The sequence below is a fragment of the Lagopus leucura genome, unplaced genomic scaffold, assembly GCF_019238085.1.
Source record: "Lagopus leucura isolate 7727_CA_CO unplaced genomic scaffold, USGS_WTPT01 Super-Scaffold_100036, whole genome shotgun sequence".
Lineage (NCBI taxonomy): Eukaryota > Metazoa > Chordata > Aves > Galliformes > Phasianidae > Lagopus > Lagopus leucura.
Window position 1 is genome coordinate 555,012 of NW_024962285.1, and position 55,065 is coordinate 610,076.

Below are 55,065 nucleotides of genomic sequence, written 5' to 3' on the forward strand. Positions count from 1 at the left end.
CCCTACCCCTCCCCTTCCCCTTCCCTTTTTCTTTTTCTTTTCCTTTTTCTTTCTTTTTCTTTTCATTTTTCTTTTTTCTTTTTCTTTTTCTTCTGGTCTCAGCTATGTGGGATGAGTTCTTTCTTTCTTGATGGCATGGCAGATACAAGACTAAAGTGATTAAAAAAAAAAAAAGGGCCAAAGATCTCCTGTTTCTAGCCACAGAATCATAGAATCACAGAATAGTTGAGTTGGCAGGGACCTTAAAGATCATCCAGATCCAACCTCTTGTTTATGTGCTGGCTGCCACCCGGAAGATCAGATTAGAACAGGGCCCATCAACCTGGCCTGGAGCCTGGAGCTCCAAGGATGGACATCCACAGCTTCTGTGGGCAGCAGTGCCAGAATCTCACCTGTGTTTTCTTAATATTAAACCTAAATATCCCCTCTTTTAGTTTAAAGCTATTCCCCTTTGTCCTGTATCATGAAAAAAATTAGTCTCCCTCTTCTTTATAAGCTCCCTTCAAGTTCCGGAAGGCTGCAATGAGGTCTCCCCAGGGACTTCTCCTTTCCAAGCTGAGCAAGCCCAACTCCCTTAATTTTTCTTCACAGAAGCAGTGCTTCAGACCTTTGATAATCCTTGTGACCTTTCTCTGGACCTGCTCCAACAACTCCATGTCTTTCTTGTGCTGGAGACCCCACACAAGGACACAGCACTCCACATGTGGCTGCTGTCCAGGATACAATTGGTCTTCCAGGCTGCTAGTGTACACTGCTGGCTTACGTCCAGATTTCATCCACCAGGACTCCCAGATCCTTCTCAGCAGGGTTGCTCTCAATGATTTATTCTCCCAGCCTGTATATATATCTGGAATTGTCTTGACTTACATGCAGCATCTTGCACTTGATGTTGTTGAATCTCATCAGGTTCCTGGATTCTCTCTTTTTGAGCCTATCCAGGTCCCTATGGATAGTGTCCTTTCTTTCTGCTGTGTCAGCTGCATCACTCAGCTTGGTGTTATTAGCAAACTTGCAGGGGGTTCACTCAATTCCACCATCTATGTAATTGCTAATGGTGTTGAATAGCACCAGTATCAAAATGGACCTCTGGGGAACACTACTCATCACTGGCCTCCATCTGAAAGTAGAGTTGTTGCCTACAACCCTCTGGCTGTGATCATCCAACCAATTCTTTATCAACCAAATAGTTCAGCCCTCAAATCCATCTCTCTCTCAAACTAGAGAATAGGATGTGGTGTTGGACCATGTCGTAGGCCATGACACAGAGAACATGTGTTTCCATTCCTTTCTCCTCCAGTGCCATCTTTCCATAATAGAAGGTCATTGGTTTGGTCAGACATGATCTGTCCTTGGTGAAGCTATGTTGTCTGTCTTGGACTACTGCCTTACACTGCATGTGCCATAACATCTCTTCCAGGTACAGAGGTGAAACTCACTAGCCTGTAGTTTCCATATCTTCCTTGTTTTCTTTTATGAAAATGAGTTTGATATTTCCCTTTTTCCAGTCACAAAGGACTCCATCTGACAACCACCATTTTTGAAATGAGGCAGTCTCGGACTTGCTCTGCTCATAGAGTTAGAGGAATTTTGCTTCCCTGAATTCCATCTAGATGTTGAAGGATGAGAGGCATGGGAGGCTTGACTGCCAGTGAAGACCGAGGCAAAAATCTCAATGAATACCTCATCCTTCTCTGTGTCTGTTCAAGCCTGTTTCTCCTCTCTTGTTTATCAGCACTCTCCTTTGCCTATCTCTTCTGACCAATGTACCTATAGAATTCCTTCTTGCTTTTTTTTCCTTTTTTCCACATCCCTTGACATGTACAATTCCATCTGTGCCTTTGCTTTTCTGATCCCCTCTGCATACCTGGGTGTCATCCCTGTATTCTCCCTAGGCCACTCTGAAACATGAAGCTCTTCAGAAACTCTAGACAGTAGTACACCCAGGCTGAGGATAGTGAGGGAGTGCAGACAAGATATCTGTGCTATGATTGGTCTAAGCAGACCTGTAGCATGAGGGAACATACCAGCAGGCCTTTTGGACTTCAGTTACTCCTTCAGGCTTACAGCTGCGATGGTCTTATTGCCTGGCCCACACTATACACACTATAGCAGAAAATAAACACTGTACTGTCAGCACTTCATTTAATTGTAGTTTGTATTACTAAGGCTGGCTTTATATAAAAGAGAAGGGCCTACAGGTTGGACTGAAATGGAAAATGATTATGTCGTATAACAAAGTTAACTAGTGTATGCTCTTGAACAGAAGTGCAACACAAAGAAGTTGGTTTGCTGGAAATGTCTGAATCAAGCTGCAGTGAGTAGCGAGAGCACAAGATTTTGTCTGCTGTGTCAGTAGCTGAATGTGGGGGTCTCCATAATTGAGTACTGGCAATTAGACAGTGGTTACTAAGGAGAGACAGGTGTTGAGGCCCACTGAAGGTCATCTAACTCTTTAAACACTGCTCCTTCTTCTGTGCTTAAACATGTATTCTTAGGTGTAATCTTTGTACTGATAATTATTGTGCTGCAGAAAGATTATGAAATATATTTGCTTTAAAATTAACTGTATGTTGGTTGTAACTCTTATTTCATTTATCTCCCAGATTGTACAGAGTCTAGGCAGAAGTTCCTTGAGGAGCAGTCTCGTGTCTTTCTAGTATCACAGTGTGCAGTACACTTTGAGTAGAAGTGAAATGAAATTGTAATAAAGAACCTAAAAAGGTTTTGTATATAACATGACTAGACGATGTTATACATTTGTAAATTGTATTAATTGAAATGATAGCCAAGAAAATGATTTTTCTAGCCCTCGGAAACGTAGTTAAAATTGGGGAATAGTATGTATAAGGAAGGTCAGAGTGTTCTTTGTATTTAGAGAAGTAAATATCTGCTGAGCAAAGGTATTATAGATGTACAGGTAAAGTGGGAAAAGATTACAGACATAAATGAGTTCAGAATGATCAAGTGTGAAACATCGTGTTGTTCAGATGCTTTAGAGAGACTTGTGAGAGCAGAATATGGTTTTATTCTGGATTTTTTATTTATTTATTTATTTATTTTCCACAAGAAGCTATGAGAGTTTTCTAAAATTTCTGAAATTTCCAGGATAAATAATGAAAACCTCAGTGAAACATTGGGCATGCTGTAAGGACTTTCGTTTAATACCTGTTTTCTGACATATTTGGCCAGATTTAGTCTGGTGGGGCTGAATGTATTTCTACTACAGCCAGGGTTCCATTAGGTTTGTGGGTGTTTACTGCTGTGCCAGACCCTGCTCGGGGGACCCTGTGGCCCATGCTCTCACCTTTGCCCAGTAGGTTTCCCTGATGATGATCAGGGAATGCACTCAGATTGTTGTGTGGCATGCCATCTGTCTCCTGAAGAGTCTGTTGCCTATTCCCTGTTCCCTTGGATGGCCTCTCATCAAAGAGTAAGGTGCCATGTGAACATCCAAACCAGCCAGCAAAGTCTTTGTCCTTTTTGCTCTTTGTGAAAAGTAATTACTTCATACCACACATATCTTTATTGACCAGTGAGACTTTGTCTACCAGGTCTGCTCATACACGTAGATAACTGTGAAAATACTTCACTGGTGACTAAGTTCCTGCTGGAAATATCTGCAGTTTCTTCTGAGGCCACACCTGTTCATATCATATAAGCCTCCTAGGTGAGCCTCATGTCATTGGGAAATAGAATACGTCACACCCCATTGAAAAGCAAGGCAACGCTCTATTGAGTACGCAAACAAACACACGTGCAAGAGAGCCAGTGTCTTGAGGCTGCCAGGCAGCCTTGCCCACTTAGCTCTGTCTAATGCTTGCATGCTCTCTCACACACAGAAATGTTTATTGTCTGAGTAGTATCTCTTTTTGCTGGAGAAGGGAAGAAAAAACAAAGGGCAAGGGTGAGGTTTTGAATAGTAAGCATTTTTATTTTTATTTTTATTTTTATTTTTTATTCAACTGCAATGGAGCTAACTGAACACAAATTTTCTACCTGTTCCTACAGATCTCCAAGTCCCCACAGCAGCGATGCCTAGAAACAGAACTCAGCACTTTGTACCCATTCTTACTGCAACTATGGGCATGAAAAGAATCTTTAACTGTAACAAACACCAGGGCAAGTCACTGTGAAATCGATAAGAAGATACGATCTTCTAATAGCTCTTTTGGAGGTAGCAGCGATTTGTAGACGCTTGCTTCCTGCTTATCAAAATTAGCTGTCACACCTTAACCCGATACCACAGGGCTGGAATACATGAAACAATGCAACAGTGACTCATGACGATGAGTATGTGGAACAAGCCTGTCCTCTGTACTTCAAGTAATCAGTCCTGCTATAATTTACTGCTGAAGGACTCAACTTCTTGTCCTTAGGCAAGGGGCACGGCAGTAATGACTTGCAGACACCATGCAACACTTCCGTGACGTCTCCAGGTTCACTCAAGGGAAGACCTGCTCAGGAGCACAGTTCTGTCTGCCACTGGGCTTTTTGGCACAGGCAGACTAGCAGAAGGACAAAATCATGCACTAACCTCCCATCTCCTATTTTCACACTGTGAGCTGAAGCCTCAAAGTTAAAAGAAAGTGAGAGAAATTACACAGCCATCTGTTTTTTTCACATCTTTCAGTATGTGAAACAGATTAAGCTCCTGAAAAAAATGCCCAATTTTGATGGAGACTGCAGCAGTTCGCATTGTTTCTTCCTGGATGTCTATATTGGTATCACCAAAGCTGACACAACAGCAAAGAGCTGCTTCCGCTCTGTTCCTGACTGGGAAATGAAAGCATACTTGATAAAAGACATTGTTGTTATAGGCAGTTGGCTTCAAAAGCATGTGAGTCTATTCTGTTTAATGGACACAACTTCACACATCATTCTGCCATTCCTTCATAACAAATCAAATTAATTCCTGCATGCACATAAACAAAACCTTCATAGATTGTCACATTCTGGGTTACCATCAAGAAGTGAAATGTGTGATAGCTCCTGAGTCAAGGCACAGTTCACTGCAGGAAAAGACACTGATGCTAAGAGCTCTGGTAACCCCACAGCTCTTCTACCAGTCCCAAATACACACGTGGTTCACATACCTTAGAACTTAGTATTTACAATAAAAGTGAAAAGCTTAGAGAAAGGAAACTCTAGTTAGAATTTTATAACATCCCTATTTTGAGAAAAAAACAGCGATTCTCAGATTTTTCTCAGAGCTGCCTCCTTTGTAACACACAAAAGCTCGGCCTTCTCAGTCACCTGCTGTGTGCTCGATTATAAGAATATTCCCTTGCTAAGAAATTTAAAAGAGCATTAAACTGTGGGGGGTTTGTAATGAGCTTTAATAGTAACTGAAACTTTATATATATATATATAAATACTTGTACAGATAGATAGTGCATGTACATATACTGTACGTAAATACACAATTTCCCATCAACTTTCCCTACTGTTTTTAAAGAGTAATTCACATTTTGCAAGATTTCACAAAACTGTGAAGGAAGACCAAATCTTTTGTTCACAGACAACCTAAAAGTGTAATGGAACTACTAAATATTTTTAGAAACAGAAACTCCGATATCGTTGGTTATCTGCAGTGAGAAACTGAAACCTCTGGTTTCAGCCAGCACGGGTCTAGACTCCATGTATATTAGTCTTCTGAGACACTTAGCTGCCTCTTCACAGTGAGAGTGGTAATTAAATAAGCACACCAGAAATACAAAGGAGCACAAACACATCCCTGGGTGCTTGGCAACTCAGGCACACCAAGTCAGCACATGAGTTGTTGTCTTTATTTCTAACTGGGTGATCTCCTCTATGCAAAATCAGAGCCTATAAATAGTGTGAAGCCTTGAACATGTTTGTAACAGGTGATCTCTGTGATCTGGGTGAGCACGGTGAAGGTGCCAGAGGCTCAGGTCTGAAGCCCACTGTGAGGAGGACTCCCATTTATTCCAGCCAACGGTTGCTGACAGCCACTCGGGAGTGTGTTCATGTCCTTTGGGAAAAAAATATACAGCATTACTTTAAAAAAGCAGTTAGAAAAAGTCACTTGAAGAATTATCCTCTTAGAGCTTTAGCAATGACTAAAAAAATAACTTTCTCTCCAGGCTACTCTGTCCATTCTCTTCATAAATAATAATAATAATAAAAATGCAATGACTTTAGACATTTGGCATTACTAGAAAAAACAAATAAATAAGGTCTTTGAGATGTGCATCTGCACGTACAAAACCTAAATGAGCAATTAGAGAAAGTAAAAACAAAAAGCAATTTTTTTTTTTTTGCTTCTATTTGTCAAGTAGTCTGTCTCAGCCATTCTCATCCTTGCTTTTTTGACCATGCCTTCACACATGAGAATGAATTTAAATCCACTTTTATGTCCTCAATTGCTTTCAACAGCACTCTGAGTAGAGGCTGGACAATTCAAGCTGTCTCCTGTTGCTGGTGTGATTCCTTGTCACTGTGTGCTGCAGAAGGGCAATGGACAGATGTCTTGAGAAGTTCTGGTTACCTGTAGGTCACCTTTCCTTCTACCTTCAGTCTGTACCTCTGCTCAGATGTTGAGAGATTGCATGGAAACACTCATGGTTGTAAGGAAATAGACCTCAGCACTCTGTGGAAAGAAACATTTCTTGGGGAGCCCTCTGACAGAGCTGGTAGAGTATGCTGTAATTGCAGCCCTTGAGACATGGAGTAGGAAACACCACTCCATGTCATGATGTCATGATGACTTTGCTCAATTGCAAGAGATTCCTTGTAATCAACGTGTTAATTGTGTACTTGAGAAGGTGCCAGGCACCTTGTTTCAAGACAAAACTGAATCTGATTTCCAAGCCAGATATCTTTGTAAGCCCCATACTCCCTCCACTCCTCTAATGCTAGGGTGCTGGACATCAGAACAAATTGTCTTCTGTGAAACCACAGCCATGAAATTCTGCTCGACTGTTCCTGCCTGGGTTAGTAAGTTAGTAAGAATGGAACTGTTTCACAGCAAGAAGTATTGCTAGATGCTAAGCAGTAGTTTGGGTCCAATGTTTGAAATGTTCTGTTCCTGGTGTGCTTTTTGACTTGCACTCAGCAAACTTGGTTTATAGGCGACTTTTTTATTTGCAAGACTGTTTGTTTTAGTGGAAACTCCCAGAAACTCTTTCATTGGAAGGATGTTTGCAGTTCTACAAGTTCCTCTTCTTTCCTTTATAAAACTGAATTGTCTGTACACAATATGAGATCATCGTGAGGTCATCTCAATGATCAAATTAGCACCATGAATAAAAAAAATTCTAATTAGAGTGGAGTGTCAAAGAGAAAGAATTTCTGTGTCTGACTGGACAATTGACAATAAATAAGTACATAACAAAAAAAAACAAAAAAAAACACAAAAAACCAACATATTCTTGGAGATATTCATGCAGAAAGACAAATTTTAAAATGTCTAGATCTAAACAGAGCAACACGTTGTAAAAACTTACAACCTTCTCATTCAGCTTAGATATACTGACATATGATACTTTTTCCTTTTATAGCACAGATATAATTTTTTTCTTGGAGAATTTACATGAATTTACTGAGAAAAATTTTAGATGTGAAAAACACCACAGATAGAGAGCTCTTGCCATCAAACACTTTCACCCCTCATCATCATCAATTTTTTTCCCTTTTGATCACTGCATGAGGATTGTCTTGGCCATCCTCCTTAGCCTGAAGCTGAGAAATAATTGAAATACTGTGGCCAGATGGTTCTGTTTTCCAGGAGGCAAGGATAGTGTGATATTTCTCGGAAGGAGGAATTTGTTTACAGGGACAATACATTTTTTTAAACAGAAGTATATGCTGCTTTGTAGATGTGACAATTTTGTGTCAGTTTGTATATTGGAAAATACTTTTTACCTCAGAGACATTATCCTTCTCCTGAATATGTCAGAGTAAAAAAAATGGAGACAAGAGAAGGGAAAGGGAAAATAGCAGATGGAAACAGAAGAAAGAAAAAAAAAAAAAGAACTGCTATGACTTACATCAATTCCTACACGTTGTACTTGCTCACAGATAACTGGAAATTAAAAGGAGAAATTCTGGAATACCTAACAGAGAACACGATGAAGCAAATGTGGTAGGGGCAGGCCTGGAGAACGAACAGAAGTGAAATGTGACAGAACGTAGTAAAGGGAGAAAACAGAGATGAAGTACACTGGAATACAGAGATTCAGGCAAAATAGAAGATGAGAACACTTGTCAGGGCAGAAGAAAAAGCCCTTACAAGGCAAGGAACTTAGAGCAGTACTGAACCTCCACAGCGACAAATAAGAACTTCAAAGGAGAGCCTGGGAAAGGCAGTGAAAAAGGATACATATCCAGCATGGATTTATGCAGGGGGAACCCTGCTTAGCCAGTTCCATGGCCTTCTATAGCATAATGACCGGGGAACTAAGGGTGAGATCTGGTTAGTGGGAATCCAAGCTTGAGCATGCGTTTCTACACTGTCTCCCATAATATCTTCAAAAATTAAACTGGCAAATAATGAATTAGATAAGGGTGTGGTGAGAAAGAAATTTGGCTGAATGGCCTGGCTCTAAACCTTGTGATCAGTGCAAGGAGTCCAGCTGGAGATCAGTCACTAGTGGAATGCATCAGGGGCCATTGCTGGAGCCAACAGTGTTTGACATCCTCATTAATGAGAGGGTGTTCCCTCTGCAGATTTCCAGATGACACAAAGTACATGATTGGCTGGCACGCATTATGGGAGTAAAACAATCTTAAAACAAGCTGGAGAAATGGTCCAGCAGGAGCCACGTGAAGTTCAGTAAGGGACTATGCAAAGTTCTGCACCTAGGCAGGAAGATTAGTAAGTCCTGCACTGGGTCTACATTAGTAAGTCCATCACTGTTCAGGGAGAGACAGGGGAGTAGTGGAGGGAGTCTATCTTATGGCCACAAATATGACAGACAGACTGCATCCTCTGGCATACAAGATGAGGCTGAAGAGCTGGGATTGTTCTACCTAGAGAAGAGAAGGCCCAGGGTAAGCTTGCCATTGTGTACATTTATCTGGTCACGGGGAGTAAAGGAGATGGAAATAGATTCTTTTCAATGGTGCCCTGAGACAGCATGAGATAGTGAACACAAAAAAACTCCAAACCTCCTAGAGTTATCTAACTGTATGCAAAGCACTGTTAATAGTGAAGGTGGTCAAATCACAGCAGGTTTCCCAGAAAGGTTGTGGTGTCTCCACTTCTGAAAGTACTCGAACCCAGCAAAAGAGGGTCCTGGGCAAGCTGCTCTAGTTGACCCTGCTTGAGGAGACTGGTCCCTCCCAAACTGAACTATAGCATGATTTTCTGAATTATCGACTCATGTTTCCTCAATTGAAAGGTACACTATGAACACCCTTTCTTCAAGTCTTCCATGACTTAATGCTGACTGCATAAACATAACTCTTTTCAACAGCAGCACCAGCAAGAATGCTTGTAGGTCAGCACAGACAAGGATCAATTTCAAAGAAAAGTACTATGTAACTAAAATATTTGCATACACCTTGCAATACTTCTATTACTTCTGTATACTTCAATGTTTTTAAGTTCTTTCATATTCTCTTAGAAAAAGATTTCTGAAAGTCAAAGTAGCAAAGCCTAATTCGCAACAGATTTGTACCATAAGGGCTGGCTGCAAGCTCTAGGTTGAACTTTTTCCATTATTGGACAATTTTAAGAGCTCCAGTGTCTAATTGTTCTGGAGTTTAAATTGCTGAGACAGCCTACAAGACAGGAGGCAGCCTGTGCAACAGCCTAAAACTACATTTGTTACACCTCAGTGGCCACTTCGTATATGCTAATTAGGTAGCTTGTTACTGACGAATAAGAGGGCGCTGGCAAACTGCCAGTAAGTGAGGCCCCCTCAGATTTATCCTCAAATTTTACAAGAGCTGTAAGAATAAAATTCCTAACTCATTTAGACAGAGAGCAACTGAGGAAATTCCTTTACTGAAGTCAGCTAAAGACTACATGCTTCTTTTTCCTCAATATGAATGAAGGAGATTTAAATAAGAGAAAGCCACAAGACAGAACATCTTTTTGTAACAGCAAACATGCTTAGCAGTAATATGCTTATTTATTTGATTTTACTGAAAGGAAAGGGAGAGAGAAGTTATTTTAATGACGTATCCAAGATTCTTCTTGGCTTTGGAGGTGGACTTTTCAGCATTAATGTTATTGAAAATTAGAACTTTAAAGACGAAGGATTCCTACCAGAGTATGTTACCTATATAATAAGGTATTTTATAGAGCAGTTTAGGAGTGCAGATGCGTGAGTGGAACAAGTTGGTACGCACAGGGCAGACTTCCAACCTTGCCTTACATCTATATGTTCACCAATAACTTGTTCTTGCCTTTTATTTGCCCAGGATCGCAGTGATATCATTGTTAACAGAAACACAGTACACTGAGTTGGAAAGTGTACACCTGGAAATACTAACAAAGGCACACTACAAGGTGTGAAATAACATTTCAGCAGATTTCATATACTGTATTAACTAGATTTGAGATGAAAAACCTGTTACACCATCTGAAGATGGGCAAGTTATTTTATTTTATTTTATTTTATTTTATTTTATTTTATTTTATTTTATTTTATTTTATTTTATTTTATTTTCGGTTTCCAAAGCTAATAGAAATGATGTTTTTCAACAGCAATTCTGGTGGTTTATGAGGAATCTAAAATACATGGATGGGTAAAAGCTTACAGAGGCACAACAAGAAGAGAATGTTTTGCGGGTTTTATTTTATTCTGCAGTCTTAGACCACAGCTTCACATACCACAGTTGTTCTGAAAGTGACCTACACACTTATCTTCTTTGTTATCAGTACAAAATTACATATGAGCGCTTATATTTAACCATTTGCATTTGGAGCAACAGGTCTCATATCTACATATTGCACAGCCATTCAGAGGGTCCTTAGGAAGGAGATTTCTGTTGAATTAATCTTTTTCAGTCTGAAATAAAGTTACACTCAAACACTGTTCAGTAAATTCATGAACACTTGACAAATTGATGAAAGAATGAACCAGGAGCAGTAGCTCTGTAACACATGGGATGCTTTTTCTTTTTTCTTTTTTCTTTTTTTCTTTAATTAGAACAGAGTGCATATTAGCATAAGCCAAGGCATTTGATTAGAACTGGAGGGTACAGCATGCCTCCGAGGCATGATGAGCCACTGCTGAGGAGGAGGCAGATCAGCACTAGCTGAAGAATGCTGCTCTTTGCAAATTGTCACAGTTTGTGCTAACAGAGGGCAGAGCAGGAGCTGGTATATTGCCACAGCTCCAGACAACCCCACGTTCCGGGAAACCATAACCTTAATGTCCTGCTCAACAGATCTGTGTTGTAGCTCTGGATAGAGCAGTTTTTCAGACCAAAGCCTTTACCCTACCTCACTTTCCTCTACCATACTCCCAAAGAACCACATGAAAGACTTCTGGAGATTCATATACTAAACCAGACATTGATTTCAGTGTCAAATACCTCAGCCTTCTTGAGGATTGTTGTACTTTTCACCATAAGCTTCTCCCTATACAAGAAAGTGAGTGGGACATAACTGTCATTGGGGATGGCAGAAAGTCAATCTGCTAACCCGAAATTACTTCTGCCAGCTCTGCATTTTCCTGCAGAACACTGTGTGAGGCCAGCTCATTCACCAATATGCTTTGCTGGAGCACAGGTGTTGGTAGGAGGGCAAACAACTTTTATTCATTTTATTTATACTCAGGCAATTCCTAAACACATGCTACTGTTTACAGAATAAGCTGCAGCTTGTTTGCATGGAGGCGCTGACCCTAACAGCTATTGCAAAATAAGCAGATAGTCAACAGTCTCACAGGCAAAAAGCCTTACGCATAGCAAGCTTTAGTGCTTCAGCTATGTGGTCCAAAGCCAGAAAAAGGTTAATAAACTGTGATTATTTGCACAAGTGTTGAAGACTGGCCCTCAGCGTTCCCAATTCACCGTATTGTTGTATGTTAATGCAAGATGCTGCTTTGCATAGGTCATTTCTGGCTTGGAAGGCAAATGCGATAAATCAGATGAGGTTTTATTACATGTCGGCTCATAATTCTCACAATTTGTCCACACCGGCCCATCATTCTGTAGCGACAGCGTCAAAATTTGGTGCTAAGAGTCAATTCACAGCTTACAAACATACCTACAGGTGGCCTTAAATCAATATAAACGTGATGCTCAGGAACGAAGAGCAAAATGAAAAACTGATAACCACCTTCAGTTACACGCGAAGTTAGGACGCAGCCCGCGGTAAGCGAATCTGAGAACTGAGGCACCGGCACTTCGTGCGAACACCCTCGGCCGGCGGTACCCCTTCAGAGGGCGAACCGGGCATAGCTCACTGCCAGCCGGGCGCAGCACCTCACGCGGGCGCAGCACCCCGACCCGCACCCCGATCCGCCCGCCACAGCGCAGCCGAGCGCGCTGCAGCCCGCAAATCACGGCCGGGGACGCCCCCAAGGTCGCGCAGGCGCGGGGCGGTGCCGTAACGGTCACAACCGCCCTCCGCCCCGCGGCAGGCGGGGCCTGCGCCTGGCAGAAAGGCGGGGGCAGGCCGGACCGCGCCGCGCTCCGTAGTGCGGCAGGCACGGTCGCTGCCGGGCCGGGGTGACGCGTCCCTCCGTTCCTCGTCCCTCCTCTCCCTTCGAGGCTCCGCAGCTGCCGCGCCTCGAGGATGGCGGTGCTGGCGCTGGCCCTGGAGGGACTCGCCATCTTCGGTCTGATCCTCTTTGTCGTGCTCTGGCTCATGCACTTCATGTCCATCATCTACACGTAAGCGCGCGGTTACAGGGCTCGGGGCTCCGCCGTGCACCTGCGGGATGCGGCTGTGCGGGGAGGGCCGGGGCGCGCTGCGCTGCGGGAGGCGGCGTTCCGCCGTGCGTTGCCGCGGTGCTGCCGGCGCGGCGCGAAGCAGCCCGGTTAACAGCGCTGTGCGGGTTGCTTTTCTTTTCGGTGCACAACTCTGTGAAGGGATGACTTAATGCGTGGTGACGATACTAGTAAGAAAACAGCGTGCGCGCGTGTGTGTGCGTGTGTCAGGGGCTGCCTGAGGCACCGGCTGGTGGGGCGCTTTACCTTGCGCTGAGGGGTGTTCGCTCCAATGGCGGACACACAAAGCGGGTTTCTGTGTGCGCCCGCGGAGGGGCTGTCCGGGCTCTGTGGGAAGGGACTGGAACGTGCTCCTTTCTCTGGTAGGCCTTGGCTTTACTCTGTCGTCAATAGGAGGCCACTGTTGCACCACCATAGGTGTCAGAGAATACCCGGCTTTCTGTTTGCCTTCCTTTCTTGCTGTTGCATGCAGCGATAGGTACCTGTGATAAGTGCTTGCCCTTGTTGAAGACAGAGCTCCTCTTGCCTTCACACATGCTAGGCGTACCTGTGCTGTCCTTGGGTATGATTGTTCTGCTCTTCTTTTTCTCACGAAGAATCCCGTGAAAGGTCTGATCATTTTTTCACACTGCGGTTGGGTTGCATCTGGGTCTTATATTTACTCAGGTGCCTAAATTTTTTTTCTTGAAAACGAGCATACAGGTTGTGCTGGGCATGAATAGCGGTGTTTCGGTACCATGTGTTGTAGGGCTGCCCTGGGAAGAGGCTGTGGGATACCAAAGGCACAGCTGGCTCTGGGCAGCTCTCAGGCAAACAGCCCTTTGTGTGCCAGCACTTCAGCTTCCCTGGTAAGTGCACGTGCTGCTGCTGCTGATAAATATTTAAGAAAGAGTGGTGGCAGCTGTGAGGGACAGGAGGCCCAAATGGTGACATGGGAGAAGGCACGTGAGAGGATAAACAAGAGAGAACAAACAGAGGGCCATAGGGAAGGAGGTGTTTTTGGCAGCTTGTGCTGTACACCCTAAGTACAGAGAGAGGGTGTGGAGCAGAGCAGGGACACCTCTAGATGGACTGAGGGTGTGCTGTGGGGAGCTGTGGCCAGCCCTGGTTGGGTGTGGACACCCTGAGCCTCTGCAATTCAGAGGGTTTGCAGCCTGTAGGTGAGTCACACCAGAGCAGGTGCACCTGCCAGAGGAATAGTTAAAGAGCTCCAAATATAAGTAAGGTGCGGCGGAAAATAATTATGCACTGATGTCCTACGTCATCTGAGTGTAAGATGCAGGGATACGAGGAGATTGGGGATGATCTTTATCTGTCTGAAGTTGAGTGTGGGGAAGGGGGAAAAAAAAACTACCCTGGAAGTTTGGTTGCGTTCTGCCTTACCTCAGTATCCAAATCAGCAACTTCCTGTTAACTGACAATAACTTCAAGTAGAATTGCTGAAATTGGGACTGTTGTCTCTTCCAGTAGCTGCTGGACAAGGCAGGCAGCAGGCAGGCCTGGTGTAGCTTAAAACTTCTGTAAATGAAGTGGCAATGACATGTGAACAGAGCCATAGGTTTTTGTTACTGAGAGTTTGTGGTGTGCCTGCGGTTTGCTTATAGGACGGCAGCGTGATAACAAGCTGGAAACTTGCCAGCGGGACAGATGATCAGTAAGAATGGAGGCAGACTCACTCCAGTTTGTGCTACCCCTAGAGGAGAATGTGCCTGCAGCAGGGTTCCTGAGACCAGCTCAGAAGATACAGAGATAGGAGCTGACCATCTCTGCCCATGAGGTGGGTCAGTAACATGGCTTTTTAGTGTTCGGTGCAGAAGGGTGGCCCTTGGTCAAGGCTGAACAGCTAGTAACACTGAAGTAGCCAAGCTACAAGCTGTGCCATGTTGCTGAGGCTGGGTGGAGGAGCTGCAGCAGTTATTGGATAGGTATATAGGAACAGGAGTGCTGCTCCCCAAAGGGTGGCCACTCAGCTGTCCTTTACTTGTGCTGAAATTGGAGAAGTTCTGGGCACTTACAGCAGACATCCCAGGGAGGTATACTTGCAGTGCCTGTGGTGATGCTGGAGCTGCTAGGATGGATACAGCTGCTGGTGCATGTTTACAAGGGAAGGACCCCAAAAAACAATCATGAGTAGTGCTGTGGCCTGGAAGTGCTGGTGGTTAAGCATAGTTACTCATGCCCCTCTGTTGTGTGTTGGATGTTTGTTACAGCATGCTGCACCCTTCCCAAGGTCACTGAGGTGTCAGGGGGTCTTCTCTGACACATGGAAACTCCTTTTGATCACAGTGAAAGGATGTAACATGGCAGTAGAATTCTGTCATGTTTACCGCATACTGAAAGCTACTTAAACTACGCCAACTACAGACAGCAAAGAAGAAAGATGAAACTAATTAGTCCTCCCATTTCTCATGTTGTGTGATAATGTTGGTTCAATGTTTGGTAAGTGATTGGACTAAGGACTGTTCTCAGCCCACTGCGTCTAGCAGCATTTAACTGGTGGGTTGCAGGGACTGAACTGTGCTGTTGGAATAAAACAATGTTAAAATTTTTCCACAAAGCTTGCACCTTGTAATCCTCATCCTGTGGTTCTCTTTTGAAATTTTGGGTGTTTGATTTTAAAGTAATAATAGTGAGAACATGTGAATTAAGTAGATAGATGGGATTATACATGTTCGAGAAAGTAAACTTTTCTTGTTTTGAAACGCTGTCAGCAATTGCAAGGTTAAAGAGCATTTCAGTCGTGTTGGTTTGCATTATAATTGCTTTAAAAAGATGTAGGTTTTGGATATCTAAGGTTGAGAAATGCCAGTTGAGAAACTGTCTGCTGTGCATTCTCCTGTGTCGCATTTGCTGAAGCTTAATCTGCTTCTTTACACTTTTCTCCCCTACCACATTTTCCCACTGTGAATGTTTTTGATTTATGAAAAATACAGTGGGTTTGGTAAATTTCACTTTCCTTCAAAATGAGCAGGTGGGTTAAACAAGGATATTCAGATAATCATACTGCTAAGTCAAAGGGCATTCTACAAATTGTCTGAAGTGCCTGATTTGAAACCAGTCTAAGTTTGTTGCTCTCTGTGTAATACCGAGTCAGTGAAGTAAAAGAAATTAACATAGGCCTAATGCATCTTTTTATTGCTAGTAATTAGGTAAAGGGCAGTTTGCATACATTTACTCTGTGTAATAAGGCAATGGTTTCTGACCTGTTTGTGTTGCTTTCCTTTATACCCTACACAAGTCTGTGAGCAAGGACCCTTGTGTGCATATAGCTGCTTGAATTGAATTTGAACATTGACTGATTCTGCAGGAGTTTAGTGTTGGATGTTGCTGGGTATACTAATTCTCAAACCATCTGAAGCTGTGTGATTGCATGGACAGCTAAAATGGACTTTCAGAACGAAAATAAAAGGGAAGGCAGTGTAAATGATGTGCAAATAAGGAAAGGATTTACAGCATTAGTCAGGAGACTAAGGAGTAAGTTTTGATATTTTAGCATTCTGTTAATCTAAACTAATGTTAAACTAATGATTCCTAAATAAATTCTACTCTGAAGATATGCACAGAATGGAACAGATGCCTTCTTAAATCAGGGGGAAAAAGTAAACAACTAAAGCTGCTTTCTCAGGGCTAATGGCACTCTAACACATTGTGTTTCTGAACAACTGACTTTCAAATTCTATGGCAGTGGGTTTGCTGCTTTAACAGTATTTAAAAATAGATAGTTCTGGTTTAATAATGATAGGTGTTTTCTGAACATTCTATGTCCCTTCCTAAAATAAAGCTGGCTAACAAAGCCCACAGAAGCTAGAAAAAGCCTTACTTAAGTGTAATCTGATATGTTTACCTACTAAAGTCTTCTGACTTTAGTCTAAGAATGAAGGAAAGCCTGTGTTTTATACTTCTCTAGAAACTCAAATTGATTATTTCAGCTTGTATCCCACACAAGGGTGTACATAGCAAATACATTCTAGGTCTGAGGACAGAGGATAGGGTGTTGTAAGTTTGGGAAGTTGTGTTCTGCGTGGCATCTCTGAACTACATTGAACTTTGCCAGTGTCAGAGAGTTCCTAATAAATGCTTGGTGAGTTTCTTAACGTGCTTGCAACTTCCTGCTGTGTTTTCCTGGTCCACAAAATGAGACTCTTGGAGTCATGTTTCGGTTTTGAGTCTCCATTGTTCTTGTATCTGTTGCCAGTAACAATTGTAATTGCAGAGCTTTTTTTTCTTTTAAAGCGAGCCATAGCCAGCCAGTTGGTACTGATGTTGCTCATTGTCCTTGCTTGCTTCCCAGCTGTAAGTGGAAGGGTAGTGTCATACATGGAATTAATGACCATATCGCTGTTCCTAGTTTTTACAAATAATTTAAGTGTATGGACATTAAACAGTAGTCAATGAAAAATTAATTCTTTAATCGTTCTGCATCTAGATATAATTAGACACAAATTACTGGCGTAATCCAAGATTTCCAGAAACTTACCAAAGAAAGAAAGCTCCTACATACAAGTGAAAACATATATAATACCATTAGCATAATGCGTAAGCATGCAAGGATGAAATTCAGTTTGCAAAGATTCAGAAAACTCAAGTTTACTGAAGAACTTATGCAACTTTGAAAAGCTTTCTAAAACATGGGTTCTAAACAGACACCAGCAAAGCTCTGTTTGACACCTGCTTTTTGAGTTGTTTTGATCTTTGGGGTAATAATATATTACTGTATAGCAGTTGTCACCTTTCCTTCTGAAGAAAAGGGTTTTTTTTTTTTGTCTGTGTTCCACTGTCTCAGTGCCTTCAGTTAGTCTGTCCCTTGCTGCTTGGTCTATGACTTGTGTCCAGTCTTACTCTGCTCTTCTCTGATATCTCTGCTTGTCTTTGATCTTGTTCTTCTGTCTTTTTGCCTGTTGCTGTAGCTGTTTCTGTGTTTGGGCTGTCTTGTTTTTGCACTGCCGCTTTCTGGCAATAGACTGACCAAATTGTCTGTTAAGGGCTGTAGTTACTCACTTTGCCATCTCGGGTGTGTGATTGCTTTGGTTTGTGAAAGTGCTTCTGAGGCAGCTACCAAGGGAGGCAGTCTATGTGCTATCAAGTATTCTGGAGTATCAGTGAGCTAAGATGTAGATGAACTTCCACGGAGATGATGTCAATGCCTCTTTCTGAAGTTAGAGGTATCCTTCCCTCTTGATGACAATCAAAGCAGAGAACTGAGAAATGTGGTTGTACTGGAGCTTCTCCAGGAAATGACTGAAAGACTTCTAGCAGATGCAGAATGCTCTGTCTGTTCTTGTGTTTGTTTTTCTTCATTCCTTGGTCAAGTCTTTACTGAACTTTTACTATCTAAGCTGAAATTTTTCATGCAAGTGAACAGTTTTTCCTGTTGCATAGCTGATGACAAACTTGATGTAAAACACTGAATTTAACATTGGGTTGTTATCTGTGATTTTATCTGTGTGGAAAAGGGAATAGAGCAAGCTTGTGACCTCTGCTAGGAATGTTTCAGCAGAAACAAGCAAAAAAGGACTTGCATTTTTTGACTGCAAACTGGGATGCTAGAGGGGAATGAAAAGTTACCTGAGGCTTTTCTTTGATCTTGGTAACACTTCTGTCTTTCTGTTCTCTCAGCACCACCATCTCCTCTATCTCTGCATTGATGATGGACCCTACTTCATGCAGAATCCTACAGATATTGGCTGCAAGTACCACATCCTTATAAATTGTTGGATTGCTTTTTCTCAGTGAGTGACAGCATTGTGGCAGAGAGAAATTGAAGGGAGCAAAGCAAAGGTAGCAAGTCAAGTACAGTTACTAGGGAGGAGTGGGAGAATCAAAAAGTATGGGCAAGCACAAATGTGTTGGATGCCGAAAAGCAAGCAGAAAACTTGGATGCCGAGTTGAGGGTCAGTTTTCAGCACAGAGTAGGAAGGTAGTGTTTTAGGCTGGAAATACCATTTGAAGGCTCTGTTCCAACCCTCTGCTCTAAGCAGGGCTAACCTAATGCTGATGGCTCTATGCACAGTGCATGGTTAGAGAAAACAATAGCTTCTTGTTGTGATAAAGCATGGGAACCACCAGAAGTCTTCAGAACTGAGATGCAAAAAGTCAGTGGTTTTTGACATCTTTATTAATGATTTATTGATGATACAGAGCTGGGAGGCGTGGCTGCCATACAGAGGAACCTGGACAGGCTGGAGAAGTGGGCTGACAGGAACCTCGTGAAGTCCAGCCAAAGAAAATGGCAAGGGATAGCTGCATGCATCTGCTCTGGCTGGGGACTGACCATTGGGAAAGCAACTTTGCAGAAAAGGAGCTGGAGGTGCTGGAGGACAGCAGATTGACCCTGAGCAGTGATGCGCTTGTGGTAGCAAAGAAGGCTAACAGCATTCTGGGCTGCATTTCTGACCGGTTAAGAAACTTGATCCTTCCCCTCTACTCAATACCACTGAGTCTGTGTGTGGTGTGCAACGTACAGTTTTGGGCTGCTTTGATAGGAGACATGGTGGAGTAAGTCTGGCTGAGAGCCAGAAGGATGCTGTCAGGGCTGTGCAGAATCTGATGTGCAAGGAGAGGCTGAGAGAGCTGGGACTGTACAGCCTGGATTAATCTTAGGGGGAATCTTATTAGTACATGTAAGTACCTGACCTGGAGAAGTTAAGAGTTAATTTTTGAGTTGTATGTAGTAAGACTGTGTTTGAATAACTTTTTGTGTTAGAAGATTAGCACTGAGGGAAAGCAAAACAGCTCAAAACCAGAAATCTGAGCGGTAATAATGTGAGAACAAAACATTTGTGTCGGAGGCAATGAGAAGGCTGGTTTTTGTTTTGTGTTTTCTTCTTTTCTTTTGTTGTGAGCCAGGAGGATAAGATACAGATGGCAAACATTGAGGGAGAGTGTGATATTACAGGCTCTTAACATGAGTAATTTGGTAGAGGCCCAGATTAAAAATGAGCTAGGATAAATCTAAAGGTAAAGAATTGAGGATACCATTCTCAGATTGGACACGTTGTATTGAGAGAGAATGTGAGATGTGCAGTGAATGTGACAAGTAGGCTGTAAGAACAAACCATGTCTTCCTGATGAATAGCTTGTGCAGAAAGATGAAAGACTATAAGATTTGGAGCAGGTAAAGCAGAAGACTACATTGAAGGAAGCTCTTGAAGTGAAATAGATTGTGTTACTAGAAGTAGTGGAGGTTTTCAAGCAAAGAGGCATTTCAGCCTTAAATGCTAGCTGCAGAGGAGGAAGCTGAGAAGTGAGATGAGGAAGAATGTGCTTTGTTTGTCTGCTTGTGTAATGGTTGAAGACTTCAATGAAGTTAAGAAGCTGAGGCTTTATGTAAACTAAATACTCCTGTAAACGTCTGGTTACTCTAGATTAGTGGAGATGTTTAGGTAGAGGGTGGTAGACAATGCTACGTGACTTTAGGAATGAATTTGTGGACTTTGTCAGAACTCGTATGTGGCATGCTAAGTATGTGACTAGTTTTACTGGTTTACTAAAGCACTCTTTAGTCCTCATATCATCCTTCCCTGGGAACTGCTGAAGTGTGCAAGGTCATTGGGATTTTAATTTTTTTAATTGAAAGAAGTTTTTTTGTTTTAATGTACCTATCAATGTCTCGCATTCTACAAAGGGCTGTGGCTTAAAGGATTTTGTGTTTTAGAATAGGTAAAAACCTGTAATTCTTGCTAGGTGAATAGTTTGCATTTCTGAAGTATATTGCAGTAGTTGATAAATGTCTACACTAGTTTGTTCCTTCTCATATGTGGCCTTGGTTAATTCGTACCTTGGGTCACAGTGAGGTTGTAGCACACGTAAAATGAGTTTTACACTATCTTCTGATCAGGTAGGATAAAATACTTCTGCAATTGTAGACAAAGAAAACCAAAGTGGAGTATTGTACTACGTGGAAGGCTGAGACTGTCTTGGAAGTACTGCCTGTGACTTGTTGCTTTGAAACTGTGTTTCTCGAAGCAGTCTGACAACTTCACGTGTGATTCAAATGGACTGATGTTATTAAAACAGCCAGATAACTAACAGCTCATCTGTGTTGCCAGTTTATTTTGGTAGTTGCTTTAGCCTTTATTCTAGACCAATGATCATTCCCCTCTTCAGAAATGCCTCCTTGAAAACCAAAGTCTGTTTTGTTGGTTGTTTTTTTTCTGACCCCTTGATTAGGTTTGTCTCAGCATTATCAGCACTGTAATCCACAGAGAGGGCCCTGTTCAAGTGAATATAAACATTAATTCTTACGGTGGCTGTGAATACCCTTTAAGTGCTTGTTCTGAGATACTAGTTCAGTTTATCCGTTTAGTAATGAATTCTGAGGTGATTGTTGCTATGGTTTAATAATGATAGCATGCTACGCTTTATTTTAAAGCAGAAGAAATATTTCTCTGACTACACATACATCTTTCTCAATGTAAAGCATCCATGATACTGAGACAGTGTACAGAGCTGTTAGAGGAAAGCTTCCAAGCACTTTATTTTTTAGCCTAAAACAGCACATGTTTTTCTTGCATGGTTTGCTAGAATAAGGCTGTGGGTGAAGTGAAAAGCTTTCAGGCTATTCTTCACAGGGATATGCATTGTGAACTGTCAAATGTTAATAGCAGTGGCAGCATCTTGAAAGTGAGAAATCCTCCCTGTCTCCATCCTTACAGGCATGGGGAAACAGGCTGGATTTTCAGGCTGATGGAGTTTCTCAAAATTAAGATACTCATCCTTCCTTTTAAACAGTTTTAAAGGTGAGATGAAATGCGGATGTTCCATAAAACACTATGCCTGCAGTGCTCTTGTGTAGACTGTATAGTAGTGAAGGAAGATAAATGTTTCTATTGAGCATCTATGTCCCCAGTGTTGTCTGTACTTTGGCAGTTTTCAATTTATTATTTTTGAAGAGAGGAGATGAAATTTACCAAGGTGGATATTCTGGTTTGTATCTGCTGGAAAGAAAGAAAGAAAGCTTTTCTGAAACCTCTAATGTGTTGAGTACAGAAGTTACTCCAGTACTTTCTTTGGAAGGTTTATGTAGTTGCTTTCTTTTGCTTGTAATTGCTTCCTCGTGTTCTTTATTGGAAATTCTTCGAGGTCTCCTAAGAGACTTGCAGTGACGCTGCTCTTACTGCCTTGCTGATTATTTCTATGGTCCAGACAAGGCATGTAGCTTTTGCTGGACCTCATCTGTGAAAATGAAGGAAAAAGGATTGACATGATATTTTTGTATTTGTTCATGTAGGTATTGAGCCATCAGTTTTTTTTTTTTTTTCTTGCTGAAACTTTTAGGGAAAAGGGGCTGTGAAAGATTGTGCAACAGGGATCTATTCGTGCAGTGGGAGCAATAAGGAGCAGCTTGGGTCTGTAGGAAGCATGTGATCTAATATTTAGCAAATGAAGTTTTTGTTTAAACTTGTACCTTATGAAATGAGCAGTAAAGAGTTATGTTCTACCTGCAGAATGGCGAAGTCAGAAAAGCAAACTGAATAACCATACAGTACAGATCTTCTTTGTATTAGAAGATTTCATCCTTAGCTTTGTGGGTTTGATTCTGCTGTAGTAGCTGACTGCTTTGGTTGCTTTATCAGGCCTGGAGTTGTTGCCATCCACTGGAGATGCTCTCATAAATAAAACGCAAATTGCATTGCATGCAGCTCTGAAATTGCATAAGACTCGTTGCAAGCAGCCTGCATCAAAAAATGTTTCTATTTCTATGTTCCACTGGCTCTTAATTTGCTGCTCAAAGGGATAACCTAAATCCCCTTCTACTCCTACACCTTTCTAAACATTTCTGCTTTTCTAATCTGCCTTCAGTGAGCATGTGGCTACATGGTGACTCAGACTCAGATTTTTTGTGGGATAGTTCTGTTTGATCAGCAGGCTGATCCAATTTATCTTGTGGCCCTGACTGCTTTATTACCACCAGTAGGCTGAAGGGTGTGGGAGAGCAGAAACAGGGCAAGAATTGCTGTTTTGATGGCAGCCTGCAGACAGTCTATAAGAGAATGCTCTGTGTTCATTTCAGTACTTACTGTGTTCCAGAAACTGCTGTGATGAAGACACAGTGCTGTGTTTTTGTTAAGCACATGCCAGAGTACACTTCACATGCACTGTACACTGACTACCCAGGATTTGGGCTGTAAAAGGATTCCCATTACTTCAGGTTTAACTGCAGTCTATTGTATGGGAGTTGAGTCTGTTTGTTTCCTTTTTATCTTGTGGGCACGGGGATAAGAAGGGGAATGGGGGAAGAACTTCTAAATTTTGAGAAAGGGGCAGTTTGCTAGAGATTTGAGGTTGATATCTGAAGTTTTGCTCATTTCTTTCTAAAAGATATGGCATTCATCTTTTTTTTTTTTTTTTTTCTTTTCTGAACATGGAGTTTAAAATCAAAGCCAGTGACACAAAATCCACCTGTGAGAAAACGCATTACGGATTGCTTATGCTGAATGCGGTGTGACTTTTGCTATAACGTGTCCAGCTGTTCAAAAAATACTTCTTAAAGCGTTTCATTTGTGTTTGAAGGTTTAAAGTTAAACAAATTGCACTAAGTAAGATTTTTGTTCTGCCTTGTGTGGTTGTATTTGTCTCTACTAACTGAACTACTGCTTCCCATAATTGGAAATGCAGATTAATGTTTATTTTCTGAGAATATTTACCTTCTGGAAACCTAGAATTATCACAGTTCTACCTCAGTCCATTTTTTTTTCTTAAGTCCTTTACTTCTGCTTTGTGTGTGTGTGAATCATTTGACTCTAAGTATTCCATTTCATTCCCCTTTGGTGCACCTCTCCATCATGGTATCAGTGTGCTATATGCTAAGGACCTTTGCCCTTTCATCTGTGTGCTATGTGTAGTGCAGGAAGAAATTTGTATAGAATGTCAGCGGAATGCATTTGATTTGTCTTTTACCCACAGCTGCTATATGAGGGAGCTCTAACCGACTGCAGCATGACCTCATCCTTGTGCACATTTCCAGAGGAAGTGGCTGGGCTCCCTGCACTGCTTTGTGCTGGCATGGATCCTCCTCTGACCTGTGGTGAGCGTGCTCATACTGCTCTCCCATGGGCAGCTTGGCTCTCTGGAAGCCTGCTGAAGTCAAGGGAGGAAGGAGCATGAGCTCGTTTTTTTTGCTGATCTCAGCAGGCTCCTTTCTGAACATGCTTTGGAGCTTATTGCATCCTTCCTGAAGCAGCTCCAAAATTAATTTGGCAATCTAGCTTTTTTCCTTCCACTTCAGGATTAGTTTTCTGTTTAAGTGAGTCAAAATAGCTTACAGCAGGATTGTATGGGCATCCATACTGTCGCAGTGTCTTGTTTGGCTGGTGTTGACAGAAGCAAGGAGGTTAAGGAGTACCAAGGGATCTCTGCTGTTAATGATGCCACAGGATTGTCTGCTCATCCTTTCAGCAAGTATATTTGCTAAGTTAAATGGACAAAATGCTGATGCTACAACTGACATTACATTGTGGTGGTTTAAGTGTCTTGACTAGGTCATTGTGGGACCAGACAAATGGCAGCCCCACTGTAAGAAGAACAGCACATCCCAGAAGTGGAGAAAAAGATGAGTGCCTCCAAGTAGCAGCCTACGCTTGAAATGATTCAGCTGTATGATGAAACCATACTCTGGGCAGCAAAGGTTGAAAAAGGATCCAGGTGTTTAATTCTGCCTTAAAGAATAATTCTGGGCACTTGCTAGGAGACCTGTGCTGGTCTGTTTTGCAGTTTCCAAAGCCATCTGAAATTGAGGAGGTCCCTAAAAGGAGTAGTGTAGTAGGCCTCTAAGTATGCAGTAGAACGTTGTGTTCATGACTCTGTGTAAAGCAGTATAAAAAGTACTTGATCATGCATTATTCTAGTTTAGATATGTCACTGCAACATCTTTTCATCAGTCTGTGCTAGCACACCCAAAGATGCTTTTCCTCCTGCTGGTGTAGATGAGCGCTGTGTCAGAGCTGTTCAAGCAGACCCTTCCTACCCACCTTCGCTGGCATTCATTTTGAGCGTGTAGCTCCAAAGCCAACAGTTGTCTTGAATCAGTGACTAGGATAAGTAAAATTTGGCTTTTATTTGTAAATAAGATTACAATTCTGCATGCTCTGTATTTATAAAATACAATGTGTGTTTTTGGCTGCTGAACTGTAAAACTATAGTTGTACAGCCATTGCTGCTTCAAGGTGCTGGAACATGTTTGTTATTAGCATGGAAATGTCTATACACTAAGATTAAAATGGTTGGATTTTTATTTTGACCTTTCCTCGGCAGCTACTGTACTTAATTCTCCTTAATAGCTACAAGAACATTGTTCTTCACCACAAGCTTGCAACAGATACTTTGAAATTACAAAGCAGCACTAACAAGACTCTAAAAATTATTAGTCTTTGTAAAGCCAGGATAGCTGACCTTTCTGTGAATTTAAGAGTTACCTGCACTACTTTCTCTGGACTTCTCTAATCTTTCTTTCAGTGGTATTTATTGCACTAATTGGAATGTTGTAGATTTTAATCTGTCCATAAAGATACCTGCTTTTGGAGATGTTTTAGTGCAAGGCATTTATAGAAAGTAATGAAAATGTGGTGGTGATCTCACCTTCTTTCCCTTTCTGCTGCCAAAAGAAGCAGGACCATCTTCCTTCTCATTTCTCCTCTTTCAATCAGAGAGATGTTATTCTGTAGCAGATCCTGAACTCCACTAATCCCTGTGAAATTACTCAGTTGACCAAGAAAACTGACTGGAGGATGTGTGTAGGAATTCGAAATTACAGACAGAGAAAAGAGTCTCTTTCCAAAGTAATGAGCTGCTGGGGCATCTCAACTGCTTGTGCAACTACAGCCTCCAAGGGATGTCTTCAGTCCTTTCCGGGTCTTGTTAGTGCTGCTTTGTAATTTCAAAGTTTCTGTTGCAAACCTGTGGTGAAGAACAATGTTCTTGCAGCTATTAAGGAGAATTAAGTGTAGTAGCTGCCGAGGAAAGGTTAAAATGAGTGAATAAAATGTTTTGTTTTTCAACTACTTTTAATAACCATTGTGACCCAGCAGTCTACTCCAGCAAGCTTTCTTCTATTTGCTGGAATACTCAACTACCTGAATGGCAGGGGAGGCAAGGTTTAGTAGGCTAACTTGATACGGATTGCCAAAGATTTATCATGTAGTAACACTGGGCATCATAACTCATTGAACTGAATTTCTGCCTTTTCAAGTATTTATACTTCTGAGAGAAGACATCTAAATTGTAAATAAGTTTCTATAGGTTTTGCAGATGCTCCTTAGACAACATAGGAGAGTTGAATCGCAGCTCATGGCTCCATTACGTATCCTTCTGCTGCTCTTTCCCAACTAATTCCCAGCACCAGGCTGCTTAGATGGAATTTCAGTGCTTTGTCTCCTGATGATTGCAGGCTGATGTATTTAACACATGTCAGTGTGAAGTTGTTTGTAGATAACTTGGCTACTGTTCTTTCACACATGGGACCTGCAAGTGCCTTTAAATAGCACTTGAAATAGTTTTTATTGTTTCCTTGATGTAGTAGTGCTTTCTTGCAGCTTATTTCATTAGGCAGGGTTAGGGAAAAAACAATTGATTAAGCAAGAATGTCTGAATAGTCTGGGTTAAGTTCAGTGCAAAATAATGCATAATATGAACCTTGAAGGTTCCTATTCTTTCACTCCTAACTGCCTTGCTTGCTCAGTGCTGGTGAAAACCACTACGATCACAACTCTATCACAACCCATCTGAGAGAACTGAACCACAGAACTGACAAGTTCAGATCAAAAATATTGCTTCACTATCTGCTATTTCATCCTACATTTACAATGTAGACCCTGCATGTTCCATAGAGTGTGACTTCACTTAGAATATATATGTTAAAAATATTAATGTTAACTTAGCTTGATATTTTGACTTCCCTGTTAAATGTTAGCCCTGATGTTGCAACTTATTTCTCACAGTAGTTGCTGTTTCTCTGGTGAAGATAGATTTCCAGCTGTTACTCTTTTATTCTTGCTCAGGTTACACCAATCTGCAAGTAGCCTTTATCAGTGTAAAATGATGTGGGTTACTGTTTTCTCTTGCTCCGTGGGGTCTGACAGGGTGCTGTTTTACCTTAGTGTCATGATACATGTAGCTCCCAAGATGGCATTTTAAGGTACCACGCTAGAGTCAGTCTTACCATGCCGAGGCATACTCTTTCAGGATTCTTGGTCTGAGATGCATTATAGCTGATTAGATCCTGATAATGCTACGTGCCTCATTTGCAAATTTTTTGTTAGGCATCCCTCACACCATGTCTATGCTCTTTGTTGTGTAATTCGATCACCTGCCTAATCCTACATGTCAGCATGGTTTGTAACACAATACCTTGCGAGATTCTGCAGGTTTATCACTTGCTGCTTGTAATCTATCACAATCCTGCTGCACGTCTTCATCTGTGTTTCTTCATCTTCTCTTTCCATTCACTTTTTCCTTTTCTTCAAGGGTTTTCTCAATATACAAACCCTATTTGCGCTGCTACAGCCCATTTAAAAATGATTATTTATTTGCATTGTCTACTTATTTTTCTGCCCCTCCCCTCTCCCCCACATTGTTCAGAGTAGCATTATTCGTGCTTCCTTAACACCCTTGTTTCCTGCTGTGTTGATGTCCAAATTGGCAATGAGGTCTTTGTGATAGCTCTCAGAACTACTAAACAGTTTCTTCACTTTGGTCTGACTGCTCCTTGTCCATTAATTGTTTGTCAGGACTATTTTAGTTTACCTCTGCAGTGGCTTGGTTTTGATGGCAGTACGAGGACATCATCTTTGTGTCTTATGGTTATGCTGCTGCAAATAGTGCTGTGCTTCTGGTGTCCAGCTGCAAACCTCACTTGAAGAAGTGTGCTGGGGAGACAGATGAAATGGCACGTGTGAGAGTGTCATTGTCTTATTTCAGCATTCAACAGAATGCTGTAGAGAACTACTGGAATCTCCTCTGTTAGTAGAGTAACTAGATTAGTAACTTTACTTTCTAAGGCACATTCTCAGTTGATCTTCATCCCTTCCTCAAAGATGTTGAACTTTTTTTACTAATTTTACTAATTTTACTAATCCCTATTTTTCCCTTTGTGCTTTCAGCTTGCTTTAAGTTTTGCATACATCGATGTAGGAAAAATAACCTTACCTTTTTATTTACAGGAGGCTGTTTTCTGATTATCCTGTTACAATAATGATTTTAAACACTGTGTAAGAAGGCAGAAAAGTTTGCCTACATAGTCTGAGGAAAGTGATACTTCCATTGTTTAAAATTGATCATATTTGGAATTTTATCTGAAGTATTTAAGAAGTTGAATAAGATTGAATTGAATTTATCTTATCTACTGCTGTGCATTCTCTGACGTGCTGTCAACAGGTCTGAAAACAGCTGTTGATCCTACAACTGAAAGAAAATTTCTGATCACAATTTTAAATTTTGAATTTCTTATTTTTAACTGTATTTTAAATGGAGTTCTCTAGCATATTTTGTTTCATATACAGTCGTATGTTATGTCTTCTTGCAGGCGCCTCCACCTAAATAAGAAAGCCACAGATAAACAGCCGTATAGCAAGCTTCCTGGTGTTTCACTTTTAAAGCCGTTGAAAGGTGTGGATCCTAATCTGATCAACAACTTAGAAACCTTCTTTGAACTGGATTATCCCAAAGTATGTATACTATTTACAGTCTTTCCTTCTCTGCCTCTGAAAATCCAATCAGTGGTTTGTGCTAGAACTGCTCAACTTGATTGTATAGCGAATTGTTCTTCCTTCCACAGCAGATGCATGATTATGTGTTCTGTATGTTCCAGACAATATTTATTCCTCTTCAAAAAACTGCTTATAAAGAAACATGACCAAGACTTGAAGACAGTGTACTCTTGATTTTACTAAGATTGGTTTAATCATTGCTCCAGTACTTTCTTGTTTATAGGAGTACAATCTTTAAAAGACCGTTGCCTTTTAAGAGACCAACACCCTTCATAATTCCTGTAACAGATTTTGTGAAAATAGCCTGAAACTTACTGGTAGTTCTTACTGATGTGCTCTGTAGCAAAATGTGGCTCAGTGAAGTACTGCCTCCGAGCCACTTAATCATATTTGGAAAACAAATAGTTAAGAAAAGCTTATGTTTGCTCTTGAATGCTGTTTGACTTTGTAGTATGAGTGATAAGTAAGGTAAGTGATAAGTGTCAGATGCTGTCCTTGTGTTAAGGACCTTAAAGGGGAAAGACTTGTTGCGTCATTTACTTTGTGGTGTATGGTAGTGTGGAATGGTGGAATACAGTCTATTCCTAACACATGTAGTTTGGGTTCAAACTCTTGATATAAATACTTTTTGCTTCAGTTCTTCTCAGAATTGCTTTGGGCACTGCTGTTTCCTTTGTAAAAGGACAAAAAGGATGAAAAAGGACGAAAGCACATGTGAACTCTGTAGTGGATTTTCTTTGTGTATTCTATTTAGGAGTAACTTCAAAGCTCTGTCACATAGGGTTTAAAACAAAAAAAACAAAAAACAAAACAAAAAAAAAAAACAACCAAAACACTTGCAGTTGACTATGAATTGGATTGTTCCTCTCTAGTAGTGTTTGAGGCCTTTCAAAACTCGAGGCATGCAGATTTGAATCATTCTGACTCCACAGAAAGTACAATAAACATTAAGTATAAAAAAAAAAAAGTTCAGGGCAACAAGATCTCAAAATGTTTTTTAGCTGTAATGACCATCTCAATGATCATTATTTGACTACAAATACTATTGTTCTTACCTACTATTTTGAAATTTGTCAGAAACGTCCCCATTTGTGTTACATTTAAATTAAGCCAATTCTGGTCTTTGTACAGATAAATGTCTTTGTATTTCCTCTGCTCTATTAATGTATGTTGTTCTTTAGTTCATTATTGCATACAAAGGCTATTTAACATGAAATAAAGTTTTTCTGCTGAAATGTTGTCATGTCAGTTTTCTGTTACTCATTCAAAATTCAATTACTCATTGAAATTTTTCAGAATGGATATAGAGATGTTATTCCAACTGAGGATTGAAGATTTTTATGAATTACTAGCAAAAAATAATTGTTTCCCATAAGTGGATCAACAATAAAGCACTAATCTCTTCAGTAGTTAATTTCCATGACTCACAATGTAAGGGTCACTTCTGTAGTAGTTGGAAGATCTGAATACTTCTTTATTGGAGCTTATGGAATTTATATGAATTTACTTAAATTCCATTTTATTTATAAGAATGATTGGAATCAAACAATGCTCACTCTTTGGGCTAATTGGCTTTATGCTTGCACTTAGAGACGTAGCTGCTTTTGTCTGGTAGTCTGTAGTATTGGAGCAAGTCCTACAAGTACAATTAAGAAGTTATTAAGTTTCCACAATATTCTGAGTGAACTTGCTCTTGCTGGGTTTTTGTGTCACAGTGCCTTTTCTCCACTTGAAATGATGTATTTATTCAACTTATTTCATCCAGTACTGGATGACATTACTTGTTCTTCATAAACAACATGAGAACTATCATTGAGCTTATAGGCAGACAGCCTTTGATGTTGAGAATATTTTTTTCTTGTATAGTTCCTGGAAAATGAAGTTCTGTTTTGCTCACTAACTGCAGCTTTTTATTTATTATTCCTGTGTCAAATGGGATTAAATCATTCCTAATGAGGCTGCCTTGTTTCACTTTTTGCCTGTAAGGATGACTTTGAGGTATGTTGATCAGAAATTTACATTTTCTGAATTGTATTCTTAGAATTGGTGTGCTCTTGACTTGTAATGCTTCAAGATTTGATCAGGGAGATGGGAAGGCTATGCCAAGAAAGAAGTACTCAGGGAGTCCATTACTAATGAAGAAACAAATGCCTCTTTCAAAACTTGCAGTCTCGAGACATGTAGTTGTGTGTGATTCTTAAAACGCTGCTTTTTCACCCAGTGTCTGTAGCTCATTTAGTAGCTGTGTAGGTTGACTGCTGAAACAGGTACAGTTTCTTCTTGCTAGGTTTTCTAACCTTTGTTCTGTAGAGGGGAAAATGTACATTCTGTGTTCCTGCACTTAGCTTTGTTGTATGATGAAGTGTACCTTTATTGGTCTCAAAGGGCTGTCATCCTGCTGTGTTCTGCATTATGCATCTACAGAATGAAGAAATGGAAGCTGTAGTCAGGTGTACAGTAGTTTGTCTTAACATGATCTGGAGTTTTGTTAAAGAGATGAGAAGAATCTGGTTTGTGTCAGTTTCATTTTTAAGTCTCTTATTTGTTTTACTGTATTCAGAGTATTACAGACTGTTGGTAAAGATCAAATTCCAGCATAGTTCTGGCACACAGTGCTTTGGCTGAAAGGTGAGATCTATAATCCTAAAAGTACTTTGGGTTATATTCTGCCATGGAAGTGAACATTTTCACAGCTTGTAGCACCTTCCTTTAATATTTGATGTACTATAGTTTTATAGATTATAAACTTCAGATTCATATGTGAACAGAAATGGATGCAGGGTTAGGGTGGAATGGAAGCAGGAGCAGAAACTTCAGCTTCTTTGTGTAATGTTCTGTTTTGTGTTCTTCCCAATAACAGGAAAATGACCATTCCTTGCTGCAGTAGTTTACAGGGACATGGAATTGTTTTCTTTTTAGCAAGTCCTTGCTGTAGCATTAGGTGTTATTTAGCTGTAAAACAACCCCTTTTATTTTTAATGCTATAGCAGTGCTATTCATTTTTTCCAGTTTGCTATGCTGTGAAGCTATAATGATATTAAATATGTGCATCTTTTTTTTTTTTTTTCCCACTAGTATGAAGTACTACTCTGTGTACAAGATCATGATGATCCAGCTATTGATGTCTGCAAAAAGCTCCTTGGAAAATACCCAAATGTTGATGCTAGACTGTTTATAGGTAAGCAGTGCATCTCCAGCGTGGGACTTCAACTTATAAAAAGATTTTTAGGCTTTCAGCTCTTTAATAGTGTTCTGAAAGACATAGTTGTCTTGTTCTTCCAGTGTGCATTCTGTGACTTAATCCTGTATTTGAGCAGAGTATAGAACTAGATTTGTATTCGTAATTTGTGACCTCATTTTAAAAGCAAACAAAAACAACAAACTCTAGGAAAAATAATTATTCAACCTCTGCACCCTTTTTCTGCTAAGTCTGGAATTCAACAGTTTGAATCTTGTTTCTACACTAAATTAAATATGCAGGAAGTGACTTAAAGTTCTGGCTGTATTTGAGCTTGAGGTGTTAAAATAATCTGTTTTCATCAACTTAGAGACTGTAAGTCTGTTTCTTACTACTTGTTTGCACAGAAGGAGGAAGGGGATAGGAAAGGACAATTAGGACTAGATGACATATAATAAGCAGAATCATATCTGTTAGGAGCAAAAAGTTGTGCCACTGTATTCTGCTCCACTCCCCCTTTTGCTGAGGTTATCCTAAGGTGTAAAAATCAGAATCAGGACTCGAAAGAAAAAGCAGTAGGCAATATTTACTTCATAAAATATAGTAAAAAGCTTTGTAATTCTACTCTGTTATTAACCTACCATTTTGAGGAAGCATTTGAATAATTTTCCTTTTTAATTCCCTACTAAACTGTAGTAAAATAAAATAAAAAAAAAAAAGAAATAAAGGAATGTGTAAAATTCAAATCTCTTCATAAAGATGGACTTGTAGAATTGAAAGGTAAACATGTACTGATTTTTCCAGCTAGACTTTTCTTTTTGCGGATAGATTAAAAAAATCTTAAATAAAAAAAAAAAAGCCAACAAACAAATGAAGAAAAACCACACGCACAAAAAAAACCCATTTTGAATATGATGCTTGCCTTTTTTTTTTTTTTTTTAAGGTGGTAAGAAGGTTGGCATCAACCCCAAGATTAACAACTTAATGCCTGGCTATGAAGTTGCCAAATATGATCTAATATGGATTTGTGATAGTGGAATCAGAGGTAGGTGTGTATTGTAATGTGCTGATAGTTTTTTTGCCCTTACTCCATGTAGGTTAGCAGTTGTAAAAGATTATTTTAACTGAGAACAGAAACAGAAATGAAGTCTGGAGAATTCTTTTCACAGAATAAAAATTTTCAATCTTTAAGGACATTGGTCTTGTTTTTGAAAATACTGTTCTTATTTTATTTGCTGATCATAAAATAGTAATAATGATTAAAATCATTACTGACAGTTTATTTCCCCGAAGTTGCGTGCACCAAGCCATACCTGCTGTTGACAGTAACATGAAAATCACAGTACTGTTGTACAGTAGCCTTCTGCTAATGATGGAATTGCTCAATGAACTGTCATTTTCTTATTTCTTGCTTAGTTACACCGGACACTCTGACAGATATGGCCAACCAAATGACTGAGAAAGTAGGATTGGTCCATGGTCTTCCCTACGTTGCTGACAGACAAGGATTTGCTGCCACCCTGGAACAGGTCAGTGCAGTGTGTGTGTGTGTATGTATTTAATACATTGCTGACTAGAAGTTGTATAGTGCCTCTTGCATTTTCAAGTGAAAGGAGGTTTCTTTTATTTTTAGCAACAGTTACAATTTAGACTGTCTAGGATAGCTTGTAAATGTTTGGAAATTCTACTACATTGCTCTAGACATCAGTTCAAATCTTGTTTGCTATACAGAGTGCAGGATGAAAATACAGGATTTTATTTTAATAGTTACTGGCACCTTAGTAAGGAAAAGCTATGAACTCTGACTTGAACTAGGAAAACAAAAATGACTGTAAGTTAGAGAAAAGTCCTACTTTTTTTTTTTACAGTACTACTAATACTTTTACAGTATTATCTTATTTCCAGAGGTTATAAGCAGAACCTTTGGGAACAGGACCTAATCAAAGTGTATGTTCTATTTTCTCTTAATACTCTCTCAGCTTTCCATTTTCAGCTGAGATGCACCCTGTACAGGAAGTACTCTTTTCTTACACAAATTTTTTTACTTGAATCTATTTGAATCTCCTGTCTGTATCAGGAAGTTCTGTAGATCTATATTACAAGCACCATAGCCTTCTTAAGTCTGAACCTTGCTCTTCTGTAGGGCTATTTTATGTCTCCTAGTGCTTGTTTAGAAAGAGAAGGTGAAGAGTTGATTCCTGTACACCATCTTCACATCGCTTAATGTTATCTGTCGTGTTCTTCTCTTTCTCCATTCTCAGTAAGTTATTCTCAGTAGAATGAGGAGATTGGGTTTTGTCTGTTCCTCGTCTCTGAAGGCAAATATTTAATAATTTCTTTTTACTCTAAGCTGGCATAAATAAGGCATTTTGGTCCTATTCTAATAGTCAAAGACAAAACTGAGAGAAAACAGTGTGGAGAAATTCAGTAGAAAGAGTGTACCCTGAGTGAATTTTTTTTTGAAACAAAGTCAATTGATTTTCTTAAAAGAAGAGAGCAAGAAGCTATAACACAACTCTTATTGCTGCTTGCTAAATAGCATCTCAATTATTGCTTCTATGCTCCTGGAAGAACTTTTTGCTTCTAGTTCCAGTGTACCACAAGGTCACCGTGCCTTCTGTTGAATAAGCTGATGTATTAGTAAGACTGTCAACAGGATGAGTAGCACTAAGATGCTAATGTTCAGCCTTGGCAATCTTCTTCTAGGAAACTGCTGGCTTTGTTACTGCACCTTGTATTTTTAACACTTTTTCAGTCTGAAGTGTCTTGGCTATTTCATCCTGCTGGTACATTAAACAAAATTTCTTTGCTTCTTTACTACTGTGTAGTAAGCTTCTATAAAGTTGTATGCAGTGATCCAGTTAAGAGGAATGAGACAGTATGTCTGTTAGGTGTAAATAATATATTATTTGAGTGATTAGTAGTTTTAGTTTTACTATGTGTGTTACCTGAGAACAGCCTAAATTAGAAATTTAGTATTGAATAAAATGTGGCATTTCAATATAAAAATTCAAGCTGTGTATTGAATCCCTAGAAATAGAGTCCTTATCTATTAGATTTCTCAGATTTAGTGTTAAGTTAGACTTCTTACTTGGGTGGTAAAGAACTTCCCAAATATAGGATCATTATTGGCTACGTTTACCATTCTTTCTCCTTGAAATACATACAGAGGAGAGAGCTGTCAGTGGTAATGGCATAACTACATGTAGAGCTTAAATGCCTTATCTTGTTTTTTGCAGGTTTATTTTGGAACTTCACATCCAAGGTCATATATTTCAGCCAATTTAACTGGCTTTAAGTGTGTAACGGGAATGTCGTGCTTGATGAGGAAGGATGTCTTGGACCAAGCAGGGGGATTGATAGCTTTTGCACAATATATTGCTGAAGATTATTTTATGGCCAAAGCTATAGCTGACCGGTAAGACCACTGAAGCAAGCTTTTGTTTGAAATAAGGTTTGTAACTGTTTTCACGTGTTACGTGCTATATATGTAGGCAGTCAGGTCAATTTCACGTATGTGCACCAAGCGTGCTTATGACATGTGCTTTCTTCTGTCAATCCTTGGAGAGATATACTGAAGCCCACATCAGTTGTTTTTTGTTTCAGAGAATTTAGGTATGTTGTTCAGGAAATATTTACTATCTTCCAAGCAAGAGATTTGGTAAAAGCATTCTTAATTTTTTTGCTCTTATGCATTGTAATAATATAGCATATATACTAAAGAAAATATCAAAGCTTAATAAAATTCTTGAAATGTTTGTTCTGTAGCTCTTCTTTGCATTTCTTATTTGCATGCTATTAATAAAACACATTTATTTTTCAGAGGGTGGAAATTTGCAATGGCCACACAAGTTGCAATGCAAAACTCTGGTTCATATTCTATTTCTCAGTTTCAATCCAGAATGATCAGGTAAAATTTTAATTCTTACTTCCTCTCCCTTCCATTCCTGTCACCTGTTTCTGATGAGGTTAACCTGAAAATGGAATGAATACTTCTCTCAAATTAATTTGTTAATAATGTCGGGAATGCTATAGTTTCGGTACATGTCTAAAGGTGCTGACTTTGCAAGGAAGTGTGACTCATGCATGAGTAGATTTTTTATTTTTTTTTAAGACTAAAAACCTAAGAAGAAAAAATGCAACAAAAAAAACCTGGTTACCTTTTAAATGTTTTACATAGTGTTTTTGAAAGGGTGATTTTCTTTTTTGCCGTTAAATTTGGAAGTATAAGTTAAACAAGATTGATGGCTCATCACCTGGTGAGTTAGGGGAAGAAATCATAAGAAATTACATGTAGTCTGAATTGTTTTGTTTGTTTTTTCTAGATGGGCCAAACTGCGAATTAATATGTTACCTGCCACAATAATATGTGAGCCAATTTCAGAGTGCTTTGTTGCCAGTCTGGTTATTGGTTGGGCAGCTCATCATGTGTTCAGATGGGATATAATGGTGTTTTTTATGTGTCACTGCTTGGCGTGGTTTATATTTGACTACATTCAACTAAGAGGTGTTCAGGTATGTCACGTTTCTTCTCAGAGGTTATGAAAGCTGCAAATGCCAACTCCTTGAACAAACAGATAAATGTGATTACAGTGGCAAGATACTTGATATCATCGAGGAAGTGCTAGGTCAAATCCTTTTAACTCTGCCTACCTGCTAACTTCACTTAAAGTACCATGAAAGGTGTGCTTGGTTGTGATCTTATTTTCTTTGTGCACTTACTTCTAACTAGCCTCCTCAAGTTGACTTCTGTCTCCCTTTCACATTTTTGCATTTTTGTTTCCAGTCTGCTATATTTATGCATGTCCAGAACTCTAAGCTTTTTTTTTTTTTAAAAAAAAAAAAAAAGAACAAGAGTAGCAGCTCTGGGATTTTAGTTGTTTTTTTATCTTCAATTGTTCTTCTCTCTTTTGTATCTTGAAGCTTATGTGTACAGTTTATGTACACTTAAACATACTACTTCTGTATTTTAATACTGGATATAATCTAATTTCAAAAATAAAACCTCCTCGTCACTGGAAGAAGGGAGTCTTCATTTTTAAAACTTTCTATATTGAAAGATAGCACAAATCAGAAAAATACATGCTTTTCTGATGCTGTAGTTCTTCAGGCTAGTCTGTCTACTGTGACCACCCTATTCCATCTAAATCTGGTCCACAGTTACTTATGTGTACAAATTATGAACTAATTCTCATCATACTGAAAAACATTCTCTTTGTATTTTAAGAATTCCTAGAAGGAAAGGCTTGTTCTGCCTATCAGGTAGAGCACTGGTTTAAGTTGTTTCTCTGATTACTGTAGTTACTGCATGATATGTACATGGTGCAATAAAAACTTTGTACCTGTTCTTCTTCTAAAGCCTCTTCAGTTTGCAGCTCTGCATATAGCTAGTAACTCTCAAAGGAGCAGTAAATTCAGAAGGGCTGTCTGTAAATGTTTTTTAATCTCTTTTTCCTATGCAATTAGCCAAAAGCTTGGTTCTTCTAATTTCACTCCCTTGAGAATGTGTGGTAGCCTACTCTCCAGGTGCTGCTATTCTGGGATCTGTGGCATAAACCTTTTGCCTGCTTTCAGCACAATTTTACAAAGCTTCAAAAGAAAATAAATTGAAATTGTGACTCTTTGTCTTTTGCTTTGCATACAAGTAACTTCTTGAACCTTCTGGGTCATTCTACCAAGTATCTCATGTTTAATATGGGTAATCATATCTTCAACGAGAAAAACTACTTGGTTTCTAAATAATAGAATATGCTCTTGATAATATCAAACTGTTAGATAATATCTCACTAAGTGTTAGAATAGATTTGTCTGTAATACCAATCTTTCACATTACTTCAAAACTCCTTTGGAATGGTTAGTGTGCTTAAATATTTGTTTTTGTATTCCTAGGGTGGTGCTTTATGTTTTTCTAAACTTGATTATGCAGTCGCTTGGTTCATCAGAGAATCCATGACAATTTATATTTTCCTGTCTGCTTTGTGGGACCCTACTATTAGCTGGAGGACAGGACGCTACAGATTACGTTGCGGAGGCACTGCAGAAGAAATCCTTGATGTATAGCCACAGCTTTGCAACTGTGACTGTCAAAAAGAGAAAGGGGGATCGAAAGTATTATAAATTGTTTATAAAAAATACTTCTAAGAACATCTACCTTCAGTAGTTTTATTACTTGTATGTTTTGGTATCTGTTCTTTAATTTATTTTTTGCATGGCACTTGCATATCTGTGAAAATACATCTGTAGTCTTGGCCAAATGGTATTTTGCTCCTATGTACAAATAGAAATGGAAAGAATTGGTTCTGATACGTATCTGCTATATGAATATTCTGCAGTAAACTCTTCTTTTTTTTTTTTTTTTTTATAAGTATCCTTCTGGATATGAATGGCTTCTTACTCCATGGTATGCTGGCCTAGTAAAGCCAGTGGTCACATAGTTATTGTCCAGCTGGATTGCACAAGGCTATACCTAGTAATATCACAGAAAAAAGTACATTGATCTCTATCGTATCCCATTAAATTGAGCTAGTAACAGGACCTTGGGAAAGAAGCTCTTAAATGCTTTATGCCTACCTCTTGTAGTTGCTGCAGAACAGAATGAACGGAAAGTAAAAATGCTTAGCAAAAACAAATTAAAATAAAGCTGGAGTCCTGTGTTTATATGTATATATGAAATACTTTAGTTGTTGCAATGAACCAAAAGTGGACTGAGTTTGATAGGGTGAGGTGAAAGGCATTACTGGTCAGTCACATATTGTGAGCATCTTTTGGCCAACTCTAATCTGGTTCTGTCTTGAACCTTGTTAAGCACTGTGCTGTAACTAGCCTAGCTGGCCTCCTTCATTGTTTCCATCCTTTTTAAGGGGTGTTTGGCTTTTTTTTGTGCGTGTGAGTGCTTTGACTGGGGGGTGGGGGTGTATGTGTGGGACTCAGAAAAGGACAGAAGGGAGCAGAAATACATTTCAGAAACATTTCACACAAGCTATTTTCTTAAAGCAATGTATTAAGAATGTAATTTCATGATGCAGGTATTTAAAATCTTTTAAAAGTGAACATATGTGTGCACAGTAGTCAAAAGTAAGTATTCAATTGCAGTAAATATTGTGAATATATTAAAGGTTTGGGTGAAGTTGCTGTTACTAAAATTGTAATCTTAATTTTAAACATCAAACAAAGTCTACTCTTGGCTTTTTGCTGTCTACTGTTAGTCTAGCCTTTAAATTGGACTTTGTATTCCAGTTGTATGACTAAAAGGACTAGATTATAATGCATGCCGTGTTTTCTGACCCTGTCCCTGTAGCTTGGTTTCCAACCTTATTGTGAGACTTTCCAATTTGTGGTGAACTGGACTTGTTTTCTTTAAACATCTTAAAAAAAAAAAAAAAAAAAAAAGCAAGCAAAAAAAAAACAACCAGCAAAGCTAGAGAGGGATGTTGCATAAGCCTTTTGTTTTCATAATTGTATTTATGCTGCTTTACTTCAGGTGGAATGGAATATTGTCACGATAAATGTGAGCTGCTGATGACAAGGCTCTTGCCAACAAAGCAGCTCTAAAAGTTGAATTACGTGTAGCATATTAGCAATAATATGTATTTATAAAAACGGACACTTACCTTACTGAGCCAATCCCTTAGCTGTCATATGATACACACTAGCGTTGTGTGTGTACATATCAAACATACTGTGGGCCAAAATGCTTCATCCATCTTAATGTTTCTTTTGCCTTATGATAACATGGAACTTTTTAGTGGGCATTTCTGTATGAACAAAGGCTTTTGATTGCGTGCTTCATTCTTTTCATGTGAATCAGGAATAAGTTTTTCCTGAGGAGAGTTGTGCACTGAAAGCTAGTCTAGTTGTGACCCACGAAAACATAGTTTTTAAGAGTTTTTACATAATTGAATTTTGCTGACAATGTTTATATCTTTGTTTTATGAAGTTTAATGCCATTCATTGCACTGCTGAAGTGAAGCATAGCTTGCAACTTAGCTTTATGCTGATTTCTATGCAGGCAGTGGAACAGAAAACCAAAAAAAGGCTGAAAAGACTTCATTTACAAGATGTTAAGTGGGGATAATTGTTTAACCGGGTGCTTTTGTATTAGCAGAACCATCTTTGTTCAAGAAAACTGAAACTTCACTTGAGCAAATAGTTTTGTTTGGGGTATTGTCTGGTTGATTGAAATTGAAACCAACACTGTCAAATGTTGAAGATGCTACAACAAAACTTCCAAAACTAAAAATGGCTGATGTAAAGTTGTGTTGTTCTACAGGTATGTAGAATATACCATGTTTATTTAAAGTCATTGTTTTTCTTTTATTTAAAAATAAATTTTGAATATAATGTTTGGAATACAGTTTTTGGCCTTTTCTTTAAAGTGGTTGCCTTTGATTTTAAAGTGCTTATGGCAGCTTTGGATTTGATTTCTGAATCATCTGCACTGAACTAAATGAGTGTGCTGCCTTTAGATTTTTCTTTGTACCTGTGCGATCTCTTGTGAATTACCTCATGTGTGCCTAAACCTTTTGAGCTATCCTTATTCTAAAAAATCAACTTGATCATGTGAAATTCACACCTGATCAGATTCCTGTCTGTTGAAACAAGTCAGCCTAGATTAAGACTTAATAGATAGGTTTCTTTGCTCTAAAATCTGTAGGAGTTGAGTATTGTTTTCACTTTGATTTGAGGTACTGCCACTGAGAAAAGCATTCCTACTCTGCCATCTGGCTTGTCTTTCTCTTGTCTCTTCCTTGATACTTTCTCCAACAGAAGTTTTCATGCAAATTTTGGCAAAAGACCATGTGTGCAACAGAGCTGCTGGAGCCTGGGGGGAATGGTTGAATCGACCACCACTGCAATCACTTGAAACATGAATATTCCTGAATGTATTTTGTGCTCGTTACAGCTGCAGACAGAGATCACATTTCTTAAATCTTGTTTCTGAGTCCTTCTAGTCTTTTTTTTTTTTTCCTGTTCAATAACACTTTGAATGTATTCCGTGCTTTCAAACGAAACGTTTCCCACTTGAATTCCTTCCGTTGCTGTTTTTCTGTCTTGTGATACATACACTACTTCACTTCCTGTTTTGTGAGCTGCAGCAGTTGATGCCTGCTTCTAGCCAGCTGCTTTCATGCACTGCTTCTGAAAGCTGTTTTATTCATCGTAAAATTCATCTTACTCCTCGCACAATTATTTTCTGATCCTCTGCTTTCAGGTATGCCTGTGCCTCAGGCATTCTTGGGTTCCTCCAGTCTCCCGAGGCACAGAAGTGTTACATGGCAATAAACTTACAGTGGTGCAAAGTGACTTGAGCTTAAATAAATGCTCTCTAGTCTCGGCCAAGAAATGAGGACACTTAGGGAAGAGGATGGCAATGTACGGAATAGCAGTTTCAAACTGAACCCAGCTTTTGGATCTGAGGATGTCTCAGTGCAAATTCTTGTAGACTCATATGGTAAAGTGAGACAAATTGTATATATGAGTAAATGTGTAAGCTTAATGTGTTTTCTGAGCACTTGATTAAAAACTAAGCTCAGTTACAGAACTGCTTAATGACAGTAAATGTTGTTGCACGTTTAGGCAAGGAGGCAGCTTCTCCTCAAAAGATCAGTTCTGCATTTGTTGTACGTGAATGTTGGCTTTGTAGGAGGCAGGTGTGATCTCAGTGTTGTGTAACTGCTGTAACTGGGATGTGTTCTCCAGGAGGAGCTGACAAAAAACCTTGTCCAAACTCCAATGATTTTTTGCATTTCCTGGAGGCCTTGAGTGCTTCTAAGTTTGGGCTCTTCTACACTGCACTAAAACTTCCCTTGCCAGCCCTCAGCACAGGAAACTGAAAAGAAAGTGAAAAGTCCTTTAGTTCAGTTTCCCATCTTCTGCTTTCACTGCCTGCTTGCTTGCTTCTCAGGGTTGGACCCTTCCAGTAAAGCAGCAACAGGGCTGCAGGCTATCAGTCACTGCCACGGGTGTTACAATACTGGTTACATTTCATGTGGAAAGTTACTGTTGTGGCTACATTGCAAATTGTTGCTACAAATGTTTGTGTAGCTGTTCTTGACAGCTGGCTCTTAGAAATCCCACCTGTCTTCATATTCAAACCCGTCCATCTTGTGAACCATAGGGGTTTGTCAGCATTCAGCTATAACCTCTTACAAGGTTGCTTCCCATGTGTTTCCTTTCCAAAAGCAGATTAGAGGCTCCAGTGTTTTTCTAGCTGTGCTGAAGCCCTGCAGTCTATATATAGAAAGCAGCTTGCCTAATTGTAGGCTGTTCAATGGAAAAGATGTTTGTGATGCTGATTTTTGTGCCAAAGTTAAAATCTACTTATCCTTGCAAACTGAGAGACAAGAGGTGGGAGAAAAGAATATTTCTAGACTTCTCCAGCATGGCTTTTGTCATTACTATATTACTAAAATCCTCATGGGATCAAGAGTGGGCTGCTGCTTACGTATGGTTGGTGCTTCTGGGGAGAAGCATTCGTCATTTTGCTCTTGGCTCTGAGTATTTTTGCCTAAACATTGCTGTGATTGCAGAGGGTCAGTGAAAAGCTGCAAACCTGGCAGCCTGCTGCAGAGTTCCATTGGTTGCTGCTTGTTTCTATGCCTTTCCTCCACACACACAGTCGCAGTCCTCCTCTGTTGCTGACAGGAAGGAAGGGCCTCAGCCAAGCCCATGTGCCAGCTGGAATTAATGCCACTTTGCATGCAGCCAACTTGTGGGTGAATGGGAGAGGTCAGGCTTCTGCTCGTGTGGCTGTGCAGGAAGCCAGTGAGCTCACTGGAAGCATGAAACAGGACCTGTCAGAAGAAATCTCATCGCCAGGCTTTGACAAGAAGAGAGTTATTGTTCTTGACTTGAGTTTTACATCCTCTGGGCCTGTTAAAGTTGGGTCTGCTGACAGGACTGCAGTGTGCTCAATGAGTCCTGAGCTTTGCAAGCCTTCCCTTCCCCCTGCCTTGTTGTACTGTAACTTCTTCTCTTCTAAGGCTTGCGTGTTGCCTGATATTTGTTCATATTCAGCAGTAACTTGCTCCTGATAGCAATGTCTGCTTCCTTTCTCTTGTCCCATAAAGTGGCTGGAGGCACTGAGGCAGGAGCAGACCCATACAGTTCCTCTGTGAAACATAGTAACATTTAGCAGTGATCCCCAGCCCTGTGGAAATGAGATAATGCGGAGAAACTATGAAGGCACTTTGTGGTTTCTTTTAAGTATTGATCATCTGTTTATATATGTTTGTACATATACATGCTCTTATATATACGTAAATTTACAAGATGAAGGAGCACTGTCAAACAAGCAAACAAAAAAACAACAACACAAAAACAACAACAAAAAAAAAAAAAAAAAAAAAAACCCAAAAAAACCAACCCACAACTGAACAAAAAAACCCCAAAAAACAAAAAAGCTTTTCCAGAAGCCTTGAAGTTGTGTAAACACACAAAACCTGATTCTGTGGGCAGGTGAGACAAATAACCTTTTATCTAATTGAAAAGTCAGTGGATTAAAATTGAGTAATCCTGAGCTCTGAGCCTTGAATCCAGTTCCATTTGGTCTCCAAAACTGGTTCCAGCACAATGCCATCCTTTTATTTTTACTCCAATTTTTAACCAAGGTTTTCTTCTGTCCTTTGGGTCTGTGACTCCCTGCTGAGGCAGAATCCAGGCTACTTTCTTTGTTGGCCGTGCCCCAAATTCTGAGCAAAGCAAGGCACATAGTTTGCCTCCTGCCTCCTTTCTGTTCAGCTTTGCTGGCTAATGCTCTCCCCTTCTGGGAGAACTGTTGCCTCTGAAGGTGTTTATAGAAAGGACACAGATGTGGGAGAAGGAGAAAAAGCAATATGAAGTTCATTGCAGTTTTCTCTTTAAGTTCACCCTAATAATGGTGAGTGACAGATTACAGGCAGATCTAGGTGGTTTCCCAATGTGTTGTGTAATGAGGAAGAATATCAGAGAAGTGAGATGTTAGAAATGTGTTTCAAGTTTCTTGCTTAGAAGCTGAGACCTCTGAAATGTTCAAGGCATCTCAGCTAAGCCAGTTCCCCCTTGAATTATGTGAGGCTTTCAGCAGGACCTGCCTTACAGCTGTGTAGTGTGGCTGGAGGCCTGGAGCTGGCAGGGCTGCTGCTTACCCTGCAGCTGAGCAGCCAGACGTCAGAGCTGCCAGCTCTTGTCTCTGGGTTGTGGATAGCACAAGGGGGAGGCAATTTTAAAGTAAAAGGAAAGAGGTTTAGATGAGATGTCAAAAAGAAATCCTTCACTTGGAGGGCAGTGAGGCCTGATACAGACTGCCCGAAACTATGGGTGCTCCATCCCTGAAGGCATTCAAAGCCTGGTTGTATGGTGCCCCGTTCTAACCTGAACTGCTGGGTGGCAGGGGATCCCATTCGGCTGAAACAGGCAGGGGGCAGATGTTAGAGGGTTGTCCTCTGTGAGTGTGATCTGTCTAATCCCTATTGTATGAACTAGGAAGCTTTTTTACTTTCATGTACCAGAACAGCACAATCTTAAAACACCGGCATTAATTCTGGCATCCTCCTGCAATCACAGCATTTATGCAGTGCTCTGTAGCACATGGTTGAGGATGACTGCATCTGAATATAAAGTGTGTTGTCTGCATGCAGCCTGACACAAACAATGATCTCATCACAGCACGTCAGCAGTGTGCTGGCCCTGATAGCAGTGAGCAGGCACTGGTAGTTTTTTAAGGACGGCCCATGGGCAGCCAGAATGTGACTGCACGGTATCTCTGTGCTTTGCTTTTGTAAACAGCAGGTGATGACCAGAAAGATGATTTCATTTTACTTGAAGCCATCACAGAAGTGAGTGCGAGAGGTGAAATTTGGCATTTCCAGCCCTCTGTTCTGTGGTTAATGGAGAAGCTGGTGCATTTCTGCCTCAGGCAGTTTGTTGCTGTTGAACAGTAGGCTATGAACATTTGCTGTTAATGTGTAAAATAACAAGACCAAGACCCAGGTGAAGAAAGATTCCACTCACACTTGAGATGATGGCTGCTTTAAGCAGACTTTGAGCTGCACAGCCCAAGCCCAACAGCAGAGCTGTGCCTGACATCTGCCTACTGTGTTGTTTGAAGTGCCTGCAGTTTTTCCAGGAGAAATTGTCCTTCAGTTAACCATGGTGTGGATGCTGAAAGCTGGTTGGCAAAATCACAGAGGCCAATTTGCTCCTCCACAAAGTTAAACCGTTTTATACTGCCTTAGAAGAATTTCCTGGAGTTTCCTCGAACATAAACACAGATTACATCCTAAAGAAATCTATTTTACAGACTAAAAGAGGCCTTTTGGCTAATTTCTTTCCTCCACCTCCAGGACCCCGTAGCTTTCATCTCTAAAAGCAGTTGTGGAATCAGTCAATCTAACACCCGCAGTGTCTCACTGCTGTTTCTGCCCCCTTCCCTTGTCAGTGTGGCTGTGAATTGCTTCAAGCTTCTTGTTCCCTGGAAGGATAATGGTGTCATCACAAATAGGCTGGATGCATTTCGTCACTTGTTTTTTGCCTGCTGGCTGTATCTGAAGGAACCTACCCACTGTTATCACATTGCTCTTCAGCAGTGCTTCCCTTCTTTCACCTGCTTTGTGCTGCGGCCCTTTCTGGTGCTCTCTGCATCTCTGACAGCTTTGTTCCACTGTGTCTCTGTAATCAGTGGATTAATGATCACCTTCTCCACACTCTTAGCTGTGGATGAGTGTCAGAGGGTGCTGAAGGGCACGCTCGAGCCCTGGCTGGTGAATGCTATCTCCATGTACTGCAGCGTGTGCTTTTTGACACAGCTGATGCTTGGCAGTCCCCTGCTGGGCTGTAATAGTAATAGTAAAGGCTGTAATACTGCCAAGGCAGTAATAGAGAGGAAAAAAAAAGAAGAAAAGCGTCTGTTTTTCGCCTTTGTCCAGAAGTGTGTAGGTTGTTTGAAAAGTCACACCATGGTGCTCCTGTGCCAGACATCAGTCCTTGGCGCACATCGCCTAAGTCTGGTTCCTGGGGACTTTTTTCCATATTTATTTGATAGAGTGATTTTTAGGTAACAAAAGATCATTACTGCCCATTGGATTTGATTGGACTTAGTCAATTCCATTTTCTTTAGTTTTCTGTTTGCTCACTTAAAGGATTCTTACACTTGTTTTCCTGAATAGTTTGAAGGATTTTTATAATTGGCTTGCTTTGTGTGGCTACTCTGTGTATTCTTTAGAAGTACTCCACAGATATCCAGAAGCCCATGGGTAATAAATCACAGTCCAACAAAACTTTGTGCGACGTAATTCCACTTTCCATCAGAGAAGGTCTCTGCTGCCTTGAGGACCCTCTGTATATCCCTGAGAATCAGATTCCTCAGTGGAAGACAAACCCTGCTGCTGCAAGCAGCACCAAATAGCCTGCTGCGTGCAGCTCTGCAGCAAAGGGTGCTCCTGCTCTCTTGCCCATGGAAGAGTAGATGTGCATGCTGTTGTTGGGGGTTGGATGTCAGTCTCAGACTTAAGGAGCAGCTGAGGTTGGAAGGGGCCTCTGGAGGCCTTGTCCCAGCATTTGTCCATCCAGGAACATCCTAAGTAGGTTGCTCAGGATCACATCTTGGTGGTTTATGAGCATCTCTGAGGATGGAAGCTCTGCAACCTCGCTGGGCAACCTGTGCCTATACTTAGTCACCCTCGCAGTGGAAAAGTGTTTTATGTTGTGCCTGTTTCCTCTTGTACTATCCTTGGGTACCAATGAAAAGGGAGTGTTTCCATCTTCTTCACTCACATGAGGTATTGAAGTCCATGGATAAGATCTGCTTCAGCCCATTTCTCCAGCCTGTCTGTGCATCAGCACCCTGTGGAAGAGGAGTGGGTAGGGCAGAGTGACAACATTTCAGGTCTCTCATTAAAAAAAAAAAAAAACAAACAGAAATCATTTGTAATAAATGTGTTTGAGTCCTCTTGATGGCAAACCTCAGTGATACAAACCAAGTTATCTTACTGGCTCTTTCTAAAACTCTGCAGTTCGGATTTGCACAGAATAGGAGCAGGACTGATCTCCACTGTGCTTCTTTAACCTGTGTGCCCTACATCTGCTGAACTTGGCCAGCAGCTCTCTGAAGCATGTGAATGTTTGGCCTTTTCCATGTTGATTAACGCACTGTAGGCACAGCTGGCTGCAAGAGTAGCAGTGTTTTCTGATACAGAGGTCAATGACTATGCAAATTCTCCTTTTAGCACCAGATGTGAAGAAGCAGAAGGACACTCACCTTGGCTTTCACACAGTTTCTGGCTCTTGATCACTGCTGGAGCGTCTGACCAGTGTTAGATTTCTTAAGGCTTTCACTTCCTGTTGGTGAGAACTGGCACTGAAGATGCCCTAGGCACTGTCAGGCTGCCCACAGGCTTCTGCCAGCCTGCACCTCAGACAAACAGCAAAGTCATCTCAGCACTGCTGTGCAGGGCTGCCAGGTCCCCAAGTCTGCATTCCCTGGTAATGAGCAGAGAGGTGCATGCAGTCAGAGAACAGCATTTAGGCTCCTCTCTGAGCATTGACACTGCAGGTCTGAAATGGTTCTGCCTCAGCACAGATGAGGTAAAAAAGCTTTCTGTTGCTCTGAACCAAAAGCAAATTGTATTCCTCTGGGGCTGAAGAGCAAACGATGCAAATGGATTGCTGACTGTACTCATTGGCTGCGATTTTGGGCATCCACTGCTCACTCCTGTAGCTGGGTGTGAGAAGAAAATTGGTGGATTTGCCACACTCCCTGCTGCATCTGTCTGGGCATGGGTTCTGAGTGGGCTCGTTGCATGTGGGTAAGACTTGTCTTTTTGGGGTGAGGGAATTGAGACAGTGTGCTCTGCATCAAGCACACCTCCTTGCCCAGTACCCCCCATTCCCACTGCTGCCCCTTCTTTCACCTCTGGGCTCTGCCAACTAAGCATCATTAACCACCAGAATGTTGTATTTATGTGCAATATACTCACTTTGAAGCAAAATACATTGATTTTCTTAACTCTTGTTTGTTTGCTTGTTTGTTTTTTAGGTGGATGTATTTTATGCAATTTTATTTACACACAGGACATGCTTGTTTGTGTGTGTGTTTCTGCATTTAACTAGGAACAAAAGAAAATGTGCTGCTATAAACCTTCCCTTTATACTTTACTAAATATATAACATGGCTATTTGAAAAGATTTTAAAAGACTGTGATTTGCACACTTGCCTGCCTACTGCCTATGTTTACAATCCTGTTTGGCAGTAGCCCTATTGTTCCAAAGCAGAATTCTTTCTTCAGGGTACCAGATGCTGCAGGAACACAAGCATGCTGAGATTTTGGCCTTGAATCTGTTCACAGGGAGGGAGGGAGATGGGATGCCCTGCTCTGGAGAAGCCGCACTTCCTCTCTTGCATGCTCTGGGGCTGGGCTCCTCACTGTCCTTGCTTATTGCTGGCCAAAAGAGAGGGGGAACATGTGCAATACTGAGTTTGCAGCCTTGTGTCCTGCACCCCCTTGTGCTGTCTGGCTGATGGGGCGATGCAGAAGACAGAGGATGAGCTCACGCTGTGTCTTGTTTGAATGGTTTTGTTGACACTCACCAGCAGTGCTATTGTAAACTAACCTTTTTTTTTTTTTTACTTTTTTTTTTTTTTTTTTTTTGCCCTAAAATTGTTGCTTTCTAACCAGTACCTTTACTAAGACTGGCACTTCCCATGTCTTTCTGCTCCCTAGATCTAGGTCATGGTATGTGCAGATCAGGTTTGTTCCTTCTAGCCGTGGTGTCTGCCAGGGAGTGAGAAGGAGGCTTTGGTCCCTCCATCAAGAGAAGTGGCAATAAAATCAGATGGATCTTCTGGGCATGGTCACAGACAGAAGCACCAGGCTTGAGGCGGCCTGCTGAGCTGTCAACTTGCCACAGTGAGGACCAATGGGTAACACTCTCAGGGTTTGAATCTTGGGTGGTCATGTGTGGAGCCAGGAGCTGACCTCAACGATCCCTGTGGGACCCTGCCAGATTGGGGTGTTCCGTGGTTCTGTGTCCTGTAAGGCAGGCACCAGGTAACAACAGGAGCAGAGTTTTCCATCCGAATTTGAAAAAGGCTGTGTTGGTTTCCATCAGCTACCAGCTGTCTTTGCTCTTGAAGGTCTCCTCAGCAGGAGGAGCAGCACCAACACACAGCTGGACACTAACAGCAGTGCAAGCAGACTATGCCAGGGCTGGGGCTGCAGTGCCTGCCTGCAGACCTGATGCTGCTGCTGTTTTGGGGAAATGTGTGAACACCCCACATCCCCTGCACAGATGCCTCTCCGTGCATGCACTGTTCATTTCCACCAAAGAAACAGCTGTGCTCAGCATTTAGCATTTAGCAGCTCCTGCTGGCTTGGGGCTACTCTGGCAATGGTATGTTGGGTGGCTAGGGGGAAATGGGCTGCTAACCAGCCCTGGAGGTACATCTGGGCTCCAGCTGAGGCCGGCCCCTTTCTTGGAATCTTGGAATGCCTTACACAAGATCTTTTACTAACACACACAAAGGAGATGGAAAAAGCTGCAGAATCCTAAAACTACCTGAAATCAGATCCATCAAAGCATTTTGGCCTACTCAAAGGAAACTGATGTCTGACTGTGACCCGTGACAAGCCTGAGGAGCGGCACTTAACTGCTTGGTGCTGTAGAGGAGCATTCAGGAAAAACATCCTGAGGAAAAGCCATTGCTCAAACCCACATCTTCTCAGTGAGTCCCTCAGTGAGCCATATGCTGTAGATTTTGTGCAGTGTTTACTGTCAGGAAAGCCTGTGCACGCTGCAGGCAGGATGCTTGCTGCAGTCCCTGCTGGGCTGTACACGGTTGCAGGCACCACTGCATGGAGGGCACTCACTGTTAGTGCAGTGTTACTGCTTTTATCTGCATGCAGAAGCTCTGCTGGGGTTTTGCTGGTTTCTGAGAGGGGAAATGCCTCTGCCTCTCTGTGGTTTTTTCTTCCCAGCAATCGCAAGCAGCAGCATCTGGTTGTCATCTGGTCTGGTCCTTGCACACGTCCAGCACAATCTGTGGGGAGATCAGCAGCTCGTCAGTGTTTCAGAACACCCACGGCTGCCTCCCATGCTGGGTCTCAGGGTCCAGCTCAGCAGCTGAGTTCTCCAGAAGTTGTTAATAGCATGGACTGTTTCTCTCTGGCTTTTCATGTTACCTCTCCTTCCCATGTCATAATGTTTATTCTGAATTGTAAGAACATTTCAGGCCAGGCTTAGCAACAGAATATTCAGGAGGGAGTATAGTCTCTGTGTAAGGCTAAGCCTTGTTTTCTATAAATGCCTGTGAAGGTATTTAATGTTAGATACTCTAAGAACAGGTAAGGCACTATTCATGTAAAATGTGAGTCTAAAAAGAGCTTAATCTTTTTTTAGTTCTTCCAAGCATCTACCTCTTGGACGTACATACTCCCCCACACCAATGTATACGTGTGTGTAGGAGCCCATGACATCACGCAGGCAAATGTTTGGTGTGTGATGGCAAGACTCTATGCAAAGCACCAGCTAGGATGTTAGCACAGGTTTTAGTTAGACTTTCTTTTCTTTCTTGGAGGGACTTGAGGAGCAGCCTCAGCCTGGGGGCTGCCCAATAAGACAGGCACTGCACAAGTTATCCTCCCACCTACTTAAAAAAGAGAAATTCTCTGCACGGGAGGTGCAGGAGAGTCTCCTGCAGTGTAATCTGCATTGCTGTTACTTGAAAACAGCAGGAGAGAGGGGAGGAAACAAATGCTGAAAGCTGACTTTGTTTTTCTTAGAGCATCTTGCGCAGCTATGGTGCATCTATTTGGACACAACACTGAGCACTGATTTCCTCCTCTTTTAGATTCCTTTCCACTTCCTCTTTCCACTCTCCTTGATCCTCACAGAGGTGCTTCCTCTTCTGGGGTGAGAGAAGGAGCAGCTCAGGGATGATTTATTCCCACTGCCCAGCACCACAGGAGTGTCAGACCTCTGCTCATGTGCCTCTGTGCCACCCCTGTCGTGGGACTCTGACTACTCTAGCACACCAGGTCAGGTGAGAAATGGGCACTGCTGGACTCCCACCCATGCTCCCACCTGCCATGGGGCTCCATCCAGCTTTGTCTCTAATTTGTGACTCATACACCTTATTCTTCTTCAGAGTGTGAAGGAAAGAATTAGGAAAGATGAAAACTAATAGCTTTCAACACAGCCTTGCACTCAGAGGCATAACTCCACTTGCTCCTTGCTGAAGATGCTGACAAACGTACAGAAGAAAGAGACAACTTTGCTTGACAAGGCAAGTTCTGTGCGAGGAGGTTCATCCTGGGCAGAAGATGACAGGAAACAACAGCATCATTTTTTCTCCTGGGAAGCACTTGTCCCACCACTGGGACAGGGGCGATGTCTTGGTCCTTCCTCTATAGCAGTTGGAGTAAGGCTGAAGAACAAATGCAAATGCATGTTGTATTTGCTTGCCTGACATTCTGAAATGCAGAAGTTATGTGGGGTGGAGGAAGCTGTGGCCTATTACACAAGAGAAGTAGTTTGATGGGAGTCTGAGAGGTGACTTGCTGCTCTCTGCAGCTACCTGAAAGAAAATTGCAGTGAGGAGCTGTCAAAGTCTTGTCTCAGGTGGCAAATGACAGAATATGAGGAACTTGCACCACGGGAGGTTTAGATTGGATATCAGGAAGAGTTTCTTCATGGGGAGGGTCATCAAGCATTGGAATGGGATGCCCAGGGAAGTGATGAAGTCCCCATCCCTGGAAGTATTCAAGGAATGGGTGGACAGGACACCAAGGAGAGTGGTTGAGTGCTAGGATTCAGTAGGTCAGGCTGATGTTTGGGTTTGATGAACACAAAGGTAGAGCCCAGATGACACTGTGATTTTGAGAGTCTTGCTGCTGGGTCAGGCCTTTCCAGCAGTCAGCACTGGGCAAACTGTGATAGCTGGTGTCTGAGAGGAGAAAAAAGGGGTTTTCTTCCCTATACTGTAGATGCAAACAAGCTTCTGCAGCTGACGGAATCCCTACTTTCATGGTGAGCAGTGGCACTAACACAGCTCCAGCAGCTGTAGGCCATTCGTACAGCGTATCATAGGACACACCTGCTGAGACATAGCCAATTTTGTACTTACCAGCTCGGTCTCAATTCACTTTACTGGCACCTATTGTTCCCCTTACAGCCTCCCACTTCCCCAGGATGTGGGACAGGGCTGCCAAGGCAGTGGCGCTGGTTGTTCCTAGAGCACCTGTCCCAAACCTCCTGAGGTATGTGATGGAAGTTCTTAGGAGAGCAGGACCCATCAGGTTTAGACCTTGTCTATTCCAGCCAACTCTGATACTGTTTGGGAGGAGATAAGACGCTGAATGCCCTGAATTCAATGTAAACCAAGGTTTGTGCTCATTTTGAGTCCACGTGGATTCAAGGAAGCTTTATATCTGTTTCACTATCTCAGTTTGGAAGATTTGCACTGATATGGTTAAGTGATTATCAAGTTACACCTTTTCTTAATCTACATCAATCTGGAATAGCAACAGGGCTTAGATCTTCTGTGATGAGAATCCCAAGAGTCCTTCCTCCAAAGGAACTTCACACTGCTGCTGAGATCTGCCCAAGTGAGACACAAGGCTGCGGGCAGTGCAGTACACTCAGAGAGAGAAATCTGAAGACATTCCATCTTTCAGTGTTAGCACAGCCTCAATTTGCAATTTTGCCTCCCGAAGTAGTCCCAAAGTTCACTGGATGGCTGCTAATTTGCTAATATTGTGCACACAAACCTCATTTGGCTTGTTTGAGCATTTTATGCATACAAAATGACTTCATTTTCACTGTGTTATTTCACAGCCCCTCGCATTCACACTGGATGGTCTTGCACGAGGCAAAAAAAATAAATGAAGCTCATATTGAAGCCTGTGTAGTCTTCCTGCTGAGCCATGTCTCACATGTACCATCATACTGGTTGGAGGCCACCGAGGGCAGGACCAGCAAAGCCAAGGCTGGTGAGGCTTGTGGGTGACAGTCAGTATGGCAAGGAGAGGGCAGAACAGCTGTTCTGACTTGGGATCATGTCCTTGTGATGCTGGCAGGCTGCCTGCATGGCACTGGGTGGTGGTGCTTTGGCAAGGCTCATGCCAGCAACCCACTGAAGCTTTAGGCTTAGAAGAACAGCTTCACTTGTCACTTGTTGGGTCACAGCAAATACATTGAAAAGTCATCATCAGATCTTAGACCTGCACTGACATGCCGTCATACATACACATGTCTGTATATATGCACATATATACATGAATTTTAGTTCAGGGAACACAAGAATACACCCAGCCAAATACACCCAGCCACTAAATCAGACAGTGTCTGATTTAATGGTTGGGAGCCATGCCTGTGATAGGGTAGTTGGAACTCGATGGTCTTTGAGGTCCCTTTGAGCCCAAGCTGTTCTGTGAGTCCCTGGTTCTCTTGTTAGCTGGAGTCTCTGATTTGAGGGTTAACTTGTGTCTTGGCCAGAGAAGGGCAAGAACACTCAGCCATCTCCTTTCTTCAACGTGCAAGGTGGAAATGAGATGGGAAGTAGCTCAAGGGGTGGAAAATTAGCACTTGCTAATGAGAGCAAAATGAAAACCAAATTTATTTATTTCATTTCTCTAACAACTTCCTATTACTGGACTTAACCCTGCTGTACACAACACCTGTGATGCTAGTGTCCATTCCACCAATACTCTGGATTACTGAGTTGTGTTTTTGTTGAGTTCATATTTCTGCAGTACTCTGCTTTCCTTTATTTTTTCTGTTTTAGAGTTTCAAGGTGCTCTGTCCTCGAGTAGTAAGGAAATGTGATAGCTGGGTCTGTTACTATCCAGAGGGAATTAGAACTGGACAGTGAGTTGAACACGTTTGCAAAGAAAATGTGAAAAGGGGAAAGTTGGTTCACAAGGAGGGAAAAAGGGAAAAAAAAAGTTGAAACAGGTTGGGTGGATCGGAAGGTTCAGCAGTAAAGGTGGAGCAATTAGATGTACTTGATGGGTTGATAGCTGGACAAGATGGTCTTAGTGGTCTTTCCAACCTTAATGATTCTATGATTCTATGATGGTCAGCGTAGTTGAAATTCACTGGCTGGGTAGCCAGGGAGGTTCTAGGGTTTGTATTTTAGTACAAGAAGAAACTTGTACTGTACTTGCTCTACATATCCATTGTTTCAGATCCATTGGCTGATGGCCTTAAAACTCAAAGTGGGTGTTGATTAGGTCTTTTCCAACCTTGATGGCTCTATGAATCATCATGTGCCTGCAACAGGAGAGATGACAGAACAGTCGTATCATATTTGCACAGTCTTTCCTTATTACTATTGCCCAACACCGAGATTTATGCACTTTGTAATTTAACTAAACTTATCTCTACCTTTAAGATTCTGCATTCTGATGTGGTTGAGCAATGGCAGCAGTTGCTCTCTGGTAGTTTTTACTTCTGGTGACGCCTCCATTACTTTCTGATGTGACCCTGGCAGTGACTGTCACCAGAGGCTTTTCCAGCTCTGGAGATGCTCTCGTCAGCACAGGCTTTGCTCTTGGTGTGGCAGGGGTATTTGTTCCTGTTGTGCACTCTGAGGCTCATCTCCATCACTCACCTCACAACAAGTCTTGGTCTTTTTGTCTCTTTCTCCCTCACAGCAGGCACCTGGGGTGTCAGGCAGCTGTAACTCCTGGCTGGAGAGGGGTTTCTCTGTGACAGTGCCACCAATTCCTTCCACATCCCCGAAGCAGGCTAAGATCTTTAAAAACCTTTTTACCTGTGGTAGAGAAGGCTGGACCAGAAGTATGTCTTCCACTGGGTGTGCCAGGCTCTGCTCACCTGTTAGGACAAGTTCACCTCTCCCACAGCATTCTGAGTGTGCTGCAGTCTCTGCCTGAGTCCCATATGGCTCCCTTCCTATTTAGACATGGGATGTGCCATAATGTGATTTACCCATGCAGTTTGATAGTTACGTTGCATAATGTAGTGAAAGACCAAAGGTCTACACAATTCTGGAAATTGTGTCTATTTAGAGGCATGTTTGATTCAGGAGTCCCATGGAGAAGAAAGTATTTTTCAGACTGTATGTAGCTACAGTGAGAAATCTTTTTCACTTTGTCTCTCAACAACACCAATATTAAAAACACTGTGTAATAATAAAAATAATAGTAATAATAATAATTCAACCACTACAGTTTACACAAAACCTTCATAGCTTATCCACTTCCTTAAGATTACCTCTTCCGCATGTTTTCTGGAACCTCTTATGATTCCAGCCTGTCAGACTGAAAGCTCTGAGATCCATCCATCCATCCATCCATCCATCCATCCATCCATCCATCCATC

General features: G+C 41.2%; 1 protein-coding gene across 1 annotated transcript; it reads left to right on the forward strand.

The window, feature by feature from the left end:
* The first annotated feature begins 12,629 nt into the window (after positions 1-12,629).
* Positions 12,630-40,098, forward strand: UGCG (UDP-glucose ceramide glucosyltransferase). Its single transcript, XM_042882837.1, has 9 exons — positions 12,630-12,813; positions 28,388-28,529; positions 31,647-31,749; positions 32,693-32,794; positions 33,166-33,278; positions 34,989-35,167; positions 35,573-35,659; positions 36,075-36,264; positions 37,639-40,098. The coding sequence occupies exons 1-9, from the start codon at positions 12,716-12,718 to the stop codon at positions 37,807-37,809; spliced, it is 1,185 nt and encodes a 394-aa protein (XP_042738771.1). The 5' UTR covers positions 12,630-12,715; the 3' UTR covers positions 37,810-40,098.
* Positions 40,099-55,065: the final 14,967 nt, after the last annotated feature.

Excerpts from the sequence above, each read along its gene's own strand:
- UGCG (XM_042882837.1), top strand. The coding sequence starts at position 12,716 with ATGGCGGTGCTGGCGCTGGCCCTGGAGGGACTCGCCATCTTCGGTCTG. Across the intron at positions 35,168-35,572 it reads GCCAAAGCTATAGCTGACCG|AGGGTGGAAATTTGCAATGG; the intron begins GTAAGACCACTG and ends TTTATTTTTCAG. Across the intron at positions 36,265-37,638 it reads TTCAACTAAGAGGTGTTCAG|GGTGGTGCTTTATGTTTTTC; the intron begins GTATGTCACGTT and ends TTGTATTCCTAG.